This window comes from Protopterus annectens, chromosome 3.part0 (genome assembly GCF_019279795.1).
Source record: "Protopterus annectens isolate FY-2018-M chromosome 3.part0, PAN1.0, whole genome shotgun sequence".
NCBI lineage: Eukaryota > Metazoa > Chordata > Ceratodontiformes > Protopteridae > Protopterus > Protopterus annectens.
The window spans coordinates 687287652-687359740 of NC_056731.1; positions in this window are offsets into that span (position 1 = coordinate 687287652).

Sequence of the window (72089 nt, forward strand, 5' to 3'; positions counted from 1 at the left end):
TTTTTAGGCAAGGCTCAAAAGACAAACCCATCTCCATAGGTATCACAAGGGATACGAAACTAAGAGTAATGCTACTCAACGCCAGAAGTCTAAACCTCAAGATGCTTGCACTCGAAACTCTCCTTAGCATGGAGAACATCAATATCTGTGCAGTAACAGAAACCTGGTTCAAGGCTCCTGAGACCACCCCAGCACTACCAGATTATACCTCATACCATGCTTTTTGTCCCCAAAACTTGGACCGAACCACAAAAGGAGGGGGAGTATCAATATTCGTCAAATATACCCACACCTCCAGGTTGGTGGCACAGCATGAAGCATCAGAGACTATCCATGTGCAACTAACAGTGGGTAAAACTGCCTTCCAGTTTATAGCCTGCTACAGAACACCCTTCCAAACCCAGGAACCCCACTTGGCCTTCCTGAGAACACTGGAAAATATGAAGGTCTCTCCAAACACCATTATATTGGGCGACTTCAACTACCCTAACATAGACTGGGAGCATTACTGTAGCTCCAACACCCTAGCCCAAAAGTTCCTATAATTTAGAAACTCAAATGCTATGGAACAACTTGTTGCCACTCCCACAAGAGGGGAAAACATACCGGACCTGATCATCACCAACATGGGGACTCTATGCTCCTGACTAGAAGTGTATCCCTCACTGGTAAGATCAGACCATAAACTAATCTCACTAGATATTCACATCCCGACCCCAGCCCCTGCCCAGAAAACTACAGTGAAAAACTTCTCTAAAGCAAATTTCACACTCCTCAAAACTGAGGTGGAATCATTCAAAGCCCCCGGGCCTGTGGAAAATATGGCCCAGACCGCAGAATCCTTTATAAACGCATTCTATGAACACCTTCAGGAATGCATGGATCATGCAATCCCAAATAAAACCAAGACCCAATCCTCCAAAGTTAGGCATCCTGTCTGGTGGACCCCAGCCATAAACAAACTATACAATAGAAGGAGGAAGCTACATGATAGAGCAAAATCCCAAAAAGGGAAGGCATCTCTGATCAGTATTAGCAAAAACTACGGGCACTCATAAAATCGTCTAAGGCCAGCTTCGAGAGAAAAATTGTACAGGACACTAAGGATAATCACAAGGCTTTCTCTAGTTATGTTAGGAGCCTGGGTGGGAATTCCCAGATATGCTCAGAATTAGTCCAAAATGACAAAAAATACACCAAACCCACAGACATTGCCAACATCCTAGCTGACAGGTTCAGCGCAAACTTCTACCCACCCCTTCCCCACCAAAGGGGCAAATATCTATCCCAGCAGAGTGCTGCCCCCAGACATCTCAGATGCTCAGGTAAGAGCCGCCCTCTCCAAAGCAAAAAATACAGCATCAATGGGACCAGACGGTGTCCCGGGCTGCGTCTACATGAACTCCAAGAAGAACTAAACCCAAACATAAAACTACTGTTCAATCTCAGCCTTACTACAGGATATGTACCCAAAGAGTGGCATACAGCAACAGTGGTCCCTCTCCACAAAGGTGGTGCCTCAACAGATCCTGGAAACTATCGCTCCATAAGCTTGACTAGCTTGGTCTGCAAAGCTATGGAAAGGATCATCATGGACCTCATAAATAAAGATATTGGGGACCTACAGACACTGGATCCTACCCAGTTCGGCTTTGTTAAGGGCAGATCCTGCCTCTTAAACCTGGTCGATTTCTTTGAAACAGTCACCAAGACCATTGACGAGGGGAAGGTGGTCCACACAGCCTATCTGGACCTTGCAAAAGCCTTCGATACAATACCCCACTCGGGCATTATAGATAAGCTCACCAGCTTAAATATAAACCCCAATGTCACTAGATGGGTTGCAAACTGGCTCAAGGACAGAACCCGTGAAAACAAAAACCAGAAGACAAAATTACCCTGTACTTGTGAACGCCAAGGGAATTCTTGTATATTCCAAACTTGTAAATTCTCCACACACAAATGGCTGCTGTAGACAGAATCCAGGATGAAATCAGTTATGTTAGATGCTAAATAAATGTCCACAAAGAGGTCCTATGTGACAAAATATCCATATGAATCAAGTAGTAAAAAAGATTTCTCCAAAAGCTTTATTGAACCAATACTGTGAAGCGCTTTTCGTCCCACTAATAGTGGGACTTCTTCAGACAAACAGATTCTAACAAAAACCAAGGTTTAAATACTGGTTTTGGTGCCAACAAGGTGTCGTTGCTAGGTTACAGTTCTGTGCTTCAATTAGTTAAAGGTATAGTGTCCTAACAACTAATGAGGTGAATCTATGAATGAATTTAAAACAAAATCAACAAAACTTCAGAACCATTAAAAAGATTAAAAGTATTGCTAAGATGACATTATTACAGTATCTAAATAAATACTAAAAATAAAAAACAAATATAAAAATATATAAAGTATATATGGTAATACAAATCACATCTATATGTTACTACATGTTTCAGACTAAGGAATGAGCAGTAACAAACAAAGACCAGTATGTACAAAAGTTACTCAACTTGAGCACTGAATACATATATAAATAAATCACATCAAAGAATCGAATAGTTACAAAAAAGAAAGGACGTTGTTGTGGGAAATTGCTATTGAAGGATGGTACAAAGTCACATTAGAACTACAATAGTCTGGTCAGAATCCCACCTAAAACACATACCTAACTACAAAGTCTAACAAGAGTCATGCATATATGTTCAGGATATACAGTGACACCTGAACAAAGAACTATTAGATAGTGCAATTAATGTAGCCAGGTCATGTAGAAAGCATGTGTATTGTAATTGTAAAAGAAATATGGTAAAAATATATATGCTAACATGTAAATGATAAATTTAAAATCAAACAGCAACTAGTAAACCTATATAAAGGTAAAATGCAAGGTTACTTTACTTAAACAAACAGTTTAATGTACGACCTAATATTTCCAAAGAGGACAGATTGTCTCTCACATTATTAAAAAATACTGCTATTCGGTTTATTCAACAAGACAAGGGTGGCGGTTTGGTTATAATGACACAATCACAATATATTGAGAAAATGGAATCTCTCCTTGACAATACTGCTTATCAATTATCTTCCAAGAACGAAATGTATCAAGCGTATAAAATCATAAAATCTACATTTAACGACTTCTTTATAGAGGGAAGGATTGACTTGACTACATTTAATTATTTGAACATGCTTGCACCCAAGATTCCTATTCTTTTTGGCATCCCCAAGATTCATAAGTCCCTAATTAACCCCCCATGCGACCACTAGTAGATGGACGTAATAGTATGACGCATCCATATGCCAAAATTATTGATTCAATTTTGAAAAAATATGTACTGAAAGAAAAAAACATATGTAAGGATACGTGGTCTTTTTTTGTATAATATCAACAACGTCGAGTATAATGATTCATTTAATTTCTTAACAGTCGACGTTAAAGATTTATATACATGTATACCACACACAGAAGGTATTGAATATGTTAGTTACATGTTGAGAAAGCACCAAGCACCTACACTTGAGGTAGAATTAGTTGAACAAATGCTTGATTTAGTGTTGTCCTATAATTTTTTTACCTTCAATAATAATATTTATTTACAAAAAATAGGGGTGGCCATGGGTTCACCTTATGCTAGTTTCGCCAATCTACTCATGGCCTATTGGGAACAGGATATAACAAGTAGAAATCATAACCTTACGAATAAGATCAGGTACTATACATGCTTTTTAGATGATATTTTTATTCTAATTGAAGGGAATGAAGATACAGTACATGAATTAGTATCATTTTTTAATTCTAGTTCTAACTTTCTAACTTTTACATCCAACTTCAATAGACACAGGATTAGTTATTTAGATGTAGATTTAAGGAAGGACCTTAAAAACAAAGTTTACTATGCTAACATACACAGGAAAGATACCTATTCTAATACTTTATTACACTATTCAAGCTGCCATCCCCTTTATCAGAAAAAGTCTGTTGTAAAAGGTCAATTCGTATGGGCGGCCTGAATGGTATCAAGGAACGATGACTTTCATAATGAATGTAGACTTTTGTGTTCTATGTTTACCATGAGAGGTTACCCTAAACACCTTATTGATGAAGTTATGTCTGAGGTTGGATCAAAAAGAGAAGCAGGTACCTATATGCCAATTCTTAATGCCTTGAATCAAGTACCCGTTCCTGTAAGTACTAGTGAACCCATGTATATCAATATTTCTTTTATTACTCCCTATAGCTTAGACAGTAACTTTATTTCTCTCATCATTAATAAAAATTGGAACATCATATCTAACTATGGTGTTCTGAGTAAAAAATTACCACCTAAGCCAAAGACTGTCTGGAAAAAAGGGAGAAACTTGAAACAGATATTACAAAACAATGTGTCACTAGGAACACAGAGAGTGGGTATGTACCAGTGCAATATGTGTAATTACTGTGCACATATGATTACAGGGCAGACATTCACAGTAAGGAACATTACATATGACCTCAAATATAAATTCAACTGCTTGTCAACCAAAGTAATTTACTTGGCACAGTGCCAGGCTTGTCCTTCATTTTAATTAGGAAAAACTGACAGGAAACTACGAGAACAGGTCTACGAACACCTATACGCAATCAAGAAAAAGAAAACAGAGAATGCACTTGCTAAACATATTATTGACAACACTATTCATAATTTCAATTTTAAAGCAATTGATACCATATCACCTGACAGCCGTGAAGGACCCTTTGAAGTCCTGTTGGAAGTACTAGAACTTTTTTGGCAGATTAGGTGCCATGCCAATGCCCCCCCAGGCCTCAATGAGACTATCACATTATATCCGTTACTGAAATTGAGAAGCCTATGACGTTGATATATACCATTGTCACGTTATATACTCTTGTGGGGGGGGTTTGCTTGCTTTGTTTTCGAAGTGAATTTCTGTACATTACCGCGCACTTATGGAGTAATTTGTCCTTAGTAACCTTGCATTTTACCTTTATATAGGTTTACTAGTTGCTGTTTGATTTTAAATTTATCGTTTACATGTTAGCATATATATTTTTACCATATTTCTTTTACAATTACAATACACATGCTTTCTACATGACCTGGCTACATTAATTGCACTATCTAATACTTCTTTGTTCAGGTGTCACTGTATATCCTGAACATATATGCATGACTCTTGTTAGACTTTGTAGTTAGGTATGTGTTTTAGGTGGGATTCTGACCAGACTATTGTAGTTCTAATGTGACTTTGTACCATCCTTCAACAGCAATTTCCCACAACAACGTCCTTTCTTTTTTGTAATTATTCGATTCTTTGATGTGATTTATTTATATATGTATTCAGTGCTCAAGTCGAGTAACTTTTGTACATACTGGTCTTTGTTTGTTACTGCTCATTCCTTAGTCTGAAACATGTAGTAACATATAGATGTGATTTGTATTACCATATATACTTTATATATTTTTATATTTGTTTTTTATTTTTAGTATTTATTTAGATACTGTAATAATGACATCTTAGTGATGCTTTTAATCTTTTTTATGATTCTGAAGTTTTGTTGATTTTGTTTTAAATTCAATCATAGATTCACCTCATTAGTTGTTAGGACACTACACCTTTAACTAATTGAAGCACATAACTGTAACCTAGCAACGGCACCTTTTTGGCACCAAAACCAGTATTTAAACCTTGTTTTTTGTTAGAATCTGTTTGTCTGAAGAAGTCCCACTATTAGTGGGACGAAAAGCGCTTCACAGTATTGGTTCAATAAAGCTTTTGGAGAAATCTTTTTTACTACTTGATTCATATGGATATTTTGTCGCATAGGACCTCTTTGTGGACATTTATTTAGCATCTAACATAACTGATTTTATCCTGGATTCTGTCTACAGCAGCCATTTGAGTGTGGAGAATTTACAAGTGTGGACTATACAAGAATTCCCTTGGCTTTCACAAGTACAGGGAAATTTTGTCTTCTGTTTTTTTTTCACTTGTTTGTTACGTTTTGCATTTCAAGGACAGAACCCACATGGTTAGAATTGCTGGAGCCATGTCAGACTCCAAACCAGTTACAAATGGCGTCCCACAAGACTCAGTCCTGAGACCTCTCTTGTTCGGTATATATTTCTCAGAGGTACAGGCTAACACGGAAGGACTGTGGCTGACCAAGTTCGCAGATGACTGCAAACTGGGCGCCATAATAGACTCTCCAGCCGACACAAGCATCCTACAAAAGGGCCTCATAGAAACAGACAACTAGTGCCAGAGCCATGGCCTCAAGATAAATGCCAAAAAGTGTATAGTCATCCCCTTTGGCAAAAACCAAGTGCCCACAAATTACCACATAGGTGGTAATCCATTAAGTATGGAAGAAGTAATTAGGGACCTGGGGACCCAAGTTGATAGCAATCTCTCATTTGACAACCACGTGGCCAAAGTGGTAAGAAAAACATTTTATATAGCCCACCTAATCATGAAGGGATTCACATCTAGATCAGGGGAGGTCATCGTGCCTCTTTACTCATCCCTCATCAGGCCCATAATTGAGCACAATGCCCCTTTTGGGATGTACCTTACCAGACACCTGCAGCAACTGGAAAGACCCCAAAAGTACCTCACCAAGAGGATCAAAGGGCTCAAACAGATGCCATATGCTGCCCGGTTAAAAAAACTCCAGCTCTACTCAGTGGCATACCGCCTGCTCAGAGGTGATCTGTGCCTGACGTATAAAGCCATGTCCAACCCGGAATTAATGGACATGCTGCACCTCAGAAAATCCAAATCCCATCAAGCTACATGCTCGAGAGACTTGAACCTCAGCACTGAAAAAAATAGGACATGCCGGAGGGACAGATTCATAACCCAGAGGCTCCCTTCACTCTGGAATAAAATCCCAGTCCAGGTTAGGCAGAGTCCCTCATTGACTCTCTTCAAGAGGAATCTTGATGAGTGGATGGGAGATAGAAGATTTACCCAGGGTTTCACTTCTGTGTCACTGTTAGACAGAGGCACAGTATACTAACCTTGAAAAAGGGCATAGCAAAATTCATTTAAAATGGGTGGCGAAAGCCAAACACACTCTGGCTAGGCTTATAAATGCCCTAGGGCAGATAGCCTAGTATGAACCTATGAACCTATGAACCTAAGAATGATGTAATCGGAAATTACTCAGCAGTAATGTGTATTATCCATTTAAGGGCTCTCTCAGAAAGTAACAATGCCATTTTGTATTTTGTCCTGAAGCTGACAACTCAGCAGCACTTGCTTTGCTCTTTAAGTAGGATCTTAGATCTCAGTATTTCTCTTAGAGATAGATAGGAATATAGCCAGATTAGTCTAGCTGTTTTCATTAGGTTGGCATAATGGTTAAAGTGGTTACCTTATAGACACAAGGTGCAGGGTTTGATTCTAACATGGGGTAATCGGCTAGGCTTATAATAGCCCACATGGGCAGTTAGCCTTGTACTAACCTATGTCAGCCTGTCCTACAATTTTGTTTTAAGGTTTTTCCTTTGATTTCTGAACTCTCTAATGTCATTGTGTTGAGTTAATAAGTATTATATTGTGTTTTTATTATTTATTATTAAATATATTTAAACCTTTGAACTGTCACTGTTTTGTGTAGAGATAATTTAAGCTCTTAGCTTCTTGCATGTATTTGGTGATACTGTATAAGCCACTCCAATAGCCTTGCTGTTCATCACACTTTCTCACCGGATAATAATAACATTGCACAGTAGAACCAGACACCCTTTGGTAAGGGCCTTTTATAGTAGCTTTTAAGAGTAGTTGGTGGCGGTGATTACTACCTTATAGCCTGGGCAGAAGGGGGCATAGTTAGTGAACCTGTGCCAACCTTCTCTAGGAGTGTCTGTGTGTTTGTGTATAAATCAAATCTCAAAGTATGTGTGTGTCAGCTACTTGGGCAGGAACACAAAGCACTGGTTGGACAGAGAGTGTACTAGAGGTTTTGGCTTGACTACAAGGCTGAGATCTGAACTTTATAGCTGTGCCAGTCGGGAGTCATATTGGGGATCTGGAGTGAAAAGGAGAAGTCAGCACCAGACTGACTGTGATCTCTTTGTGCTCGTAAGGGAAATTGTACTTTACTGTGTGTGTACTTGTTATCCTCCTAATGTGGATGCCCCTCACTGGAGTTAGTGGTGAGGACTGAGGCTCCTTGATTACTGAGCTTGTGCATAGGTGTCACATAGGCTATCACTGGGATTCATTAACAATTGTGTAGGAGACACACTACTCCTACATGATGTAAGTATGTTAGTACACTGAGCAGCAGCTCTAATCAGATACACATGCTGCCTGTCACACCTACATGGTTGAAAGCATCTTTTCTTGGCCAACAATAGTGATCACAGCCTTGGAAAGGTGCTTACAAGCATGATCACACAATGTAAACAGAATGGATCACATATAGGCAATGCTCAGATATGAGCATAAGGTGTTGCCCAGATGTATTAAGGGCAGGTACAGGGAAATAATACTGCATGAGGGGAAGTAAAATGGGGGAATTCTTACATAAAATGTGTTTAAATGATTTAGTAAGGCTGAAGAGGGGAAATGTTTAAAGTGTACTCATATCCTGCAGGCAAATGTGATGAAAGTGTACAAAAAGAATTTCTGACATAAAATCTGCAATATTGATGTAATAATAATTAATGTTAATGTCAATCTGTAGTTACGCACATAAATAATTATAGGCATAAAAATAAAGGCTGTGATAGACACAAAGCTGCAGTGTAATAAATGGGAGTGAAAATGTGATATACATGTTTATTAAATGATGACTTAAAATAACAGCAAGGGGAGAAGATGCTTTAAGGGATAAATGCATAGAATGCAGTTATTGCATATAAGGATGTATATACAAGGACTTTATGTGGGCTAGCTGAGAGCACTGCTATATTATCCATTTCACCATGTATACATAAGTACAAAAGGACCTTGCAGCTATAATGTAAGGTAACCCATAACTGTGCATGTTTATGCAAAGCAGTGACAATGACAACAATAGGAAATGGGTTTATCACCTACAAGCATATAATAGAAAAGCAAGTGTTGTATGGTAAATAATGTAATGTAAATGTCAGTCTAATAACAGACACATGCATATGTGACTAGTGACAAGACAGAGTGCATGATACATCAGGGGTCCAGTTTTGCCACTGATGATTTGTAAACATGTCTGACATATTAATACTGGGCATACTCACATGCAATTACAAGGAACAGTAACATAACAGCAATTCAATAACAGCAGCACAATAGAAAGTGTTGTTACAGTGGACCAATAACATTTTCTGATGGTCTCACAGCATGCTATACAGTAAGAAATGATTATTGAATTATACTTCTACCACCAAGCTGTACAGTGTGACAAAAACATTTGCAGTATTAAAAACGTCTGGAGGAAGATGTGTAATATTGAGCAAAATTATCCCGTAAGAAGGTAATGCATATGAGCAAGGAATGTTTGCATTATGTCATTTTCGAACACATGCCTGAACAGAAATCAGTGAGATTCATAACAATCATGAGTGCTATGTCATATAAGGAAGCACACCCTCGAAGGGAGTACAGCACCATACCATATAAGCTGTCTTGATGACCTACTTAGTATGAAAATGCATGAAAAAGCTGGCCCTTAGAATATGCATAAGTCAATGTTGTCAGACACACAGCTGTTAACAGATTCACACCCTGCCAATTATATAAGACTGTTTCCAGCACCCTAGTACTGACAGCATGTGCCACATCAGATAGCAATGGAGGCTGTCACAAATAACTGAACTGAATGTGTGTATTAACACATGATGTATGATTATAATATGAGCAATATGATTTATTAAAAATGCTGGAAAGGAGCTACACATGTTACTGTCCTCTTAACATTGAGCATTACAATATATCTTCTTCTTTGACAGTGAAGCTGTTTCCATCATATAGGACACACACTGTCCCAGAATCTAACACCAGTCTATCTGTGTAGGTCTGCTATAAATGCCAAGGCTCAATCCTCATGTCACAGGAGTACTCACAGCATGACATTCCCTGAATAAATATTTCACTGCCATACAGACACAACCTGTGATGATGTATCATTGCCAGCATAAAATGGATAGGAATAACTAGATACACTGGAGTTTATGTCACTTCAGTGCATTTATATAATCTTGCCCTTTTGAGGAATTGAAGAGCAAGTGAAGTGACTCTCCTGGCTAATGACATGTGGATGAACCACAAGCACCACAGTGGAAGCCTTAAAACTAGTATGACAATCCACCTATGCTAACTTATTACATCATACGGTATATATACATGGTAAACAACACCTGAGATATAAGGGATCACAAGGACTCTCACACTGCAAATGGACACATTATAATTGTGGTACATATCATTCTTGCATTTTAGTCAGAGGCCCAACAATGCTAACAGGCACTGAATACATATGTTGAACACATGAGCATTTGACAGCAGATAACACATGACACTTGACTGATGAATGCACCATGGTAGGAATGTCACTGCAATTGTGATATGTGGTTATGTTATTTCGGTTCATAGGAGGTTATTAGACTAATGGTCCTAGGGCCCTTACAAGCCTAGCTATGTAATACCCATGTTCCCTAAATGACCATTCTTAGATGGTTCCCTAAATAACCATTGTTAGATGGTTTGATAATTTGCAGAGCGCATCTGTGATCAGCACCATCTGCCCCTGTCCAAGGGGAGCATAGGTGCCAATCCTGAGGTGAATGTACGGTCTCCTATCCAGTTGTCCATGCTGTGCTTAAATAGGGTCATTGAGTTCGCTTAATGTATATTGGGAGTTTATTCCACAGTAGTGTGAGTCTCTGCGAGATATATCTGTCTCTCCAACATGTTTTGTTTAAGTCATAGGCCAGGTTGAGATCTCTGGAGTAAGTGACTCTTGTCTCAATTGATTTGCAGATGTGCAGCATTTTATTTAGGGCAGGGTCAGAAACTGCTCTGTAGGCCAGGCACAGGTCGCTTCTCAGCAGCCTGTAGGACACAGAGCACAGCAACAGGGCTTTTAGTCTTTCCATGTAGGTCATGTTTGGTAATCCCTGAATTCTCTTGGTCAGGAAGCTCTGTGGTCTGTCTAGCTGCTGCAGGTGTTTGTTGAGGTATATACAAAAGGAAGCATTGTGCTCTATTAGTGGTCTGATGACGGTGGAGTACAGGAGAGTTATAACATCCTTTGTCTTGGATGCAGTGCCCTTACTTATGAGATGTCCAGCATAAAAGGATTTCCTTATGACTGTGGACACATAGTGATCACAGTTTAGACCAGTATCGACTTGTGTTCCCAAGTCACACACCACTGGGATCAAGCTTAGGGGGGGGGGTGCTGTCTATTTTGTAATTTGCAAGGGCTACCTCTTTGCCAAAGGGTCAATGTTGCACTTCTTGCATTTAATTTTAGATTGTGGCTTTGGCACTTATCATTTGTCTGTGTTAATCCCTCCTGCAATATGCTGATATCTTTAGGGGACTCACTGATTGCTCCCACTTTGCAGTCATCTGTGAACTTGGTAAGCCACAGGCTGTCTACTTTCACCTCAACTTACGAGAAATAGATTTCAAATAGTAGAGGGCCCAGCACAGAACCTTGCAGTACCCCACTGATAACTGTTTCACTGTTGGAGGTAGAATCCCCAGCTTTGTCAATATGGGTTCTGTTGGTGAGACAGTTGGCTACCTATCTAGTGAAATATGGGTTAATCCCCAGGTGGGAGAGTTTCTCAAGGATACCTGAGTTGGGAATTGTGTTGAAAACCTTGGCTAAGTCAAGATAGGAGGTATATACTGTTTTGCCTTCATTCAGAGCTTCAGTTGAAGAAGTCCACCAGGTTTAGTAAGTACGATCTACCCTTAATGAAACCAAACTGCGTCAAGTTCTAGAGTTTGAAGGTTGCCTTTGTCCTTGTTGATGAGGTCCATGGTTATTCTTTCCATGGTCTTACAGATAAGGCTGGTTAGGCTTATGGGTCTAGAGTTCTCAGAATCGGTTGATAGACGCCCTTTATGCAAGGGGATTACTGTTGCTGTTCTCCACTCTGCTGGAACAAAGCCAGTGCTTAGGCTATGGTTAAAGAAAGCGCCAAGTGGATCTACTAGGTCATGTTTTAGGTTGGAGATACTGGGGAGAGGACAGGTGTCAGGTATGCTTTGGGGTATGGTTTTTGGAGACAGGAGTAAAGTTTTCACCAAATCTGTCAGCCAACAAGTTGTCAATCTGTCAGGGTAAGTGTGAGTGGTACTGTGCACTATGAGTTTGGCACATAGCTGTGTATTCCCTTTTAGATTTCAAATATAGCTAAAGAATGCCTTATGATTGTTTTTGGCTAGGGAAGCTAATTTAGTCTCATAATTAGCTTTAGAGAACTTTACCAGATATCTGATTTGCTTCTTTAAGCTGCGGAGGGTATTCTTTCTCACCTGACTAAGTTCCCTCTTGTTCTTAGATGTCAGTTTCTTCCTTTTCTTATGTAATCTGTTTATACTTGAGGTCTACCAGGGTGGCTTGTTTTTACAGGAAGACTTGGTTTTGATCCTGTCAGGTACAGTAGAGTAAATACAGTTGTTTAAGTGTCTATACAGGGCATTTATTTACTCATCTACATAGGAGTCCTTGTTGGCTGCGTTAGCAGTAGGACTGAAACATTTCAAACCATTGCTTAGTAGGCTACAGTTTACTTTGGAGGAGTTTCTCATTTTTATTGCTCCTGTGGGGGGGGGGGTGTCAGGTCTGATCTTTACTTTGAACAAGACATATTTATGGTCTGACCTTAGTAGGGAGGGCAGAACACATGGGGTAATGCAGTGGCCCTGCCCCATATTGGTGAGTACTAAGTCCAAAACATTTGAGCCTCTTGTGAGGGTGCAGGCTAACTGTTTCAGAGAATTTGTATTAACAAAGTCCAGGAACCTCAGGGCAATCATGCTTGTCCTTGTGTATGTTGTCCACTTGATAGAAAGATAGTTGAAATCTCCCATGACCAAGGTGTTTGGCTGTAAAGTGAGTGACTCAAGCAAGTCCAGGTAGGTAGTGTGCTTCTCATGGTTTAGGGTGGTTACCTGTAGCTACCTGTAGCTAGCAATCATGTGGTAGAGTGTTTTACCTATATTTATTTGGACCTGGAGTAGCTCAAGAGAGTTGAACTGTATAACCAGTCCCAATGTGTATTTGGATTTAATGAAGATGGATACACTTCCACCTTTGGTTCTTTCATGCTCATTTTGAGGTTTGAAAGTGTGGAAGGCATTGTAGCTTTGCATGGCCATGGTGTTCTCTGCGGCCTTGTCTCAGTGACTCAGTGTCTCAGTGACTGCAAAGACCTCAGCATCTTCCAAGGTGAGGAGAGCTTCTAAGAAGTGTAGTTTCCTCTTTAGACTCCTAGCATTAAGCACGATAACCTTGAGTTTGTCTGTAGTGTTTTTTTGTTTTTTTTATGTCTGTAGATTCATTGTTTTGGTATTGCCTAAAAAAGGCACTATGGAGGTGGCAAGCATCATTGACAGTATTCAAAAGCCTAGAGGAGACAGCTGAAGACCATCTCTGGCAAAACAGTGTGGTCTGTCGACCATGTCTTGCCAGGCTGACAGATACTGGAACCCTTGGACTGACACCAGAAGCTAAGCCAAATGTTGAAGTCAATAATTTTTTGTTTATATTGTGGCATCGTCCTGGGTGAAGGTAAAAATCTGCTTAGGACTAGGGACATACCTGCCTGGGACACATAATTTGAGAGTTTAATCATGTATCTCTTCATATAGTCCAGGGAGGCATATCTCAATTCATTCACCCCATGTACTATGACAGAATCATAACAGTAATTGTTGTTGAGTGACTTGACTGCATGCATGATTTGATGTATCCTGGCACCTCACAGGCAGCTGACACTGACCCTCTCCTTCTCCAGCCAGGTGAGGAAGACATCTATATTTCTCACTATGGAATCTCCTATGACCAGGGCATTTGGTTTTGAGGTGTTCTGTCCCAGGATCTTATTGGGTGAAACATTGGTATGTGTGTTGTTATGTATAGTAGATTTTGGTTGTGTTCTAGTATGTGTGAGCTGTTTGCACTTTGGAGGTCTCTGCTCTTTTGTTAGGCTCTTAGTGAGAACCTCCGCACATGTGGGTTTATGTGTTGTGACCTTTATCTCATGTGAGAAGAGAAGTATGTGCGATAGCAACCTGTTTGGTGTTTTGTTTAATGCTACGTTAGAGGATTGATTCCAGTTTCATAGTATAGTTACATCTCTCACACACTGTATTTGTTTGCTGTAGGAGCAAATGGTTGTGAATATACATGAGGCAATTACTACATTGCCTCAGAATGCCCATATCAATCAGGTTGTTGGAAAAATGCTGGGAAACTGACTGTTCATTGTAGCAGGTTAAAGCATAAGTACTGTTAGGAGGTGGGCAAGTTAGATAATTTTTTGATCTAGGGTTAACAAGGGGACTTATTCTACTGAAGTTTAGGGATGAAAAAAAGTTCAGTGCTCATTTGATTTGCCCAGAGTTCAGCAGTGCACAGCTTAGTTGCTCGCAGTGCAGCAGGGAAGTGTGGGAGAGTTCCAATGACTTTGACTAGTCAAAAGGTGGTATCTAGGCATTTGCATCTATATAGGGCATAGTTAAACCCGACTGCATGGTGCACAGCTTCGCGGAAATGTTGTTGTTTGTCTTTTGGCTTTTCCCGGTAAGGGGTCGCCACAGCAGAACTCCGGTCCGCTAATGATTGGCAGTAGATTTTTACGAAATGCCGAGGTGCCAGCTCAATGCCCAATGTTAAATGAAGGTACGCCCATTTACACATGCATATCTTTCGAACGCTACCTAACCGCAGGGAGGACATGCAGACTCCACACAGAAGGCACTCCCAAGCCCAGCCAAGAATCAAACGGGAGAACCTCTTGCTGTGAGGTAACAACACTACCGCCATACCACCGCGGCATCACAGCTTCACACAAATGTGATACTTAAATACAAGCAAATTTAATCAGTTTAAACACAAACTACAAATAGGAAAGCCCCAAACAGAACCTTATTCCAGCAATCCCGAACTCAGATTGGTCCTGATCTGCACACTTCTGCCACATGGGTGCATGGAGGCCCTCTTAATGTAAGATGGCTGGTTTTAGTGCTCAAGTGATATCAAACAGGGTTTACCTTCATATGTTTGATGCACACATCTGTGACAGCAGAGGTGCGAAAGGATGATTACAAAAAGTCCATGTTGACTCACCACGTATGCTTGAAATTACAGCTGAGTGAAAGCCAGTGTGCATTCGCTCAATGGAATTCATTTTTTTTGAGTGCAGATCACACTACAGTGGGGACTGGAACATGTACCCCTTCCCTCACTGTAGTGTGATCTCGGAGTTAGTATATTAAAGTAGCAGAGGGTTTGGGGGGGTACAGGGTGGCTTGTCCCCTTGCATATCGGTGTTTGGAGACATCTGGTGATGTCTTCTAAATGTCAGGAGGAGTGCACTGTTTTCATGGAGTTTAAAAATGGTCTAAACTGGGTTTCCAGCAAAACACTTTCGAGATTTGGGCTCACACAGGTTCCGTAATTTGCTATTTAGAGTCGTGCATATGTACGATCGCAAATTACATTATCAGACAAATGAAGGTAAACCATCAAACAGTCAAGACTCAGCAAGTCTGAATCTAGCCTATGCTATTTAAGGCAGAAGAAGCAATGATACAAAGTGCAGAATGAAACAGTCACAGCAGCAAAAACAGTAAAAGCAAAGCAGCAGTTCACTAAAATGCAGCTCATAAAGTGCAATACAGGCTTAAATTATACTTATTTTTAGAAGATTTCAGTGGCTGGCTTGTATTTCCATTTGGATGCACTCCAGACCTCTAGCTAAGATGCCAAACTCTGAGGAGCTCTGAAACACTGAGAGCAAACCTGCTCAAATGCATGGCTTAAATACAAGTGAATTTAAACAGTTTAAACACAAACTACCAATAGGAAAGCCCCACACAGAGCCTTATTCCAGCAATCCCAAACTCAGATGGGTCCTGAGCTACACTCTTCTGCAAAGGATATGTATGCCTGTAATTGCTACAGTGAGTCAACAACATATAGCATGTTGTCTTTCTCTCATGCTAGAGGATAACAATCCCTACATATGTTATGTAAGGAACATGAATGCAAGTGTCTTCATTACTCTGAATAAAAGCATTATTATGTGACAAATTGTCCTAGCTTTCAGTAAGAAGGATCAGTACTTATATGTGCACAAAGCAAATGTGCTTCGCAACAGTGTTAGTGACATAGTGCAGTCACAATAAAACTTACACAAAGTAGTCTGAGACGTAATGCATGGATTTCAAATACCTACCCAAGATCACAAACTAAACGTCATTGCCTAAAACACAAGTAACACATGACCATGTTGAGGTTCGGTTGAGACAGCTCAGTTAAATGGATGACATTGCCACTGTTTATTAGCTGGATATTTATGTTATAATGTGTCTGAAATGCACAATAACACAGTGCAGCTACACATCATATATGTCTTGCATAATAGTATACACAGTACAAGGGTGGAAGACACACTTACAACTGGACTTCAACATATGACATATGCAGTTACACAATGTACAAAGCACACTATCAATGTCAAATAACACAGGAGAATCCACATTCCAATTGTGACATACTGCAGTTATCTTAGCAGTTTGTAATTAATGTGTGGACAGAAAGTTACTTTCCCTGGTGATGCTAGAATTTGCTAGTATCACAGTGTGCCACTGTAATTCAAACTAATAATTAGAAGGATACATAAAGGTGGTTGTGAGGTGATTAATGGTATTTGACAGTAGTAACTGCCACACTATAAAAGCAGTTATGGAATCGAACCACCTGCCTATACACTTACATTATCTATACAACACATTATCAGCAGCCAGTGCCACAGGAAAATAATGACTACAAGTGATATATATGGCATCTATAAAGGGATGACATCAGCAGTGAATTGCTAAGAAGATGTATCTCATAACATTATTTATACAGCCAATCAGGGCTTGTAAAAGTTGCCACTATAAATATGTGTAAAACAATCCAGACTCAATTGGCAGTCATACATGCAGAATTTAAGTACTGTTATATTCAAACATCCTACCTATCTAGTTACACATTATAGAGAATAGTGTAAGACATGCAAGCACCACAAAATAGCTTCACTTCACTTCCAAAACAACAACCTCACCTGTGTTGAACCAGGGGTGTAGACAGATAATATAATGTTTAATCATATACTCCTACTAAACTCACACAAAAACATCTGCCATTTGAATAATGGAAACATTCCCCCCCACCTCACCAAAAATGTTTGCTTCACTTTCCATATAAAAACATTAAATAGGTATTTTTCAACCCATAATATTGTTATTTGAAGCATTAATTTACAAATATGTGGACATAGTAATGCCTAAAAAATGCAAAATGTTATTTACGAAATGCATTGAATATTGTAATCATTACAGTACAAACAATATGCATAGCTACACCCTTGTGTTGCAATGAAATTGTGGATGAGAAAGAAGGGCTTAGGGGATGATGTAGTTATCCATCATTTTAAAACATTTATCCAGAGTACAGGTCGATTGAGCACATGCTCTCCTAACTGTATACACCCTCACACACAAGTTTCTGTGGTGAGTATTGAACCTCCTACCTATCTAGTTACATAATCTCGAGAATACTATGCTAGCTGCAAGCACTGGAGAAGAAGTCTAACTTTTAAAGGGAGAGAGTGTACTTTTGTCAAAATTACCTTATCAGTGTGTGTCACACAGGATGTTTCTGTAAAAATTGGGATAAGAGAGCTATGAAAGCAGTTAAGCTGATTTGCGCTTCGGATGGAAAAGTGTTACCACATGCATAATCCTATCTTGAAACGTTGAACTTACAATGGTAATTAGCAGTACTCACCATTACTCTGTTTCAGCTTCTGCACAAAGATCTTTAAAAAACAGCCTTCCTAGTAGTTAGCAGGCAGATTAGTGTAGCAGCAGGGTAATGATGTGTAAAATAAAGGTTTAGCCAACATTTACAGCCACAGTAGTCAGACATAACACCATGAAGCATATTGCCATATATATATAAATATATATATATATATATATATATATATATATATATATATATATATATATATATATAAACATTTCCAGCATGCCAAGAAAATCATTTATACCTGACTACTATCTTAGGAGAACACAAAGAAAGTAATAATTGTAATAGGTACTATCTGACAGCAGATTTCAGCAAACTTAAATATATGTATTCATCTTTATTACCCTATTAGCCACTGTAATCCATGCATCCAATTCTTTATCTTGTTTAAAATTGCATTAAACTAAGTAAACATGGCTTAGCACAGCAGAACAAATTGAGACAGAGTAATGTGGACAAAGGTAATCAAATCAAAAGATACTGCCATAAACTGTGTACTTCCATTTAGCCTTAGTTGCATATCTTACCTGGCCTTAGACACTGTGGAAATACAGACATGGAAGATTAATGATACAGAAGGGAGAAGATGCAGTGGCAGGGTGACATAGAGGCAGGGACAAAGTAGATCATTACAGAAGAAGGGTAACAGCTTCTCACAACAATATGTAGTCAATAGGTACACATAAATTTGTGAACTAAAAACATTCAGTAACACTTAGCTAATGGCTGGATTAAAACTCTTGAAATTATTCAAAAATCTTTCTACACATTTGAGCATTAGCTTATCATGCCAAAAAGGAAACACTTATTCACAGCATCAGTATAACACTATTGAAGCACATGGGTAACTTATTGAAGAAGTGGGGGTAAACAGAGAGAGCTAGAGACAGATGCAGGGAAGAATGGAAACAATATGTTTCATAAGACATGTAGGAGCATTTGTATGATGTTTTAGTCTTATTTATTAAATCATCATTAACTTGTCATGCTCTGTACAATAAATTGATTGCTATAGGTACAAATAAGAGGTGGGAGAGTGACATAAACAGGAATACCTAACCAGGATAAGGTTGACTTACTAAGTCTCCCTGTTGGGGCTAAAAGGTTTTTGAAAATTACTTTTTTCCTGCACTAATCCAATGTTATATTAAGGAAATGTGTTACATGGAGAGGAATATAGATGTCTGTAATTAAATATGTGATAAAAATATGATAGCTCATGAAGTAATAAATCAACATACAATGGTAAATGAACCCATGACACCATGCCAAAATATCAGGCTACAAACAGGGTAATTTTCTAAACACACCACATACGAACTCCTAATTTAATACATCCAACAGTCTATGAATTGCTTAATTAACTGTATCATAGTACTGCCTTTAGTATGGCTTTACTCTGTATTCCCAAGTAGATTTCAGCACATTTGTAAAATAGTAAGAGGACCACTGCAGGTGAAACTGAAGTCTTCAGCTTTTGCAATAAGAAGCTGCACAGCATTCACTGTCACTCAACTTTGTTGTACTGTTCCAAATGTTGTGCAAATGCACAGGGCACAACGTGAAGGCTTTTCTATGGGCCAATGAAAAGAATACACAAATTTGCAAGAGGATTTTGGGACAGCAACATAGCTATCCACTTCTTCACAATTACAATGTACAGTTGTACCCACAATTTCATGACTCTACAGAATCCCCATACCAGTGATAGGTAAAACCAAGAGAATAATGTTTTATGGCCAATTGGACACTTTTTTGTAGACATGAGCCCAATTTCTTTGGGGGGGGGCAGAGGAGAAAGATGCTTTGCAATAAGACAATCAGGTAGATAGGGTAGGTTAGGAATCATCTGCAGACATACAGGGTATATAAGACAGATAGGGTTGATGATGAAGACAAAATGTTGGGAGGCACCATGGTTAAGGATAGGTAGGGGACATTGGAGGCACCCCCACATCCAGCTTTAGAACAGTGAGAATATATTCTTCACTGTCAGAAGTGCCATCACTGTTTACTGCAACAGCTCCCAGTGCCAGACAGCCCTGCTGATACATGTCCCAAGGCCCCTGGCCATTATATCTTCTGCCAGCCTTGTCAGCTCCTGCTTGGTGTGCTTGGTGCACTAGCCAAGAGGTAACAGATAGCACACATAGTCACCACCTTAAGGGCTAAAAAAGAATCCAGGGTCAACCCACTCCATTCAGGCTCACTTTGTTCCCCTACCCTACCTCCATTCCCACCCACCTCCATTTTCCTTAGATTTATTCACTCCCTGTACACACCTACACTCTGCCCTGACCAATCAAACTCCAGCAATTAACTTCCCACCAATAAGATATCTCTGTTAATCTAACTATCCTATATCTCTCTGCCTCTCCACCACACTTCTAGTCACACATATGTTTTCCAACTTCTCCTATAATGGAAATCACACATCCACCTAATTCACTATTTCTGCTTATCACACTACCTTCCTAACATCCATGTATATCTCTACACACTATCATTATTTACACATCCCTCTTATGCACCAACCAGTTCTGACAGCATCCACCACACCAGCTCTCCACACTACATAATTATATCTCCTCATCTATGTAACACAACAGTCTCACAGCTCATCTCATGTAAATTTCTCCACTCTAAATCTTTCACCACTCATAATTATAAATTCCTACGACTCATTTTCAAACTCATGTACCTTTACCCTTCCCTAAACAACTATTTAATTTTAGCTGGAGACATCCCAATCCTGGCCCTCTGCCTACGTTTAGCCAGCAATCACCTCCCTTCAACCTCAAATCTCTCTCTGCAGCTTGCTTTCCCTGTAATGGCATGCCTCTCTCTTCATTTCAACAAAATCCATCATACTACAGTTGCTCTATTATTACATTTTCACCTTAGAAGCCTTCTAAATAATATTACTGAATTTCATGCTACCATTGCCCACTATTCTCCACATATATTCATTATAACTGAAACATGGCCCAGTACACATATTCAGGATCAGGAAATTCTACTTTCAGGCTACAATATACTTAGGCAGGACAGAACTCTTAAACACGGTGGCAGTGTAGCAATTCTCTAAAAAGATAATCTAAAACATGAACGTCTTGACATTCACTCCCCCAGCAATATGGAAACACTAATATGTCACCTTGAAATGAACCCACACAAAAAAATTAACATTATAGCAGGGGGGAAGAACAAAGGAAAATAAGGGCAGGAATGTGCAGGAGGGAGATAGGAAAGAACCACAGCTATTCATTTCTTTAACAGTGTAAAGTGAACATATGTGAAATTTATTAACTGAATTTAGACTGTCACCTCCAGAGAGAGGGGTGACCACAACACAATCATGTTGTATAGCCAATTGGACCAAATCAAGTGTGTCAAAAAGACATGTATGTGAAATGGAAAGCTATGTATTTTTTGAAGAGAGAGAGACAACTGTTGGGGAAGGGCTGTAGGAATGTCTGGGTCAGGTAAGTTAGGTAGGTGATGAAGCAATTGCAGACAGACAAGACACACAAGTCAAGAGACAGGGACAGTGATGGACACAAAAATGTTGGGGACACATTGATTGGGGTGAGGGTGGGGACATCCTGAATCCATGGTCATCAAGTTGAGTGAAAGTGAGAATTGAGTGCTCACTCACTGGACTGTCATCTCTGTCACCTCACCCCCACCATTGGCTGGAGTGCTTGACATCTCCTTCTCCTCATCCCGGAGGGTAGCCTAATGGTTAAGGTGTTTGCCTTACAAACACAAGTGCAGGGTTTGAGCCTCACAAGGGGTAACTGGCTCAGCCTACAATGACTAGCAAGGGCAGTTTGACTAGTATGAACCTAAAGTCCATTTAAAGTCCTGGTACTATGTAAAATGAGGGAGAGCAGGCTGTCCAGATGGCATAGATGTGTGTTAACAGTGTGGAACACAACCCTAAGCACCATCCCTGGCAACTCAGCATGGGCAATAAAAAAAACACATTCACCACTGCTCCAGAGGGAACCACTGGAGCAGCATCCAGGGCAGGACTACCTAAGAGTGCAGGTAGTGCAGAAGCAGCAGAGGTGGTGCTGACAGGTTGGATCCCAGGATGTACTGGGCAACAGTGCTGGAGCTGGTGGAGGGGGCAAGCAGATCCTGTGGACGGGCATACCTCACTGTGATGTGAAGCATTTAGTGATGTGGTACACACAGATGACATGTACACATTTTGATGACGTAATAAAATAAAAAAAAAAAAACTAACTAAAATAAAATACAAATAAAATATAACAAAAGGTAAAGGTTGGGGTGAGAGAAAAAAAACATAGGATTAGTACCTTCATATGTGACATAAAATGCATTAATACAATTATTTGACTCTATTATCTTAACATTTTCTTTTAAGACTACCACCTCCTAACTGATAACGTTTACTTTTAAGATTACCAGCTCCTAACCGATGCACACTAAACAACAGATTGCAGCAAGTACTTCTTGACATGTGCATATATTACACATATGTGGTTTCCAATCATACAGATTGCAGTTTACAGCAGGACATTTGTGCTACTGGTATAGAGGTTCATAGGTTCATAGGTAGGTACTAGGTATTGGCCCTAGGGCCTATACAAGCCTAGCCAAAAAGGTTCCCTGGCTTTCTCCAGCCAAGAAAATAATCTTCCTGTGCCCCTGTCGAGCAGAGCCACAGAGGTGATCCCCGGGGAAAATTTCCTATTTCCCATCCAATCATCAAGAATTTTCTTGAAGAGTGCTATTGAGGAGCTTTGTTTGATATAGATAGGTAGTTTATTCCAGAGTATGGGAAGTCTCTGGGACAGGAATCTATCCGTCCAGCATGTTCTGTTTATTGTGGTGACAAGGTTTAGGTCCCTAGGGCGTGTAGCTTAGAGGGATTGGGATTTCTTTAAGTGGAGCATGTCCAACAGCTCTGGGTTTGACATAGCTTTGTATGTTAGGCAGAGATCACCTCTGAGTAGGCGATATGCGACAAGAGTAAAGCTGGAGTTTTTTTAGATGGTCTGCATAGGGCATCTGTTTGAGGCCAGTAATCCTCTTTGTGAGGTATTTCTGTGGCCTTTCCTGTTGTTGTAAATGTGTTGTGAGGTACACACCAAAAGGGGCATTGTACTCTTTAATGGGTCTAATGACAATGACCTCTTTTTTCCTGGATGAGAAGTCTTTTGTGATGAGGTGTGTCACATAGAAGGATTTCCTGACTATTGTGGCAATGTGATTATCAAAGGAGAGACTACTGTCCACCTGTGTCCAAAGGTCTCTTATCACACTTTCAGTGTTAAGTAGACTACCACCTATGTGGTAGCTCATGGGGACAGAGTTTTTACCAAAGGGGATGACAATGCACTTTTTGGCATTGAGATTGAGGCCATGGCTTTGACACCATGCATCTGTCTCAGTGAGGCCCTTTTGTAGGATTTCCACATCATTAGGAGTTTCAATTAAGGCTCCTAGTTTGCAGTTATCTGTGAACTTCGTTAGCCAAAGACCTTTGTGTTAGCCTGTACTTCAGAAAAGTAGATACCAAACAGGAGAGGACCCAGGACTAAACCCTGTGGTACTCCACTTGTCACTGGTCTGAAGTCGGATTTGGAGTATGCTACTTTTACAGTGTGGGTTCTGTCAGTGAGCCAGTTGGCAACCCATCTTGTGACATAGGGATTTATACAAAGTTTAACTTAATTTAAATATAAATGAAGAATTAACAGCATTGTATAGTTGGAAAGTGTGGTATTTGAGCCCACGGCCTCTTACTAAGTCTAATATTGTACTCTTGATTTGTACTGCAGACTAATGCATGCTCAATTTGATACAGCTCTATAAAATACCAAAAAAGCTATGTTTAACTTTTCATGCTACAATAACACTACTCTTCTGCTGCATACAAACCACATGCTTCCCTCATGCTCTCCAATCTAGCCCTATTGTTTGTACATTGACATCCATGTCCCTGGAAGTTGTGGAAAAACATAACAGAACAGAATACCATTATGAATACCAGTCATGCATATATTTAGATCTTAGGTCTTGTAAGTACTCTTTATTGTTTATACTTACATGGGTGTGAGATGTCTGCAGTCCTAAATTCCTCAATCCAAGTGTCAAGGGTCTCCCTCTCCCTCCCCATAGGTCATTGAAATAATGACTACATTGGTCACCAGTGCATGAGATACCTGTGGTACTGGATACAGTCTGGGCTAGACTATCCCAAGATTCTGACTTATACTGGGAGTCAAAATAGTCTCCCTGTAGAAGCCTGGCACTGTGGTTCTTAACTACTAGTCCAATAAAGATCTTATATTCCTGGACACCTCATCTCTGTACCCTGAGCCTGACACCTTCTCCACAAATGCCTACCATGCCTACAATGGATCAAAAGAAATTTAGAGTGATGGCTTCCCACCAGTTCCAGTTATCTCATTTACTGGGAATGCACACACTGTTTGAAACTTTTGCACTTTGCTTAACATTGCACAAACATGGTGCTCAGAATTCTGCACATCCAAGCACAGCATTTGCGTGATGGTGAGTAGAGCACAACAGTGCCAAGCAGTGAGACATTACATAATTGCAGTTGCAATTTCAAGGTTATTGGATGTACAGGCAGTTGTGGATATGTATTAGGCAAATGTGAAGGCCATGTCTGTTGAGATAGCAAAAATATACTTACAGGAATATACTACACAGTATATCCACAGTCATACATCTGATAATAAATGTGATAATACATAGATATACACAGAAATATCTGGGTCTATGTCACATAATCAAAAGCTGATAACTCGGAAGTTCAAAACTGCGAACTTCAAACCTCGAAAGCTGACAACATCGAATCCACCAAACCCCCCCCCCAATTACCCAAAACAAAAAAACAAAATGCTCTATGCAGGGGGGCAAGCCCCCCTGCACCCACACCCTCTGCTACTTAAATATGCCAACTCCGAGATTGCACTACAGTACAGTAAAGGGAAATCTTCCCTTCACGCACTCTATGGCGATCTCTGTTCTATGGTTCAAAGTTTTTGAACTTCGAGGTTTGAAGTTTGGAGTTTTGCACTTCCGAGTTATCAGCTTTCGAGCTTATGATATAAACCTGAAATAACTGACACAATAGTAGTGTGTCAGCCCCCTCATACATATAATTCATATCACCCCCATTATGTCAAGTGTTATAAGTGAGAGTGATTAAAATGAGAAGTGGAACGACAGTAAAAGTGTATGGAATATGCTGTATTCGAACCCAAGACCATGTTAATGGCAGTCCTACACTTGCACCTGTTGTGACAAGAAGGTTGAGAAAACAGTTGTCTATGTTGCAGCAAACTGCAATGTCACGACAGTTACACACACTATGCTAGAACCCCGGATCATCTGTACTCTAGCCCTACACTTACACCTGCTGCCACAGTGCTAGTTACATGACACTCCCTACTTTACTAATCATTCTTAAGGTCTTGCTGTTAACTGCAGTGCAACATCAATTAGCGGGTTTGTTTGATGCCCAGTTGTATTAATTGAATGCATCCAGTTTCTATTTTTGTCTGGCTGTGTCCTGTTTGCTTCCTGCGTAGGCCAGTTGTCCAGTTTGTGCACTGCCACATATCACACAAACCTGATAGGCATATCCAAACCTGACATTCATTTTTTTGCTGTCTCCTGTGTGTACTCTAAGCAGTGCATCATGCAAATACTGGCCAATAACAAGCAAAAAAAAAAAAGAAAAAAGAAAGAAAAAAGAAAAAGGAGAGGTAGTTAAAATGAGGAAAATCAATATATGACATACACACTAGAATATGTTAATACTCATGAGATATTGCTACATAAGTCGGGATTTGAACTCTCACTCCAATGTACCTTTAGAACACAGGATGGGTGCCTTATCCCTCTTTGCCACACCAACCACTTTGCATCAAAGAACTTAACTCAGTATGCACACAACCATCTGCAACACCTGATATCAAACAATACAAGTGTTATTTATACATATATTAGTTTTGGATGTAGTGCACCTAGTGATCACACAACCTGTCATGATTATTGTTTGTAAATATACAGCTCTGATTTACATTTCTCTGTTTCTTGGCCATTCTTCAGTTATATGAGCAGTAATTTGAGGCATGCAGTGTGTAAACCATCCCATATCATTGACCTTAACTGTGTGAAGATGCTAAGTGTAAACACTATCATATGCAGTTGCCAATAAATGAAGGGCAGGTTGGATGTTAAGGAATACAACTGTGACTTGTGTGCTGCTTACTTATATTTCCAACCTTACATCTGACACTTTATAGATCTAACCTGACACACCCAGTGTAAGTAAAGCAGCCTGCAGTGCTGTTGTGTTTTCCTTCTTCCAACCACTAACCATTCACAGTTGCACTCCATTAAAACCAAACATAAAAAGGCAACCATGTAGGTAGGCAAACTGATGGTGAGGAGACATGTTTATGTTGGGAAGACTGCACATAATGCTGTTTCTTCAGGAGGATAGGTCTGTACAGAGGAGTACTGAACTTCAGAAAGTATGCTTCCATTTGGGCAGCTACACACTGCACATGCTGGAATGTATTTGAAAAAAATCTGAATCAAAGACTTTTACACTTTTACCTATATGCATTAGTTAGAAGTGTACTGATGGCATGGAACGTCCGCCAAGCCATTTCAGAGATATTTATGATTACCAATAAATGAAAATGGAATGCTGTGTAGCAAATATGTACAAATGTTTCAGGACAGTTCCTTTCATAGCACTTATAGCATTTCAAAGATGATTTGATAGCAAAATGTGCCATTTTCCTGCTCTTTTGGGGGTCAGCAAAGGTGATATACTGTTCTTCTGTGGGGGGGTCAAAGGTGATTTACTGTTATGGCACTAACAAGGATATGTTGCTGTTGTTACTCTCCTTGTTCTGCATTCTGCCTTCACTGAGGCTGAGAACTAGGTCTTAGTGGATGCCTTTAGGCAACATGGTGCTTTCCTGCTGGAAAGGGAATGGGGGATATAGCATCTAGGATGCAAATTGCAACATATAGTTGCTGATCTGAATGCTATGGGTGGACATGGCAGGACATACAGGCAGGTGTGCTATAGGGCCACTAACAGAGAAGAGCAGCTGCAGTGGGCCATGACCAGATGGGTAACAGGGGAGGGCTTGCCAGGGAACCACTACTAACACCCAATGAAATGTTACTGACCAGTATCAGGGATCCAGACAGCTCACAGAAGAGTGCAGTACGGCCTATCCTGAGACAGCTAGCATATGCCATGAGGAACTTCCAGCTAGGCTTTGGTATCTCACCAGTTGAATACTGCTGTATAGTAAAACAATTGAAATCAATATTTTACTTCTGTGTCACATGTATTTTTTTTTTGGGAGGGATTATAGATTGCTACAGTTATTAGCTTAGGTTTGAGCTGACAGATACGTTCTTGTTGAAAGTATACTTAATGGACATATAAATGGGTAAAAGGATGACCACCTTGTTGCCCTTACCTCTTGCTTAACTTCTTCCTGGCCCATCTGGATTGCAGAGGAGACTCTTATCTGCAGATGATGTATGTGTAGACTCCTTTCCATGGTTTTATTCCAAAAGTTTTGGAATTTGCAGTTAAAACCAGCACTGAGTCTACACAGATACTTTATAGATTGTTGAATAGCTCCAGCATGTTGGGTTGGTTGATTAGCATGTAATTCAGCTGTTTATACTATAATTAGCATTCCATGGAGTTTACCTTGTTTGCACAGGTGTATGCACCTCTACATGGCTTTTACCGAATCTAAAACTGCCTGCAGCCATGTTCGCATCATGCCGCAATACAATCACAGTGGGAAATTACTGTATAGGCTTTATAGAATCCTTCCATTAGTTTTGTCTAGTTCATATAAGCAAAGTTCAGAGAAGAGTGCCAAAGCCTGCTGTTTCTTTGCTTTATATCAGTCAGTACTTACTTTGATACACAAATAATTAAGCCTCAGAAAAGTGTCTGGTATATATTTTCTTTTGATAACACATAAAGCTGACACTGTAGACAGCAAGTAAATTTAATAGATAATGAATAATGCTTACTGCTCTCAGTTCATTTGAGCATTTAGTTTTGATAGAGTATGATGTGATTAATCTCTTATCTTGATAAGACATATATTGCATTTCATTTGCTTCAAGAAATAATGAAAAATACTGTTGAAAATCTAAGTAACTATGCTGTTATAACCAGATATCTGTAGAAGCAGGTTTGAAATAAGCCCTACAAGTCAATTAACTAAGGACAGAAATTAGTTTAAGATAATTAATGACCATCTGATGTCTTTAGCCTCAGTTAGCTTCTGTGAATGAAGCTTTCTGATTATTTTCTACCTTTTATCTGATGACAGTTATCAACATAAACAATGTAGCACATGCTTTAAAGCACAGCTCATTACATTCAATCTGTTTCCAAATATAAAGCCATTACGTTTATGAGTAGGCATTTGAAGCAAAATAACTGCAGAGGCACTTTAATTACCATTTAGTCTAAGAGTAAACATACAGATATATTATGTTTCATTGCAAATGACCACTGAACAGATTGCATATAATTTGGGTCTTGTATGCTTCAATAAAATAAGCTCAGCAATCAGTGTCCTGACATTATAAAGCCTGACAGATGTTAAATTGCTAAAACGTATACTGAGATAATTATTTTATAGCAAAATGTTGTAATCAAGTATCTTTCTATTTAAAAACTTGTCATGGTATCTTATTTGGAATAAGCTGCACTAAAACACCTTTGCTTGTTGCAAATGCTGAATTCTCACCTCATTGGCTAATTGGATCTAATGCTAAAGATCATGAGCTGATTATCAAGACCACCTTTATAACATTCAGATTCTTGCCAGAACCAGATATCATTCCACCAAGTAATGGTGTAAAAGAAAGAAACATTCATCAATGAGGTACCGGTTCAATGCAGGGGCATGACACAGTCACACTCACACACACACACACAAATACATACTCATACACACACATACTCAGACTCGTGCTCAGTTACTCACACGTATACTTAGCAGTTTACAGAATTGCCAGTTTACCTATTAGAATGTATTTGAAAGGCTGTTGGAAACAGGAAATGATAGTAAAACCAATATGAAAACTGAGATGATACAGACACTGTAGATGAAGCAGTACAACCACAAAATAAACTTCAGCAAAACAGATAATGAGTTAGAAATGATAATGACTGCACCGATATAGCACTTTGATGCTAAAATTGGTACAAAAGTACTTTTATCATACCATCGTTGACAATGTTTAAAAACTGACAGGAAATTACAGTCAGCATAAACCCCTTTTCTAGTACTGCAAGCATATATATTATTGTCCATGGGGTAGATTCAGTAAACCTTACATGGTCTGCTAAGACTGCCTGCATGTCCTCGTGCAATACACACATGGTAGTGCACAATTCAGCAAGCAGCTCTACATGGCATGTAGAGCTGCTCAAACACAGCAAACACCACGGTATGCTAATTACAGCATAAGCAGATAAATTGTATGCTAATCAAACAGTCCAAAATATAGGAGCTATTCAACAAGCTATGAAGCAACCATATATACTCAGTGCTGGTTTTCCCTGTGAAGTCCAAAACCTATTGGAACACAGCCATGGAAGGGAGTCTATACAGAATGTTAGGGGCTACTGTTGCTTTAATTCATGCGTATGTGCAACAGGCTGAAATCTATGCTGCTGCTGCTACTAATAGACCACGGCCAAGTAGGAGAAGAGTTTTTAGACCCCTTATAACTTATCACAATCTGCATGCAGTGGAAATCAGAGCACTACAGGGTGTATAGAAACACATAGGAACTCTGCAACCTTTGTTATTCTCACCTCAGAACCAGGGCAAGCCAAGGGGAACCAATACCAGTGGAGATAAAGGTGCAGTATATGTAGCACTTTGAATTTTATTAACAGGAACCTTTCAGAGACCAATAGGGGGCATGCTGGGGGTGTCACAGGCATTAGCATCCAGGATCCTCCATCAGTTCCTGAATATTATGCTCCAACATGCCAGTGATTACAAATATTTTCCCTGTATACCTGAAGACAGTGTCAGAAATATGCAGGGATTCTACCCTGTAGCACACTACCCTGAAATACTGGGTGCCATCAACTGTACACATATAGAAATTGAAGTACCATCTATGGAACAGGGAAGGGTCTACATAAATAGAAAGGGCTTCCACTCCATTAACTGCTAAGTCACATGTAATGCTAAGGGAATCATCTTGAATGTCTGTGCTGGCAACCCAAGCATTTATCAGAACTCACATATCTGGCACAGCTCCCAACTGTATCAGATGTTTACTGGGGTGATATCCCACAGTCTCATTTACTGGGAATGTAGGTTATGCACTGGAACCATTGCTGATGATACCCATCAGAAATGCACACACACTAACAGAATGTTCTAATGAGGCACATGCTCAAACCACAAATATCATGGAGTATGTGTTTGAGCTGCTGAAGTCATGATTCCAGTGCCTAGATACATATGGGGGAACGCTGCAGTACAATCCACATACATGTACTGAAATCTTCACTGTATGTGGTGTGTTTTATATCATCATTTTGAGAAAACAGCTTCAGCAAGATCAACAAGGGAAGAAGCACACATTCCACCACCACTGACAAGGTCACCACAGCCACATGCAGTCAGAGGTGAAACCGGCAGCTGCTGTAAGTGTAAGCAGATGTAGATATGTGCAATATGCTCTTCGGCTGGCTAAGAAGCAATGCATAGCACACCCCCTGACCAACTAAGGGGGTAAAACCTTCATCGTATGCACATACATATAGTAACATTGATGTTAGGCAATGCTCACAACTTTACATATCCATGTAATAGTTGTGTACTTCTATAATCAGACAGACTCATCCCAGAACTAAAACTGCTAGATTTAGAAGGTAAGTGTTGAACCTGGAATATTAAAAACATGTGTAATAATACACATGAATGGCATATCCTTGCATAATGTTTCTTGGTAATTTACGTAAGTAAAAGGTGAGTGATTTGTGCAGCAATGACTTCATCATGTAATAGCAGTGATGTATGTGAATATATGTATCTTCTACAAGTAATAGGCCTCGGGCATCACAGATTCACACATTTGTACCTCTCAAAAGTACTGATGGTCACTGAATGTCCTCAGTTTGGCCTCATAGTTTTGCACTGGCAAATCATTAAAGAGAGAAGTTAGAAATTAATGACAAGCATTTCAGTTTCAGTCTTCATAACCCTCAAAAGAATCTTAACAATACTCATAGTGATGCAAAAATTGTTTGATTCTATCAACTGTCTAACTTTGTAGGTTCCAAATATTGAAAAAGTCTCCCTGTTGTTCAGCCTTTGTCACACTTTTATTTATGGCTTGATCCAGACTGGGGGAGGCATGTACACATTACAAAAACCTGTAAGAAAGCAGTACAATTAGCAAAACCACATCACAAAATCGGATATACTAAGCACTAAGTCAGCTATGCACACTGAGTGTGTGTGTGTGTGTGTGTGTGTGTGTGTGTGTGTGTGTGTGTGTGTGTGTGTGTGTGTGGATCAGAAAGCCTGGGCTGACACAAAAGGTCAATGAGTATGTGTGTGTGAGCAAGAAAGGGAAACAGGCAGACATTTGGATAAAGCAACAAATGGTCACCGAGACAGAATGAGCTTACAGCCATGTAACTGTTGTGTGTGTGTCTGTATGGGCATGTCAGGTGAAACTGGTGTGTGAGTGTCTGCAAGAATACAGCCAAGCTCTGTGCTAGCTCTACATCTTGGTATGTTGGACAGGTGTGAGCAGTACGTGGTAAAGGTGACAGTTCATCTTCCTCGCACCAGACCATAAGAACTGGCACTACCAGGAGTTGCATTGGCATGACCTCACCAATAGTCAGATGCACTGCTGCACCTGAACATGACTAATGTCTGCTGGATGAACTTTCCTCATGAGTTCACCCAGGACCATGATCCCATGGCTTGTTATGTTGGGGTGTGGACACCTCAACCACTGATGGAGCAGTGGAAGTAGTGCCACTATGACAGTGTGATCAGGCACGGCCACATCGGTTAACATCAGATGATGTGGTTGACCTACACCTTCATAAATGCCATTCCTTTACCAGCAGATGTTCCATCACAGACAACATACTTTCTAACATGTCATTTATCTGATCCATTGAATCGTCAACCAGGTGGAGGCAGTCATACATGTCAGTGTGTGCCACATCTACAAACCTAAGAATTTATTTGGAGGCCCTATTGGAACATGCCTGCACCTCCATGACAGCCCTAAACATACGTCAAGTCAAGAATGTACCTGAATCAGGTGGAGGATGAACAGCAGACCTCCTCTGAGTACCCCCTAACAACCATTCTACATGGCACCTCATCCACACATTGGCTATGGCCAGAGGCAACAGGCACTGAAGCCATAGTAACCACAGTGCCCTGATCGAATGTTTCACTCTCCACCTATCCAATATCTGAAGGCTTACTGGAATGGTTTGGCATAGGCCTACTGGCTGTGTCCAATGCATTTACAGGGGATGGCTGAATGTCAATCTCATTGTCAGATTCAACTTTTGCACCCCTAACTGTGCCATTGTTTGCCTGCCATCATCATCAGAGTCTGCCAATACTCTAACATCAGGTTTTATGAGTCCTTCACTTCCACTGTCAGGATCACCTGTGATAATAAGCAGCAAACACAGAAAAGAAATGAATAGCTATACTACTATAGTTCAATATATGCTAAAAAACAGTGGTGCCACTATTTAAAGACAGTACAGCAATGCACACAGTCTTGACATCTACATCACACATATGGATAAAATAAATATTTCTGTGAATTGCTCATCATTACTGAAATAAAAATGTCTGGCTTACCATTTGCAGATGACTCCACAGTTCCTATGGAGGATGGTCCTGGAAGAAGTTAAGCAAAAGGGAAGGACACCATCATCACACTTAACAGTAACACTGGGTGTTAAACATTTTAGCACTTTATATGTCCATTAACAATATATTTAACAAAACTTGGATGACATGTCCACCCCAAGCCCATGGTTGATGAACCAAAATGTGTTGTTAACTGTATCAATCAGTAGTCCCCCACTCCAAAAAAAATGTTAAACAAACTTAAGTATTGCTGTCAATATTTTACTATACAAGAAATATTTAACAATTGAGATAGGTAAGCCTACCTGGAAGTTCCTCCTGGGAAATACTTGTCCACCCTGAAACAGTAGCACTGACATCAATCACATACTGTTTTACACTTTCTGTGAGCTCTCTGGATCCCTGACAGTGGATAGGATCTCTTCATTTGGAGTCAGTGGTAGTTTGTAGCAGCCTTCCTCCTTAGCCATCTGCCCATAGGCTCCTGGAGCAGCTTTCCTCTGGCTGATAAAATCATGTCAGTGACCCTATGCTGCACCTTATCATACGTCCTGTTGTGGCCCCCAACAGTGTTGACATCGTCCACTATGTCCTGCCAAGTTTGCATTCTTCCAGACATATCCCCATGTCCAGAAAGGCACCATGTTGCCTAAATGCTTGGACAATGACATAATTCTCAAGGTCACTGAAGGGGGGAGTTGCAGGAATTGGGACACCAGTGTGCCATAACCTGGGTGACATTAAACACAAAAGAAGGATACTGCACATAAATATCACATAAATAAAAGTCCTGCTTAGATATAACACATTAGTAGTTTTTCAATATTACCCACTGGAGAAACAAAAAAACATTCAAAATATTCTAATATAAAAAAAGGATTTATGTGGTTGCAACATATTGCAGTGACACATAAAGCAAGGTCTGATCCAAAACAAGGAAAGCAACAATAGCAAAGTAAACCTACCTACAAACAATATTGTCTGTGCCAACACAGACATGGAACATGGCTCCCCACCCCAAAAATAACAGGAAAAATGACACATTTTGCTACCAAACAAAAGGAATAACACATCAGTGAACTGTTATAAGTGCTATGAAATAAACCCACTATGGGTATTTAAGAACAACAATGAGTAGATTATTTATTCTGAAGAAGATTCACATGGTGAAATGAAAAGTGCTTCAATCCAATAAAGTTTTATTCAATTTGTATTGTTGGGAGCTAGGTGTTTCCTGTTATCCTGGTATACTGCTGTGGGATAGACCTTCATTGGACTACTGCTGTTGCTGTCTGGCTGTATTTTGGTTACTACTACTACTACTACTATCAAATAAACTGTCCCAAAAACATGTGTACACATTTACCACAGAACAGTCATTTTATGCAAATGCCAGTAAACTCTACCTGTGCCAGCACTGCCCTTGATGTTTCTATGGGCCATCCCAGAAGGTTAACATCCCTGTGTCATTGACAATATAGGACATTTACATTTCACTGAAATAATAGAAGAAAGTGAAGAGAAGCATTTGTAAAATTAGCACTTGTGATGAAAGTTAATAAGGGTGTACATCTGAGAAAAGCAAAATGCCCAGACAAAAATGCGTATGCCATCAGTAAATTTCTAAAGTGCATTCAGATAAAAGAAGCATTTGCTATTGTATATATAAATATATTTTTCTAAGTTACAGCAGAGCATATCCAGTATATAATTGAAAAATGCAATCATACTTTATCAAGATCAGTAGTCTTCTGTACATATAAATTCAAAGTTATAGCTATCTTCTTCTGTGTTATCCACATAAACAAGTCTCCTCACCATCACATTCTCTAGCTACACAGTTTCCTCTTTATAGTGTAGATTCAGGCCTGTGAGCATGGTAAAGATGCAAATGCGGTGTGAACTTACTAGAATTGCTGAATCCAAAATTCTTGGCACCATGTAGAAGATTTAAACATAGTGCAGGCACTCCCTCAGTGTTTGTTGCTAATGGATTCCAGCTGTGAATGATTACTGCTAGGGAAAAGGAAAACAGAACAGCAATTCAGACTCCTGTACCACCAGTGGGTGTGTCAGCCAAGTTAGACTTACAAAGCGTAGAAGTAATTGTATCAAGATTTTAAATGTAAGTAAGAAGTATACATTTTACAGTTTCTGTTCAGTAACATCTAACCTCCTCTGTATTTTTTGAAAACTGTATATTATTGTCATTTAATATTCTCACACATTTTAAGGACAATGACATAAAAATATCTTATGATTGCACATCTCTGATTACTGGTCAAATAAGAGAAGAATGAGGAACATACACAGAGAGATAAGACAGAGCCTCATTTCTACAAGTAATAGTCATAAATGGTTGTGTGATCACTCATTACATTAGATCTAAAATTAATACATGTACAAACAACTCCAAAGTTCACAGCTCTCATATGTTTTGTTAATGTGTGGATGATGTTGCAGTTGCTTGTATGCACAGTAATTTTCATTCTCTGCTGCCAAAGCTGTTTTTGTAGCAAAGCAAGATCAGACACCCTTATTGTGTTTTGAAGGTCCATTGGCGTGAGAGTTCAAATCCTGACTTGTGTAAAAATCTTTCATGTGTACTAACATAAATTGTGTAGTGTCATTTATTCAATAGATTTCTTTTATTCCTGTCTTTTTTTTTTTCTTTTTTTTCTTTTTATATTGTTATTATTTCTACAGTGCATGGCTTAGCACAAACACGGGAAATGGAGAAATACAATAAATGTCATGTAAAGTACTTCTTTGACAACCAATACATCAACTATACCTGAGAATCTCTTGTATGCTTAGCACATCTGGTAAACACACTGATCCACACAGTATATAATATCAGTAGAACAGGGGTCAAGTCTCACCTTTGTCTTTGAAGGATAAAACCTAATAAACACTAATCACAAGGCTAAAACAAGTTTAGCTTTGCTTGTCTCATTTGCGCAATGCTCACCATCACACACACCTGGATCAATGACTCTTACACAAAGTAGACAGAACACCTGCAGACATTCTTAATTTCAAAAAGGATACATTGTTGAATGTTTTACTTTCCATTGCACAACACTGTTTGGGGACATTGCATGGCAGTTAGCAACGTTCTGCAACACCTGCAGGTCTAGAACACCTGCATGGAGGAAGCAGTCAACAATTTCAAAAAGATACATTCTATTAATTCTGCACAAACCTGGTAAGTGATGTTCTATGGCAGTTAACACACAAAAGTTAATAATGAATAGGGAAATATCCAACTGTTATTTAACTGTTCCTGTAACAGTGGGGGTAAGTGCAGGGCTGCAATACAGCTGGTCCTGTGTTCTCATACAGGAACTTCTAAATATTTTTACTGTTGTTTCATTTCACTTTATATTAACTGTTACAGAAAAAAAGTAAACATAATTAAAAATAACAATAAGTATACATAGCAGTGGTGCTCATATGAATTATATGTATGACTGAGGGTATACAGACTAATATGTTTCTGTAATTAGATTTGTGCCGTTTGGCCTTGTATGGCCTTCAGTCTTCAATATGTCTCATACCCACATGAATGTATAAACTAGGACATTGTGAGGTGGCACACATATATGGCTAACCCCTCGGTCTGTTATGTGTATTAATATATAATTCATGACTATGTTTGAGAAGCATTTCTTCTGTGACAAAGATGACAAATCACCACTGTGGAAGAAAATGATTTGTTTCTTAGGCATAGGTTTGAATCCCACATTGTAAAAATCAGTTTTATCATTGTATATAGCTAAACCAAAAATGTGTCAAGTCATGAAATATATGCCCCCAGTACATGTCTGCAAAGTAAAATCAACTAACAGTTCCAGCAGCAAACAGCCTTCAAACTATTGCCAACTATCATATTAACCTTCCCATAAAAAATGCTTTCCTATCTGTCTGGCACTGTTGCTCTTTGCTGAACATTGTGCAAACGTGGTTGGCATCATTGCTCAGGTTTGCGCACTACGAGTAAACGTGATAACAAGTATTGGCAGAAAATCATTATTAGCTATTGCTGTTCTCTCTGCTTAGACATGTCTGGTGGGAGAAGGGAAGGTGCTCAATTTAGGGTGCAGAGGTTTGGTGTTAAGGAGTCCAGACTCTTTATTGGACATCTTGTAAAGCACTGTAGCCAAAGTTTTTTTTGTAGGGGGACTATACCAACTCCCAGTACAAGTTTGAGGCTAGGAATAGTCTGGCCAAGGCTGTCTCCAGTGAGACTGGAATTATATGTACTGGAGAACAGTGCAGGCATCACTTTAATGACCTGAAAAGGCAAAAGAGAGACACACTCAACAAGTGACTGGATGAGTTCAGAACTAGTAACATCTCACAGTTGTCTAAGTATACTAATAAAGAAAATTTATAATAGACAGAAAGAAAGGTATAGGCAAGACTGGTATGCATAATGCTAATCTTTTCTCTTCTTTTCATTCCTAAGCTAATGCAGAAATAATTGTGAATAGAGAAGCCCCTGCTGAGTGTCTAGAGAGATTGAGGGAAGCAAGGGGTATGTATGCAGCACAAGATAAGTATTATTGTAGCTTTTAAATTAAAAAAATGTTTCTATACAATTGTAGCAAAGTAAGCTTGTATAACCTAACTGTAACAGAAAGTATGCATGCTTCAGTCTGTAGCACAAACCATCATTAGGAGTCAGATGTTGTGAGTTCAAACACCACAAGTAACAAGTATAAAATAGTGCAATCCTTTAAAAATATTGAGTTAGTCCTTCTGCCATTGCTCCTCTGTGAGACTGGAAAAGATAAGTGCTTATTTTCAACTGTTCTCTGCACTTCTGATTTACTAAAACATTTTCTGCATATCTGTTTAAACTATGCAGCTGTTTTTTAGACTTAGTGAATTCAATCCTTTCCAGTGTTCTGATCTTGTGTATGCCACCCATCCATCCAGCTGTTGTTGTGGTGTAGCGTAATACTGTTTTATGGTATATATCAAAGATAGGGTTTAGTCGACGCAATGAGAAGTATAGGAACAAAAGTATTAGGGCACTGAGCACATTAAATATTCAATTGTTTTATTGAAGCTTATTAGACGATGGTTAGGATTGGTTAGAAGTTTATATAAAATTCAGTATTTATCAAATGGCAATGTTTTGAAGAAGTCTACTTTGATGTAGATGAAAGCGCTTAACAAAACATTAATCCATTTGTTTTACTAAATAAAAGAAGTGTTTTGCAATGGATTGTGGAGAGCAAGTGAATCCTTTCACTTAGAGCAGTGATCGGAGTCTGGCAGTAAGAACACAACATGACTTCCAACACACACAGTATAAATGTCAATATTGGTCATGTTCACACACAACCACAAATGTAGTGGACTTCAGATCACAACATATGGAAAGGTCACACTGGGCATGCTCACACACTTGGATAAATGAGACATATGTCAGGCAACAAACCATGGAAAGCCTGAACGGGGCATTCTCACACACTCAGGCCATGTCTGAGTATAGCAGTCGGCCACACATATCTGGCAGTTGTATGTGTTAAGCCAGGAACCTCCCACGATCCAGCAATCCACCCTGTGCACACAGTTAAGTGACAACAGACACAAATATTAATATACTGGAACCCTGTCATGATGAAACATGTTCCGCAGATACACAAGCTGTTCATAGAAACTGGGAAAGCTATGGCAATAAAAACCTGCAAACAATATCAGCAACAAATATTGTGCATCCCGAACATAAACATAGGTGCAGAGGTCGATACTAGGCTGTCTGCCCTAGGGAATTCGTAAGCCTAGCCAGAGTGTATTTGGCGTCCGCCTCCCCAGTAGAGTAGCCTACTGTGCCTCTGTAAAGTAGGTCACAGAAGGCACCCTTTAAGGCTAGTTTGCTGTGCCTCTGTCAAGCAGGGACACAGTGGAGATTCCAGGGGTGAATTTGCAATTTCCCATCCATGCGGCTGGATTTTACTGGAAGAGGGTTGGCAAGGGGCTATGTCTAACTTTAATTGGGATTCAATTCCAGAGTGAGGGGAGCCTCTGGGTAATGAATCTGTCCCTGCAGCATGTCCTATTTAGTTTTGTGCTGAGGTTTAAGTCCCTGGAGTGTGTAACTCTAAGGTCCTTGGATGTTATGAGGTGGATCATGTCCATTACTTCTGGGTTTGACATAGCTGTGTAGGGCAGGCATAGTCTGCCTCTGAGTAGGCATTAAGCAACTGAGTAGGGCTGGAGTTTCTTTAGTTGAGCTGCATAGGACATCTGTGTGTAGCCCATGATCCTCTTGGGGAGGTACTGTTGTGGTCTCTGTAGTTGCTGCAGGTGTTGGGTAAGGTACACCCCAAAAGGGGCATTGTACTCAAACATGGGCCTGATGAGTGACTAGTAGAGGGCCACAATGACCTCCCATGATCTACATGCAAACCCCCATGTGATGAGGAGGGCTATATAAAGGTCTTTGCAATGACTCTGTCAATGTTATTAGCAAAGGAGAGGTTACAATCTATGTTGGTCCCCATATCTGTAAATATGTCTTCTGTACTTAATGGATTACCACTTATGTGGTAATTTGTGTGCACCTTGTTTTCCCCAAAGGGGATGACTATGCATGTCTTAGCATGTAGCACGAGGTCATGGCTCTGGCAACAAGCATCCATCTCTGTGAGACCCTTATGGAGGAAGCATGTGTCAGCTGCAGTGTTGCTTATGGCCCCCAGTTAGCAGTTATCTGTGAAGTTTGTTAGACACAATCCCCCTGTGTTAGTCTGAACCTCAGAGAAGTACATACTGAACAAGACAGGTCCCAGAACTGAGCCCAGTGGGACACCAGTTGTAACTGGTCTGGAATTGGACATGGCACCTGCAAGTCTGACCATGTGGGTTCCATCCCTGAGGCAGATAACAACACATCTAGTGATATAGGGGTTGATATTTAAGCTGGTAAGCATATGTATGATGCTTGAGTGGGGTTTTGTGTTGCAGGCTTCTGCAAGGTACAGGTAGACTATGTGAACTACCTTGCTCTCATCCATGGCTTCAGTAACCGTTTCAAAGATATGAACTATGTGTAAGAGGCAAGATCTGCCCTTAACAAAGCCGAATTGTGTATGATCCACTGTCTGGAGGCTCACAATGTTTGTGATTATGACTTCCATGATAATATGCTCCATAGCTTTTTCTACCACACTAGTCAGGCTTATGGGGTGATAGTTCCTGTGGTGCGTTGTGGCACCACCTTTGTGGAGTGGGACCACAGTATCTGTATGCCATTCTTAGGGCACATATTCTGTAGTAAGGCTAAGTTGGAACAGTGACTTAATGTGAGTGTTCAGTTCTACTCAGAGCTCGTGTAGGACACAGCCTGGGACACCGTCCGGTCCCATACATATGCTGTGTTATTTGCTGTAGAGAGGGCACCTTTCACCTGTGCATCTGTGATGTCAGGGAGGTTACATTCATTTGGGATGGGCATCTGTACCTTTGGGGGGGTAAGGGGGGGGACGTTTATGCAGACTCTGTCTGCCAGGGTGTTGGCTATGCCCGTAAGCTTGGCATATTTTGTGCTGTTATGCAACAATTCAGAGCATATCTGGGGGTTTCCACACATATTCCTGACATAACTAAAGAAGGCCTTGTGATTATCTGTAGTGTCTGGTCAAGTTCACTGTCAAAACTTGCAAGTGATGATTATATGAGGGATTGAAGTGTCTTGCCAATACTGTTCAGAGATGTCCTCCCTCTGTGGGATATTGCTCTGTTATGTAGTAGCTTCCTCCTGCTGTTGTACAGCTTATATATGGTCGGGGTCAACCAGACAGGTCTCCTGTTTTGGAGGAGTCTTGGTTTTATTTGGGATAGCATGAGCAATGCATACCTGCAGGTGCTCATAGAATGCATTTGTAAAGGATTCTGCAGATTGGGCTGTATTATCCTCCAGCACGGGGCCTTTGAAGTATTCCACCCCAGTCTTCACAAGTGCAAAGTCTGCTTTTGAGAAATACTTTACAGTGATTTCCTTAGCTGGGGGTGGGGACGGGATATGGATGTCCAGGGAAAGTTGTTTATGGTCTGATCTTAACAATGAGAGGTCTACCTCTGGTGTAGAACATAGAGTCCCCATGTTGGTGATGATCAGGTGGTTTCACAAATTGTAGTGGCTGTTGGGTGATGTTGTTGAGGCCTGAGTAGTATCCCCAGTCAATATTCGTGTACCTGAAGTCAACCACTAGAATGGTGTGTGTGAAGAACTTCATATCTTACACTGTTCCCAGGAAAGCCGAGTACGGTTCCTGGGTATGGGGGGGGGTGGTCTGAACTACACACCAAACCAAAAGGCAGTTTTGCACAATGGTAGTTGTATACACCCCCTAGTTGTGTTGTGTGTTATAAGTCCTGTGGTCATGAAGCATGGTATAAAATATAACCTGGCAGTGCCAGTGTGCATATGTGACCCTGAACTAGGCGTCTGTTAATGCACAGATATTGTTATCCCCCATACTGAGGGATAGTAAAAGATGTACATTCCTCTTTGGAAAGACTGATGATGTCAGCACCCTATAAATACAGCAGGAGAAGGGAACTCATCCAGTAATGCGAATAGCGCACTGCGCTAATGCATCTCTCTCAAGTATCATAACATAGTTAGACAGGGGATTGAATCCTGAAAACACTGTGTGTGGGGGGGGGGGGCAGGGGGGTATGTATGCAATTCTCTTTGAAAGAAATGGCCTTTTTGAAGACTGGGATAACACACTAAAAGATGTACATTCCTCTTTGGAAAGACTAACACCACAGCACAGATGCAAAAAACTAGTAAAACACCAAACGAGTCCATGAGTGTACCAACAGCCTCAATACAATATACAAATAAACGCAGTTTTATTTTTTACAAAAAAGCATTTTCGCCACAGACAAAGATGCAGCTTCTTCAGATAAAAATCAAACCAGACTCCTCAGTTTAAATACATTTTAAATACATCCAACAGGAAGTGGTAAATTTACGTCAACACAATGCTAATAACACTTGTCATCATGTTACTAGCACAACCCTCCACTAAAACAACAAGAACAAAAGAAAAAAGAACACTAAGAATACAATAAAATTCACAAAACATATAAGTACAAAAAGGTTTAAATAAACCAAATATACTAAAGGTTTAAAAATAAAAAAATATAATAAAAACAGTGGTCATTGGCTCCCCCTGTGGCGCCAGTGTAGCAAATCTCTTTGTCGCTTATTGGGAACAACACTTCCTCCTTTGTAACCCTGAGTTGTCGAAGTATATTGTTTTCTATACCAGATTCTTGGATGATATTTTTATCCTTTTTAAGGGTGACATCAGTAGTGCGGATACTTTTGTTCATGCCATCAATCAAACGACCACTTTTTTAAAGTTCACCTTCAACTTTTCTAAATCAGAGATTGATTATCTTGATGTTAAATTGGTCAAGGAGTGTAATTCATTAACATCTTCGATTTATAGAAAGCCAACTTATTGCAATTCATTTTTGCATTTTTCCAGCTCACACCCTTTCAAACAGAAGAGGGCTATAGTAAAGGGTCAGCTTGTTCGTGCTGTAAGAATGTGTAGCACTTTGCCGGTCTTTCTTAATGAATGTTCACTGTTGAAGGATATGTTTTCTAATCGGGGGTACCCTGCTCAATTGTTTGACGAATTATTCAATGAAGTTAACTTGAAAAGGTCTGAAGGCTACTTTAAGCCTCTCCTTGACCAGATCCAAGTTCCAAGGGGTGAAACTTCAGATGTGCTCCCCTCTGAGGACAATCTTCCTTTAACTGTAGTTCAAAATTCAAATTACATCCATGATGATAAACAGTTTAATCTTTGTTTCACTATTGCATTTAATGTGAATGCTATGGCCATTTTGTCTATTATTAAAAAGAACTGGCATTTTATTTCCAGTTCGGCTGATTTGTTGGAAAAATTGGGACCGTCCCCTTTGGTGGTATTTAAAAGGGGCAGTAACCTTAAGGAACTTTTACAAAGAAAAGAGCCCAATTACCCTTTTATTAGACAAAAAGGGACATTTAAGTGTGGCTCTTGTAATTATTGTAAGTTTATTAGATCTGGTAACTCTTTCCTTATTGGGAATAGAAAATTCCATATTCACCATAAAATTAACTGTCAAACCTGTTCAGTAGTTTACGCTGCATTCTGTGTTTGCTGTCCTGCTTTCTATATTGGAAAGACGGACCGCAAACTTAGAGAGCGCATTTACCAACATACGTATGCCATAAAGAAAAATAAAGGTGACAACGCTTTGGCTAAGCATGTGGATAAAAACCCAGGACATGCTTTTTGTTTTATGGGTATTGACCATATACAGGGAGGCATTAGGGGTGGGCCGCTGTCTTTGTTGTTAGAGACCCGTGAGCTTGAATGGCAACTTTCTTTGGATGCCTTCAAAGCTCCGGGTCTCAATGAAAATTGTAACATTAATGCAGTTTTAAAATTGCGTAGTTATTTGAGATAAGGTTTTTTTCCCTTTTTTATTTATTATATTTTTTTATTTTTAAACCTTTAGTATATTTGGTTTATTTAAACCTTTTTGTACTTATATGTTTTGTGAATTTTATTATATTCTTAGTGTTCTTTTTTCTTTTGTTCTTGTTGTTTTAGTGGAGGGTTGTGCTAGTAACATGATGACAAGTATTATTAGCATTGTGTTGACGTAAATTTACCACTTCCTGTTGGATGTATTTAAAATGTATTTAAACTGAGGAGTCTGGTTTGATTTTTATCTGAAAAAGCTACGTCTTTGTCTGTGGCGAAAACGCTTTTTCGTAAAAAATAAAACTGCGTTTATTTGTATATTGTATTGAGGCTGTTGGTACACTCATTTGGACTCCCCGTTTGGTGTTTTACTAGTTCTTTGGAAAGACTGATGATGTCAGCACCCTATAAATACAGCAGGAGAAAAGAAATCATCCAGTAGTGCGAATAGTGCGCTGTGCTAATGTGTTTCTCTGAAGTATCATACCATAGTTAAGTAGGGGTTTGAATCCTGCAAACGCTGTGTGTGTGTGTGCAATTCTCCTTGAAAGGAATGGCCTTTTTGAAGACTGGGATAACACACTAAAAGATGTACATTCCCTTTTGGAAAGACTGATGATGTCAGCACCCTATAAATACAGTAGGAGAAGGGAAATCATCCAGTAATGTGATAGCGTGCTGTGCTAATGCGTCTCTCTCAAGTATCGTAACATAGTTAGGTAGGGGTTGGAATCCTGCAAATGCTGTGTTTATGTGTGTGCAATTCTCCTTGAAAGGAACGGCCTTTTTGAAGACTGGGATAACACACTAAAAAATGTACATTCCTCTTTGGAAAGACTGATGATGTCAGCACCCTATAAATACAGCAGGAGAAGGGAAATCATCCAGTAATGTGAATAGCGTGCTGCGCTAATGCGTCTCTCTCAAGTATCATAACATAGTTAGGTAGGGGTTTGAATCCTGTAAATGCCATGTGTGTGTTTGTCACACAGCTTGTCAATGTGTTGTGTGTTTTGCTTTTATTATTGTATGACATATTATCATAACAGTAATTTCAATGCACACATCAGGTATGTGTGTGCCACATACAGTTATGTACCTGTGACCTCTAATAGTTCCTATGTGTGAAGCCTGCCTCATATGAATACAGTTGTTACCTTTGCCAGCATGTGCCGCAGCTTCCCAGACCTTAGGCCATACATGTATGTTGGTGACAATGCAGGCTACTGCAGTGATCTGTGTCCTAGGCCAACTATGTGGCACACACCCATGAAAGCTTTGACAGATTAATGTGGGTGAGGGTTCATGTCTGGAGTATATGTCAGACATGTTAAAACACAGCAAAGTCTGTGAGTGATGGACATCCAGTGTAGGTGTATGGCAACTGTTGCCGATATGCATACAGACACCTTCTTGCTTAGGTGATACACCGAGGGACTGCAGAATACCTTTGGAAATGTGAATATCACAGGATAGACAAGATAACACTTGTCCACATGTACACACCATTACCCGTTCTACATGATGGGTGCTACCACCTACATGGTACTGTTGGAATACTATGTTAAGTACATGCCGATGACAATGCTACAGTTGCATTACAGCAATACAGCATTGCTTGGACAACAGGTATCTGTCTGTATGATACCCTTGTGGTGGTTAGGTTTGTCATGTGTAGAATGCATTGTAGGCCACTGTATGCATTTGCAGTCATGGATGGACATTTCCGTAGTGTGTTGGCATGTACGTGAGACTGCTATATGCCAAAGAGTATTGTTCACAGGGATGTGTGGGGCTCAGTAAGAATGGCTACTGGTATAGTGTAGTACTGCAGGGATATCACTGACACCGGGTTTCCTACATCTGTGTATCAGTTGAGAAGACACCATGTAATGACCACTGAATTTCAGACTATGTAGGTTGTGTATACCACCAGAATGCAGACCATTGACATTTGGAAACCGTATCACTCACAGCATACTGTCAAACCATGTCATACATACATGTGACCCCAGGTGAAACATATGTGTAGTACAATGCAAAGTGCCCACCAATAAGAACTGCAATGTATGAATGCTGTGTCACATGGTGCATGTCACCCTTCCCATGTGTGCACTAAGCATCTACATGCAGAGACTGCAACTCCACCTTGTTCACAAATGTACACCTGCAACTCGGTGCTGCAAACAGCACACATGTACTGTCCACTCCCCAACACATGCAGGCGCAGGTACACACAACAGCCATGTGGCACATGTGCAGACAGTACATTTTGGGAATTAACACTGGTGCATACAAAACTACAATGACAATCATAGTGTCAATGCATCATGCATGCTCGGATATACCCACAACGATATCATTACACTGTACTGTTAACAACATGATAATATTACTACAGTGCTATGTAGTCACCCTGTGCATCAGCACCATGCTATCCTGTTCCTGCATCAATGCTACAGATGGCAGGAGGTGGCACAGTTTCATCATATGCACAGGGTTTGTACTTGGTTTGCCAGAGTCTGCCATTGACAAATCCAATCGACATGTATGTGTATGTGTGTTAGTGAGGGACAACAGTACAACATGGGGCAATGTTGATGCGATGTGTGTGTGTATGTGTTAGCCCTAGATGTTAGCATTATGTGTGTGTGTATGCATGCACACAGTTCCACCATGTGGCTGCCATATACGGGTGTTTGTGGACAGCCACAGACTGTACCTGCCAGGTCATACAGATCACTGTCTCTGGCCATGGACACAGTACCTGTGCCTGGCAGGGGTGCTACAGACAGTATCAGGTACTAAGCCAGACTGGGTACTGTCATCAGAGGCAGTGGGTTGTTGACTGGACACATGTCCCTGCTGGGACTGTCCAGAGCCACGTGCACATGGTCTTCTAAGATGGTCTAATGACAGCACAGACCCAGTATTGCTGGGGCTGGTACTGGCACTATGGGAGCGGCTGCGGGTTTGTTGTCATCCTGCACTGTCCTGGCTCATGGACATGTAGTTGTGGAAGAGATCTAATGTGTCGCCCCAACGTCTATCAATGATCTCGCTGATATTACAGATGGCAGCCGCAACATCACGCATAGTGTCATTCATAGCAGTGCGATGTGCTCTAAGCTCCCTCAGACCCTGTCTGGTGTACCGTTCTATACATGCCTGTGCCTGCATTACAGCCCAGAACATAGCTGAGTTTGAAAGACCTCTGTGGGCACGTCTGACAGGGGCAGTACGACCATGGATGCTCCCACGAGAACCCCTGGACATCTGCCTGTGTGGTACCAGGTTAGGAATCTGGCCATGGCTGCTGTGAGGGGATGCATGTGCCAATGATACCACACTACCCTGGTCAATGCCCACTGTATGCTGCCCCTCAGCTAAGGACATTGGTGACACTGGATGTATCAGCAGGATGACCGAGCGCATTGATGGGGTTGACTGCTGTGTAGTGTCGATTGGCTGACCAACAACAGACCCTGTCACACCTCCCTGTGCCATTACACATGTATCATCTTTATCACTATCCCCAGCAGTGGCTTCAGGTTCCCTGCTGCACTCCACCAGAGCAACATCAGAACCTGTGAGAGGAAGACAGGAAACACGGTTTACAAATGTGTACACGATGTTAGCACACATGCACACAGGCACACATGCACACATGCACACATGCACACTCCTCAGTCCAGCAGATACAAACACACACACACCTGCAATCCAACACATACACAATACTGTTTGAGGGTGGGTGACAGTATCTCAAGGAAAAACATCACTGCACATGTGTCAGCATGCAGATTATGTGTTGCACAGGAACATGCAGTGCAAGTGTAGACAGCCCTTGTTAATAACAGTATATGTGTACTTGATGCTTGTGTGTAGTTGTTCAGTGATTGTTTCCACCCTGGGACACAATGTGTACAAGGACAGAACAATGTTGTGCAAGTGTTACAAGCTGTGGGTGGATATATTTGCACACACACACACACACACACACACACACACACACACACACACACACACACACACACACACACACACACACACACACACACACACACACATGACGGTGCTACACAATAACTGCTATGTGTACTTTTGTGGTCAGTGGAACTGGATGTGGTGTAGTAACATGAGCCATGATCAACATGCATCTTGTGGTCAGTCAACAATAATAATGTGTGCCACACAGGCAGTTAGCATGCTGTACCTGAAGTGCAGTAACATGACTACATCCACAATTACACAGCCACTTGTTACATGGGTGTTTAAGGTGGCCAATAGTGAGCATTGCCTAACATGAATGTATTATTTGTTCAAGACTGTTGCACAAAGACATGATAGGCCTCTACCCCTCAGGTATATTATGTGTGCTGCATAGATGATAAGTGGGATACTGAAGGGTGGGCATACAGCAGGTGTCATAATTGGAAATGTGTAGCAGGCTAAGGTGCAGTGTCTATGCCAAACATGTGTGTGTTGTGTACATGTGTATCAGGTATGCCTATCCAATGTCTGGTATTGTGTTGCCACATGTGTGTGTGATGCTCTGTGTATTGCATGTGAGTGAGGCAGCTACTGAGAACAATGGGATATGCATAGTCTCACAGCAAACATGCACAGCATGCATTATGCGTACTTGTGTTACATGTGCACAGACTACACCTACATATGACATGCATGTCATTCGCAATTGTATTGTTATTACACACTCACCAGCATGGATTGGCTGCCTTGCTGTCACTCCAGAGGGACCTGCAAAAATATGACAGAGATTGCCAGTGGCCACAACTGTGCCATTCATACTGTGAGTATGATAAAGTACAGTAGTAAAACAGTTGGCTTTCACAGGTGTACAGATTATATGCAGAATATCAGTCTTGCACAAGAATAGGCAGGTTAACAGCTACACACACGGTACACATCTCACACATGCATAAACTACCAGTACAGAGAACAGTCAACTACAGATATGGCATGTTACCTGCACGCTCCATTTCAACATGCTGGGTGGCTCCAACCTCCATGATGACACATGTTTGTGGATGTTGTTGTTGGCCTGGAGCCACGACACTTAGGAGGAGCTCCTCCACACTGGTGAGGGGGGTGGATAGGTACCCCACCACCTGTGGCAAGCTGTTGTCTGTGGATATCAGACACACGCTGCCGGACATGTCTAATTAAATCACTGCAGTGATGGCGTACCTGCTCATATGTCCGGTTATGCATGCCTATGTCATTTACCCGACGGACAAGATCTTGCCACAGTACAGCCCTCTCATGCTGGTTCTGGCTGGTCCTGGAAAACAACACAGAGAAATTCTGCACCAGGCTCTGGTGGATCTCCTGTTCCTCTGCTGCTGTATAAGGTGGGTTACGCTGATGCACCATCGCCCTGGAAGGAAAAGAAAAATATGTGAGCAAGTCATGTGGCACACTTAATAGTCTAATGTACTGATATCACTTAACTGCCATATATAGCATCTGTCTGTCTAACAGGGGATACACATGTTCAATACCACATATCAGTGCTCAACCCACAACTGTCTGACAGTGTCTGCCACACTCCATACAACAAACTAGTATACACCAGCACTCGGCACACTGTTTGGGATACAATGCACAACCTCTCACTGGGGGTATGTATCAAGCTAATGGATGAAGAATATTGTCATCCCATGCAATGAATGCAATGCACATTTACAGTTTCATCGGTAATCCACCCTAGTCTTTGATGCCATACCCCTACCTGACATATGTGCACAGTTGTTAATATAGCCAGCATACTGCTGTCACAGAGTATACATGCTGCCAGGTACACACACATACCCTGTAACACACATGTGATTGCAGCCATGGTACAGGCATCATTACACACACATTACACATACATACAACACAAAAATGTAAGACGACACAGATGAGCATTAACTGTGTACCTTATAGTACTGTGTGCCCCTACTTACAGATACCTATGCATGAGGTATGTAATCTGTGCAGACTACAGGAAACACACCAGACAGTGTTACCAGGGAATGTGAACAGACACCATACTGTAGTGTTTAAGCCTACAACTTCAGGTAGTACAACGGTTCATATGTGAGCTGGATTCAACAGCAGTACCACCTACTGAGCATACATGTATTGCTTCTGCCTACAATGGGACACCGCAGTTGTACACAGGGAACTACGGCACAACATATGCCAATCTACCTATGTTTGCATCCCGATAACTGACACATCTTTCTCTGTCCTCACACCTAGGACACAAACTACCATGACAGACACAAACTCACACTAAGCTATCACACCTTTACAGACCTGGCACACAGTGAGTGTCACACTCATTCAAACTCACATGGCTGGTATTGCACTGAGTACATGTGTGTGTACATTGTGTCATAGGTAGGTACTATGCTATTTGCCCTGGGCCTAGGGCAGCCTAGCCATATGCTACCCTGCCCTTTGGGACACATGTAATGTGATTTTACTTGCTCCTGTCAAACGATTACACAGAGGTGACTCACAGGGCATATTACCTATCTCCATAACATTCATCAGGGGTATGTATGACATCTACTAATAAGGAGCCTTGTTTGTTAATGCTGGGTGGTTTAGTCCAGGGTATGGCATATTTGTGTATAGGAACCTGTACCTCCAGCATATGCTGTTTAGTGTGGTGACAAGGATTAGGGCCCTAGGTCATGTAGGCTGGATGGATTGTGAGGTGTTGCCATGGTGGTTGGCCGACAGGTATGGGTGTGACATAACTCTATATGTCCAGCAGTAGTAACCTCTGTGTAGGAAGTATGCAAGGCACTCTAGCTGTGGTTCTGTGAGTCAGTCTGCATAGGGAATGTGTTTGAGGGCATTATCAGTCTTTGTTAGGTATGTCTGTGGCCTTTCCACTTGCTGTAGTTCTCATGGGAGGTACATACTGCATAGGACATTGTCAGGTGTAGAGGGGTACACTGACTTACATTTCCCTAGCTGACACACCTTTTGTGATGACACGTTCCATGTACAGGGATTACAAGACTAGTGTGCCACTGTGGATATCAAAGGGGAGGCTATTGTACACCTGTGTCCCATGTTCCCTTCTGACACCTCCAGTGGTAGGCAGGCAACCACCTATGTGGTAGTTAGTGGGTAACGTGTTTTGGAATGGGGTATGGTACTGCAGTATCAACACTGGTGTTCAGTCTATGCCTTGGTCACCAGGCACCTGTTTCAATACATCTGCCCGCATGTCCCCCTCTCCCTCTCTCTCTCTCTCTCTATATATATATATATATATATGTACACATATACATATAAAAATATATATATATATATATATATATATATATATATATATATATATGTAAATATATATATCTATATATATATATATATATATATATATATATATATATATATATACACACACAGCTATATATAACCATATCTATATATCTAAATATATATATATATATATATATATATATATATATATATATATATATATCTATATATATATATGTATATACATATATATCTATATTCATATCTATCTGTATATATGTATGTATCTACATATATATCTATATATGTATCTATTATATCTATATGTATATACATATTCTATCTATACATCTATCTATCTATCTATATATATATATATATATATCTATATATATATATATATATATATATATATATATATATATATATAAATATATGTATATAGATATATGTATGTGTATATATATATATATATATATATATATGTATATAGATATATATATATATATATATATATATATATATATATATATATATATATATATATATATATACATACACACACATACCTCTAAACATCCATTGCTGTACATATACATGCACATCTAGGCAGATAGACTGCCCACCTTTCATGGTGGGAATATCACTTCTGAAACAGTTGTGAGACATACTATTCTGTAATGATATTGCACAGTTTTGTGCAGAATGCAATATGCTGTCCTCAGGCCGTATAGCTGTAGCAGGCCTCACTGGCTCAGTCCCACAGAAGTTCACCACCACATGACATATACCTGCACTGCATGCTGTTTTCAATGCCACACACTACAACCTACATTGATATGTGCACATAGCAACCTTCTACTACATATGTATGTCCAGCCTTCACTAACAGTTGCAGTATTTCCCTTGCCCTATGCACATCTGCATATACATATAGATACAGACTGTTAACACATATGGAGGGTTCACAGTATGTAGATTACCTTTCAGACACATCATTTAGATGCCCGCAAATACATATCTGTTACATACATAACCTTTGTATTTCTCACCTCTGTCAGTTGTACCTGTTGATGTGTTGTATTTCTGTATTTTGTGGATTGGTGTCTCTGACAGTTTTTTTCTTTTGACTGGCTGACTTGCTTGCTTTTTTTTTTTGTTTTGGTCTCTGTCTCTGTCTCTGTCTCTGTCTCTCTCTCTCTCCCTCCAGTTGCTGCAATGATATTATTGCATGTGTGGACTGGCAGTACAGGCTGCTTTTGTAGGTATCTGCACATGTGCATGTGATGGCCTCTGCACCAATTGGTGGCCAGCATTTAGTAATTGCATGCAGCCTGCTGTGTGGTAATTGCAGTTCTCACTGTGATTTCAGGACACTGCTATAAAATGATAGGTTAGGTAGGTGTAGGCCTTTCAGTTTTGCAAGGTGGGGACCATACCGGTTTGCTGTGGACACTGTTGTGTCAGTCAGAAGGTTGGTATATCTCTCATATCTGAGGCTGTGTTGTAGCCACTGAAATGCATGTTGTACTGAAACCTGACTGTTGCTTCTTCCAGTTCACTATTCTCATTGTGTATGTTAACTCACACCTGCTAATGCTAACATTGTTTACATGGGAGTATGTACTTTCCTGTGGGATTTGTGGATTAACTGGCATACAACAGTAGTTCTTGCAATGTGTTGCTATGGCTTTTCTGTTTTCCCTTTACATTCACTCCTTGAATGCCTGATATTTGTCTTTACTGGAATGTGTTGCTATTGCTTTCCTATTTTCCATTTACATTCACTCCTTGTAATGAATGATATATTTCTTTCAGCACTAAGTTCTTATATGTCTGCTGTGGTTTGGTGGTACTTCATGCAGTGTCTTGAGTCCAAGGTCTGGGGTTTGACACTTACAAAGGTATTTTATTTCGCTGCTGAGCAGTACTAGGGCCTTGTCATACAGAGTGAATAAGGCACTTTTAAACAGTTGTAAGCGGGAAGCAGGAAGTCAGTAGGGACACCAGCTAGGGATGTGCAGGCTGGGTGTAGGGAAGGTCCATAGCTGCACATTTCTTTAACTGCAATAGCTGTACATATGTTTGAAATTTGGTGTGACATTTGAAACCTTCCACCCCTGAGAGAGGGGTGAGGACAACTAAGTATATTGTACTATCAATTATGAATATCAGGCACATGCAGTGCTTGTGAACTGCTTTACTGTCATTAGTATGTTACTGACTTCTGAACAGTTTGTGTTTTGTTTGTGTTGACATTAGCACAGTCTGCTCACAACAAGTGGACATATGTCAGTACTGTGTATTATTATAGATAGTAATCTGTCTGTGTACCTCCCACCTGTGGACATATCCAGCTGGTAGATGGAGGTTAACCTAGTATTCCTTGACTGTGCACCACACCAGTCTTTTCAGCACATGACATTGTCACAGGTGGTTGCTAGCAGTACATGGCTACATCCTTTGATATTTCTGTGTTGTACTCCTACATAAGGGCATGCTTGTGGAAGTAATTCTACAGCTATTCGCAGAGTGTGTAACAGCAGACAGGCTGATATGCCTGTGTGTTTCTGACACTTCCAGGCCTCAGATACACTCAGGTATATATTTGACCAGCCTCAGGGAAAGGTACATATCAGTGGGATACACCCGTGATATATTTCAGATATTCTGCAGTTGAGACTGTGGGGTATTTTGAGCATATGTATTACTACACCATTTCTGACATGCAAGCAGTGTCTACTCTAACTTATTGACAGTTACCATTACGTGGGATTCCCCACCTTTCTGCCTACTGTTAGTGCATTTCACAGAGATTCAGTGGGGCACAGCTAACATTTGTTTGCAAATCAGGGACATCCCTGTAAATCAGTCACAGTTAGGAGGTCTGGCCTCCTACCTATGCAAATATGGTGGTGTTTATCCTGCTCTGATACTGTGTGGGGTTTGTAAGGTGCTACTGTAACATTATTACCTACTAGTATGGCTGTTTCTCTTATCACACTCATGTAATGCAATTCCAAAAGAATTGCCAGTAAAGATACACAGAACAAGCTTTGTGTAATGGCCTTCCTATTTTCCCTTTACATTCACTCATTGTATTTCATGTTATATTTCTTTCAGCACAAAGATCTTGTATATCTGCTTTGGCTCAGTGGTAATTCATGCAGTCTAGTGGTTCCAATGTCCGGGGTTCGAGACTGACAGGGGTATTTTATTTTTCTGATGAGCAGACTACAGGCCTTGTCATACAGAGTGACTAAGGCACTTTTAAGCAGTTGTAAGCGGATTTGCGTGAGTTTGTGCGACGCTTAGCTAAGCGCACGCAAGCGCACACCCGCTGAATAGTGCTTAAAAGTGCTTACTCCCGCTAACACCCATGCTAATTTTCTTTAAAGAAAAGAAAACGGGGAAATAGGAAAGTGGTGAAAAAGGGGGCACAAAGAGGGTAGGACAGTAGGAAAACAAGCTCAGGATGTGCAGGAAGGATGTAGGGAAGGTCCATAGCTGCCCAATTCTTTACCAGCAACAGCTGTGCATATGTTAGAAATTTAGAGTGAGATTTGACACCTTGCACCCCTGAGAGAGGGGTGAGGACAACAAAATATGTTGTACAGCCAATTGTAATTATCAGTTTACATGTCCAGCAGACATGTGTGCGAAATGGGCAGCTATGTATGGGACGTAATTTTTTTGTGGGAACAGGGTGCCCCTTTTTTTTTTTCGGGTGAGAGTGGAATGTGAGGTACAGGAAGTAGGTATATTTGGGGAGGTAGGTTGGGGAGGTTAACAGACAAGACAAACAAGATGCATACGGGGCAGAGTATGACACATGTGGGGGGTAAGCACAATTGACGGGGACGTATGTTTGGATATCGCAAGCCCATGAGCCCACAGATGGCAACAGTGGAACTGAGATCCCCACCCATGGGCAGTTACCACTGCACCTTCACAGCCCAGGCCGGGGCTTTGCTGGGGGCTGGATAGGATGGGCAGGCACACCCATGAGTTGCGCCACTCTCACCTCAAGCTGGCGTAGGGGATCAGTCATGGAACGCCTGATCTCACTATGCACCACAGACCGGACCCTTTGGAGGGTGAGTGGAGGCTCTCCTCCGGCCACGCTTGCAGAGAGGGGGTGAGCCCCATCCCCTACAGTGTTTCCACCTGAAGGTGGCACAGGGCCACTGGAGGAGGAGGTCCCAGCCTGGGCACTGGTGCAAGGTGCACTCGCCAGCTGAGGTGGGAGAGGTGGGTCCGCTGGAACCCGCCTTCCCTGTTGTCCTATGTTTAGCAGTATTTTATGGCATTTTGGGTTAGTAACAAACAACATCATTCAAAATTAGTTGTAACAGCATGCATTAGTATTCCCATTAACCAAACACACAGGAATTCCAAACATTGAGCAGCAAGCATAGCACATGCATATTTAGAACAAGAGTGGACATTCCAACAGCATGCAGGGTTTTTTGGTGGCAACAGGCCATCAGGTTTGGATATGTGAACAGGACACATGCATCAACGTACATGCAGATATGTATAAACCAACAGGACAAATGTCCATGGGAATTAATTGTGAATACACATACCCAGTTTGGTGTGGAATGGCATAATTTCTGAAAGTAGGGTAGGGTGGAGAAATATTACATTAACAACTTAAACTACCTATACATATACTGTACATTCCTAGTAGATGCAGATATATATCCCCTACATGTATTAGTACAGTTTCCTGTATGTAACCTTAGGAATGTTGGTGACGGGGATGCTACTGCTACATTAATATGCATTCCATTTGTATTCATATATGTTCATATCTGGCTGTGTTCAGGTAAAGCATCCTGCTACATTTGATTTATATGGGTCTAGACAACTGTGGATGTTCAGCATTTCATACAACCATACTATCTCCATAATGCAAGGGTACAGCAACATATCCAAATTGTGGGATGGACACAGTCCAGGTTCTGTACTTTATTAAAGACATTTCACTCTTTGGTTGTGGCTGTCTCATTCATTTCATTATGTAGTGAATGCAGTATACCTTTATTCCAGACTTATTACAGCTTTCTTGGTAGCTTCAAACTCTTTCTCACACTCTCTCACTTATTTTGTATTTACATTTCAGGATGGTACTTAATTCTAGGCTTTATTAAGATTTATTACTGGGTTACAACAATCCTTTCCAGCTGACTCACTTATTTCATATGGCAAAATTTACAAGGATGTATTTGACACTTGTCTGTCCTTTGTTGATTGATTACAACACTCATTTTCAGGCTGAAGCAGTTATCTGATATTACGATACAGGTGGAAACTCTATTTGAGACTTGTTTAATCTTTATTAATGGATTGCAATACTCTTTTTCAGGCTGCATCACTTAACTAATCATACCATACTAGCAGAATCTTTCTTCTAGGCTTATTTGACCTTTATTACTGGGTTACAACACTGAACTCTTTTACAGGCTGTCTCACTTATATTCTATAACAATACCAGCAGAATAATTACTAACCTGCCTGGTGGCGCAACCTTGCCAGCCAATCAGCATAGGCTTGCCGATTCGCGGAATGAACACCTGCACTGTAATATAAATGAAGGAATATTGGAACATACCTATCCATACTATAGGCTAGGATAGCATTTCTTATATACTTAATTACATGGATACTTACTCAGTAGTGGGGCATTGGGCATTTGATGAGCCTCCTGGATCCATCGGTTCAGTTGGTCCTCCTTTTGTCGCTTCAGGTCCGCATGGTGGTGACGGACCTATTTACCAGTCCTCGGAATGCCTGTGGCACTGGTGAGATCATGTGCCAACCAGTTCCACGCCTCTGCCTTGTACGCTCCCCATTGAACCTGGCCCTGCATAAGTTGGCCTTCATGATGATGGACTAGGAGCCAAACCATATATTTTGACTCCTCAATGCCCCATCTTTGTGCTCTAAAGCGATTTCTCTCTCCTGCACCTGCCATCCTGACTGCAAATGGGTACCACAATCAGTTATGGTGTGTATTCCCAACTATGGGGCTTATATATGCCATTTTTCCCGCACTTATTTGTGATTGGCCATTTTGGATATTTATCAGCTTACAGCAAACCTGCTTTGTCAGGGTTATATTTTCATTCATTCCTATATGTATGGTAATACTGTATTTCTAAGTACAACTGTCATGGCTTAGTGGTTCAGTACTTTGACTATTGTGCACAGTATCCCGGGTTCGACCCTTGTCATTGCTTTTTTATTTTACTACTGTCTAGACAGGCTAGGAGGTGTGTCTGTGTAAAGGCGACTTTGCTACATGTTGCTCAATGTTGCCCGACGGTAAGCTGGTTGGCATGCTGTGCAGCTCCGCGCAAACGGCTTACTCTGGGTAATGCGTTATTTAGCTATAAGCAGTCATATTAAGCTGGGTGAAGTGCTGCTGAGCTACGGGCACTCATATTAAGCTTCTTAAAGTGCTGCTCAGCTAGGGGCACTCATATTAAGCTTGTTAAAGCGCTGCTCAGCAACGGGCACTCATATTAAGCTTGTTAAAGCGCTGCTAAGCTATGGGCAATTATGTTCCTTTTTTTATATATTATGTCGGTTTTGTTCACATATACATGTGCCATTTCATTACATTTTACTTAAATTATAGTTATATATGTCAGGGAATTGTTTCATACTTATTTATATAAAAAATGTAGAATGATGTTGTGGGGGCTCGAACTATGACTTCCTCCTCTTTGGCCGATGTGTCTACCGCTACACTGTTGCTACTTGGCTTAATTTGCATCTGTAGATCTTATATGCTTTTCAATGTCTGCTAACTGTGGCTGAGCGAAGGGCATACCCGCGCAAACGAGTGCAAATGCGGGCAAACATATTGGAAATTATAAAAAAAAAAATTAAACTGTTATTTTTACATTTTATACATTTTCAGTAGGGTTTAGTCTGTGGGGATGTGTGGTGTTGTGTTCCTTGACATTTCAGTGGACTCGCTCATGGGTGTTTACTATCAGGACTCTGACTCTTCTGGGGGCGTGTCGCTTTGCAGTACTCGGCAATCAGACACGCCCCCTACTTTCCTACACGGACCGTGTTAGACTAGGGTATGATTCAGCATGCCCTCATGAATATGCATGGCATGCTGACATCATACCATTCAATTGCATCCTCCGAGTAAGACATATTAAGTCTTACACGGAGGTTTCGTGAATCCGGCCCATTGTGTACAAAAAGGTAGGAGAACATCCATTTTTTGTCTCCAAAACTGCAAAGAATTTAGAAAGTGAATTAGAAAGTAAAATATCAAAAGGGAAGGACATAGGAAAGGATGAGGGCACTCGAAAAAGTTGGCAGTGCAACCAGTGTAGTGAGATATTGCAGGTACCATCTCTTACATTGGAAGACACAAACAAAACTGAGGTTAGATTCAGGAAAGGTAATTGTCGTACCCAACATCTCATATATTTAGCTAAGTGCACAAAATGCCCATGTTATTATGTGGGTAAGACAGACAGGTGTTTAAGGAACAGAATATATGACCATGGGTACTGCATTAGAAAAAAGGATACGAAAAACGCTTTGTATAGGCACCTTAATGATAGTACAACTTGCGATACCTTCAAATTTGGAATATTAGAGTGTATTAAAATAAACCCTAGGGGAGGAGATTTTCAAAAGAGACTAGGGGAAAGGGAAACTAGATGGCAGATTTTGTTAAATGCATCAGTTTACCCTGGGTTAAATGAGAATTTATGACAGAATATATGACCATGGGTACTGCATTAGAAAAAAGGATACGAAAAACGCTTTGTATAGTCACCTTAATGATAGTACAACTTGCAATACCTTCAAATTTGGAATATTAGAGTGTGTTAAAATAAACCCTAGGGGAGGAGATTTTCTAAAGAGACTAGGGAAAAGGGAAACTAGATGGCAGATTTTGTTAAATGCATCAGTTTACCCTGGGTTAAATGAGAGTATTTCTATTAAGCCTATTTTAGAGAATGCATATTAAATAAATACATGATTAAATTTGAAACCCAATTTATAGTTGGAACATTGTTTTTTTAGATTCACATAGACACCCCAAGTAAGACTTGACTTAACACACTCTTAAATGGTTTCTTTTTAAAAGTGTTAATTTTAAAATGTTTTTAATGGTATTTAGGCATTAACTAAGATGAATTGCTATCTACTGCAATTCATTGTTGTTTAACTGCATTTTAGTGCATTTTGTTACTGTTTAGCTGTATATTTTCATACTGTGAATTCTGTTCTTTTGTCTGTAAGTGGTTACACTGTGCTTCTTTGTAAGTTTTTTACTGTGTTCTTAACCTTAAATTGAGTAGCATAGTCTAGCTACAGGTTTGCTGCATCCAGAACTGCAGCTGCATGGTTTTACCCCTTTTTGAGGTATTTCAGCTACAAATTTTGCCTTAGTAGCGCTTGAGTGTTCACCTAGTAGTACTACTCTTTGACCTTCCACCCTTTACCCTCTTAGCTCTCTCTGGTTTCTCTCCCTCAGTTTTCTGACAAATATGGATGGACAATTTCCTACATTTTCTCTTGCCAGTCTGGTTGATATAGGCATCCTGGGACAGTGTATCAACTGCCTCATGTACACAGGCAACCCTCTACTACTACCACCTAGGAACACTATTCATGAGAGATGCAAGTACATAAAGCACCTAGCTCTCTCTATCTCTCCCCCACAAGCTGGTATATCTGGCATTGAGGAGGTTGTCAACACAAACACCACACCTCAAACACCGCCCACACCTACACAACACATCCTCACATATGCGGAGGTCCTCAACAAAAAAATACCCAAACAAAAGAGACCTCAAAGGCAAAAACACACGCAAACTCCACTGGCCATCACACCACAGTCTTAGGAGGTTCCATTGTGAGACACACAGATGTAACTCTCACCAAGCTGAATAAGGAGAAAGTCACAGTTAGTTGTTTGTCAGGTGCCATGTTGGCGTGAATGACTTGAGATGTACCTCCCTGGACTATATGAATAGAGACATGATCGAGCTCACTAAATATGTCCCAGGCAGGTATGTTCCCACTCTTAAGCAGCATTCTACCATCACCCAGAATGATGCCGCAATACAAACAGAAAATGAGTGGTTTCTGGCTCTAAAACTGTAGTTTATTGGCCGTTTGGGCAGTTTTTTCTATCCCTTTCAACTTTCTCTTCTCTCTTGCACTTTAATTACTTTATTCACCAGCACTTCATCAAGCTTTTTGCGGCAATTATTGTAGCACACATCACCACTAGACGTCCTAGAAGGAAACAGCTCCAGTTCTTGGTAATGATGACCATCCCTCCTGGCATGTCTAAATTGCAGTTTCCTGTGCTTTCTGCTATTAACCTGGTGAACTTGGGCATTCCAAGTCAGTGTAGCAATGGCTTCATGTACACAGACAACCCTCTACTCTTACCTCCCAACATTCAGACTTGTGAGAGATGCACCTAGATCTCCAATTTGGAAGTCATGCACTCCCCAGCCAAGACCAGAATAGCTGGTCAATAGGAGAAGGTCAATGTCTGCACCACACCACATGGAAAACATAGCCCTACAGAACACCCACCATCACAGCCCTCACATAAAAACACAAACCACACACCCACCATCGTAGAGGCTCTCAATAGAAATCTACCCAAACAGCAGGGACCTCCAAGGCAGAAATGCACTCGGCCACCACAACACAACACAAACCAGAAGACACATAGCTCACCTACACAGTGTATCCCTCAACCTAAACCCCTAAGGCAAAACAGCTTGCCCAATACAATAATCATAGGTGACTCAATAGTGAGGCACACTGATGTCCTACTCACTAGGTTGAATAAGTAGAAGGTAACAGTCAGCTGTCTATCAGGATCCAGAATCCGACACATAACACACGCACTCAGGTCACTCCATAACAAGCACAAGTATGACTCTGTCATTGTCCATGTGGGTGTGAGTGACCTCAGATGCATCTACCTGGACTAGATGAAAAGAGACATGGTGGGACTCTCATATTATGTGGTCCAGGCAGGTATGACCCTAGCCCTTAGCAGCATCCTACCATCACCCAGAATTATACCACATTACAAACAGAAAATGATTGACTTCAACAATTGGCTAAGTTTCTGGTGTCATTCTAAGGGGATTAAGTATGTGTCTGCTTGGGATGACATGATTGATAGACCTCAATGCTTTGCCAGAGATGGCCTGCATCTGTCACCCCTGGGTTTCTGGGTACTGGCTAAAGCTCTTACCAACCCTATAGTGCCTTTTTTAGGTGGTGTTCCAAAGACCAAATTACCACCATAACAGCTATAAATAAATGCAATCTGAGGGTCATGCTACTCAATGCTAGAAGTCTAATTCTCAAGATGCACTCGCTGGAAGCACTCCTCAAAATGGAGAACATCAACATTTGTGCTGTAACGGATACCTGGTTTAAAGCAGCAGAAAGCACCGCTGTGCTACCAGGCTATAACTCATTCCACACCTTTCGGCCCCAGAACATGGAACAAAGCTCCAAAGGCAGTGGTGTCTCCACATTTGTAAAGGATATACACACCTCCAGACTAGTAGTCCAACATAATGCATCTGAGATACTCCAGGTACAACTAACATTGGGTAAGATGGCAATTCAGGTCGTAGCTTACTGTAGGTCCCCAACCATGTCCCAAGACTCTCACTCCACATTCCTAAGCACTCTGGAAACTATTAAGATCCAACCAAACACTGTCATACTAGGTGACTTCACCTACCCCATCATCAGCTGGGAAAACTACTCATGCACCAATGCACTGGCCCAATGCTTCCTGGAATTCATCATTTCCAATGCCCTGGACCAGCTCATTCTTACCCCCACTAGAGGAAGCAACATCCTTGACCTGGTTATTATTAACATGAGTAACTGTTGCTCTATACCAATAGTCAATTTCTCCCTGGTTAAATCCGACCACAGACTAATCAACATGGAAATCCATATCTCACCCATACCCCTGCAAAGGTATCCACCATGAAAAACTTCTCCAAACCTGACTTTAGACTCCAAAAAACAGTGGTGGCTAACTTCACAGCACCCATGCCAATGAAACATAGATGTATGACTGCCAAAACATACACCAATGCACTGTACGAACACGTACATAAATGCATGGAACTAGCCATACCCAACAGAACCAAGATGCTCTCCTCCAAAAAAAGCTAGCTAGTCTGGTGGTCCCCTGCCATTAATAAACTCTACAACAGAAGGAAGAAACTGTTGCAGAAAAAGGTGAAGTCCCAAGACTGGAATAATTCCCTTATTACCCTCAACAAAAAGTTGAGATCCCTCATCAAAACCTCCAAAGCCAGCTATGAAGGCAGAATTGCAGCAGATACTAAAAACAACCACAAAGCCTTCCTATAGTCATACCAAGAATCTCCATGGCAATACCTAGATTTGCTCTGAGTTACTGCACAATGGTACCTCCTATACTGAGCCAACAGATATTGCCAGCATGCTGGCAGACAGATTCAGTGTCAACTTTACCCCTCCCCCCCAAAGGACCAGTCTCAATACCGGAAGAATACCAGGCACCCAAAATTACTGCAGCACAGGTTAAAGCTGCATTGTTTAAGGCAAAGAATACAGCTTCCATGGGACACGACATTATCCCTGGTTGTGTTCTACATGAATTACAAAGTGAACTGGCACCATATTTGTGTGCTCTCTTCCCTCACAGCCTCACCTCTGGCTTTGTCCTACCGAATGGTGCACTGCTACAGTCATCCCTCTCCATAAAGGAGGAGCAACTACGGACCCTGGAAATTATCACCCCATTAGCCTGACGAGTCTGATATGTAAGGCTATGGAGTGCATCATTATGGACCTAATTAACAAGGATATAGGAAATCTCCAAACTCTAGATCTCACGCAATTTGGTTTTGTGAAAGGTAGATCATGCCTGCTCAACCTGCTTGACTTCTTTGAGTCAGTCACCAGAGGGGTGGATGAAGGTAAGGCAGGTCATACAGCCTATCTCGATCTGGCCAAGGCCTTTGATACCATTCCTCACTCAGGAATTATTGATAAACTCATAAAATTAGGCATCATCCCCTATATCATTAGGTGGGTTGCAAATTGGCTCACAGATAGAACCCACAGTGTGAAAGTAGCAGACTCCAAGTCAGACTGCCGACCAGTCACGAGTGGAGTCCCACAGGGATTGGTCGTGGGTCCTCTCCTGTTTGGCATCTACTTCTCAGTAGTCCAAGCCAACATGGAGGGACTCTGGATGACCAAATTCACAGACAACTGCAAGGTGGGAGACATTATTAACTCCCCAAGTGATGCAAACATCCTACAGAAAGGCCTCACTGAGACCAATGACTGGTGTCGAAGCCATGGCCTTAAGTTTAATGCCAAAAAATGTGTCGTCATCCCCTTTGGGAAAAACTCAGTTCCCACTAATTACCACATCGATGGGAGCCCACTGAACACTGAAGGCATTATAAGAGATCTGGGGACAGAGGTTGACAGCAACCTCTCCTTCAACCACCACATTGCCACTGTGGTCAGAAAGTCCTTCTATGTGGCACATCTCATTACCAAGGGTTTTGCATCCAGGAAGAAAAAGGTCATCATTTCTCTCTACTCTTCCCTCATTAGACAATCATAGACTATAATATCACATCTATATTATCTTATTGAAGCTTCAGAATATCAAATCTGATATGGTCGACACCATATCATCAAATTCTGAAACATTGAAAGATAAAAAAAAAATGCCTAAACACAAAAATAAATAAAAACTTACCTTTACAAGAAGGGGCGCAAGCCCCACTGCACCCCCATGTGAGCGGCTGCATCCCCCACACCCCCCCTACTTAAATATACCAACTCCGAGACCGCACTACATTGAACTAAATGGAAATCTCCCCTTACAGAGATTTCCATTTAAATGTTCAAAGTTTTTTGCTTTCTCTAATCTGGGGCCGACAATATCAGCTTCCATACTGTCGGCTTTCGACAATGTGAAGTAGACCTATAATGTCCCATTTGGCATGTACCTCACTAGACACCTGCAACATCTGGAGAGGCCACAAAAGTACCTCATGAAAAGGATCCTAGAACTTAAACTCATGTCCTACATGGACAGACTCAAAAAACTCCAGCTATTCTCTGTCTCATATCATCTACTAAGAGGTGATCTCTGACTTACAAAGCCATGACTGGCCCAACTCTGTCAGAAATGCTACATTTAAAGAAATCCCAATCCCTCCACACCACACACTCCAGAGACCTCAACCAGATTACGACAATCAACAGAACATGCTGGTGGGACAGGTTCATAACCCAGAGACTACTCATCCTCTGGAATAGACTTCCCATACATGTCAAGCAGAGCACCTCACTAGCCCTCTTCAAGTGAAACCTTGTTGAGTGGATGGAAAATAGAAATTTCACCCTGGGGATCACTCCAGTGGCTCTACTTGATAGAGGTACTGGGAACTAATGGCGGGCAGCACAATGCCAGGGCACTTCTAAGGGCTAGGCTTGTAAAGGCCCCATGGCCCTTAGCCTAGTATAAACCTATGAACCTATGAACAATTGGCTTAATTTCTGGTGTCATTCCAAGAGGATCCAGTACCTAACAGCCTGGGATGACACAATTGATAAACCATGATGCTTTGCCAGAGATGGGCTGCATCTGTCTCCCTTTGGCTTTAGGCTCCTGGCAAAGGCTTTTGCCTCCCTCATAGTGCCTTTTAGGTAATGCCATGAGGTCAAAAGTACCAACATGAAAATTTTATCAAAATGTAAATTAAAGGTCATGCTGCTAAACACTAGGAGTCTAAACATGAAACTGCACTCATTGCAAGCATTCTTAACCCTGGAAGATGCTGACATTTGTGCAGTCACAGAAACATAGTTCAAAGCTATGGAGAGCACTCCAGCCATACAAGGTTACTCATCATATCATATATTTGGATCCCAAACTGTGGGCAGCAAAACAAAAGGAGGTGGAATTACAATATATATATATATAAAAGACATAAACACCTCCAGGCTGGTCAGACAGTATGATGCACAGGAAACCCCCCAGTTACAGTTAACAACTGACAAGACATCTATTGAAATCCTAGCTGGCTATAGGCATCCAACTTTGACTCAAGATGACCACTCCACCTATTTCGACCTTTTTGAGTCTATCAAGATTCAACCCTTTACCCTGATCCTGGGTGACTTTAACTTTCCAGCCATAGATTGGAAGAAATACTCATCTCAAAACACAAATTCCCAGAGATTCCTTGATTTTGTCAATGCAAATGCATTGGGCCAGTTGGTCAACACCCCCACAAGAGGTGAAAATATCTTGGACTTGATATTAACCAACACGAGTAACCACTGCAGCATCCTTATAGTGTCATCATCCCTGGTAAGATCCGACCAAAAAGTGATCACATTCAAAGTCACTATCTCTCCCGACCCACCCTCCAGCTAGGGTCAAGCAAAAAAACTTCTCCAAAGCTGATTACAATCTCTTGAGGGATGGTATAAACAACTTCACAATCCCCTCTCCCTTCATAGGAGCTGGCACATTTTATCCAGACCTACACCAAAGTACTATACAAGCATTTATTTAGCTGCATGGAATCAGGAATACCTGATAGGATGAAATCTTCCTCCTCAAAGAACAGTAAACCTGTCTGGTAAACATCTGCAATAAAGAACCTCTATAATAAAAGGAAAAAATGACTGTCCAAGACTAAGAAGGAGCAGGTGCCTAATTGGAATCAAGCTCTCCTTAGCCTGAACAAGCAAATAAAAGCACTAGTGAAGTCTTCCAAAGCAAACTTTGAGTCCAAACTGGCCACTTCTACTAAAGACAATCATAAGGCCTTCTTCACATACATCTGCAATCCCAAAGGAAGCACCCAGATCAAGTCAGAACTGATGGTCAAGGACACCACATAAACAAACGCCGTAGATACAGTCAACCTGCTGGCAGACAGGTTCAGTACAAACTCCCCCCCCCTGTCCCCCCATTAGTAAATCAGGACATCCCCAGTACCTTCCCCCTCCCTCTATCTCTAGGAAGCAAGTCATCAGTGCCCTCTCAAAGGCAAAAAATACAGCCTCCATGGGACCCAATAACATCTCGGGCTGGATCCTACATGAACTCAGGCTGGAACTTGCAGCACCATTATGCACCCTATTCAACCAAAGCATGAGTACCAGCTTTGCCCCAGCTGAGTGAAGGACAGCTACTGTCATCTCTTTGCACAAAGGTGGAGTATCCACAGATCCAGGAAATTATGGACCCATCCGCCGAACTAGCCAGATCTGCAAGGTCATGGAATGGATTATCATGGACCTTATTAACAAGGATACTGGCAACCTCCAAACACTCGATCCCACACAGTTTGGTTTCATCTAGGGGAGGTTATGCCTGTTAAATTTGGTCTACTTCTTTGAGACAGTCACCAAAGTCATGGATGAGAGGAAGACGGTGCACACCATCTACCTTGACTTGACCAAAGTCTTTGATATTATTCCCCACTCAGGTATAATAGATAAACTCTCTCAACTAGGCATCAATCCATATGTTACCAGATGGGTAGCAAGCTGACTCACTGATAGAACCCACCTAGTCAAAATAGGGGAAGCCACCTCAAGCAGTAGATCTGTAATGAGTGGTATACCCCAGAAATCAGTCTTGGGGCCTCTGTTGTTTGGAATATACTTTTCTGAGGTACAGGCCAAAACAATTGGGCTATGGCTGACCAAGTTTACAGATGACTGCAAATTGAGTGCTGTCATCAATTCCCCTATTGATGTGGACATCCTCCAAGAGGATCTCACCCACACAAATGACTGATATCAGAAACATGGCTTCAAACTGAATGCTAAAAAATGCATCATCATCCCCTTTGGGGAGAGTGACATCCCCACAAATTATCACATTAATAATAAGGTCCTAAGCATGCAATCGGTCTTGAGGGACTTGGGCACCCAGGTTGATAGCAAACTGACTTTTGACCACCATATTGCCTCCATTGCACAGAAAGCTTTCTACATGGCCCACCTCTTTAGTAAGGGTATCTCATCCAGGGACAAGGTAGTCATAACATCCCTCTATTTTTCCCTTATAAGACCCATTATTGAGTACAATGCCCCTTTTGGCATGTACCTCACAAAGCACATGCAGCAGCTGGAGAAACCAAAGAGGTTCCTTACCAGGAGAATCCAGGCCCTCAAACATCTACCTTACACAGATAAGCTAAAGGCCCTTTCCCTCTATTAAGTCTCCTATAGACTCCTCAGAGGTGACCTCTGTATGGCATACAAAGCAATCACAGAGCCCACCCTGATGGGACTGCTGCATATCCTCCAGTCAAACTCCACTCCAGTAACCCACATGCATGATGTCACCCTGGCCTGTGACATCAATAGGACTTGTTGGTGGGACAGGTTTGTGTCCCAGAGACTCCTCTTTTGTGGAACAGACTCCCTGTTGACATCAAGCAGAGTACATCATTAACACTTTTTAAGCATAACCTGGATAAGTGGATGGGGAATAGAAAATACACCTCTGGGATTCCACCTGTGTACCTGCCGAACAGTGGCATAGGGTGCTGACTTGTTACAGGGGCTAAATTCTTTGCTAGGCTTGTAAGGGCCTCAGGGCCAATAGCCTAGTAACTTCATATGATCCTCCGATAAATGAAATTCTACACAAGTGGTATAAATGCCCTATGGTTAACTTTAATCCATATAATTGGACCAAGCATATTTGCAATATCTATACATTGCAAGAATTACTGTGAGCAATCCATAATTATAGTTTATAGTTGTAGGCCATATACTTAAATGTAAAATTTCAGGTAAAATAGTTGCATTATTGTGATAATACATTGTATGTCACATATGATGATACTAATTTTATCTTTTTTTCTCTCACCCCAATCCTTGTATCTTTTTTACCTCTACATGTTATCAAAACATTTCCATGTCATCAATCTTTAACAAATCACAAAATGCTTTACAGCACAGGGTTGTAGGCCATCTCCAGTGGTTCAAACTGCCCCCACTCAACCAGATCCAGCACTGACATCCAGCACATCTAGGACACAAGCTGTCTGTACTGCCTCTGTTGCCCCTGCACTACCTGAACCATCAGGTGGCAGTACTCTGGTAGTTGGGGCTGTAGTACCCTGTGAGGGTACTGGTGGAGGTGGGGATTCTTATCATCCACCAGTAGATGCCAGGGTTGGTGTGTAGGTTCATGCACAGCACCATTGGAGAACACCTACACCAGATGGAGAGGTTGCACTCCTTCATGGTCCATAGGAGGAGAAGAAGTCTAACACTCCAACAGCCAGTGGATTAAGAGGATGGTGATGACAGTACTGTTAGTACTATGAGTGCAGACTAACTTCTCACTGCCACCATGTTTGACTGGGAAGGACTTCTGTTGCCCCTCCATAACCCCAATCAGATGTCCCCCAAACTTTTGTGTACCTCAACATCCCTGTGTCTTGTCTTGTTTGTCCTATTTTTATCTGCTTCCTCACCTACCAAACTTACATGACTCAGAAATGCCAATGTCCCATACTCAACATTCCTCTCTTACTGAATTAAAAATATATATATATTGTCCTATATATAGCTCTTCACATTGTGCATGTGTCTTCTTGACACATTTGATTTGGTCCAGTTGGCATTGTCACCCCCTTTGTTAAAGTGACAGACCAAATTTAGCTAATATTCTGGACATATTTTAATTTTATACTGTTGAAGAAGTGGATAGCTACAGTTCTTTCCTACCTTGATCCTGCACTTTCCTATATTGCCTTCCCTTTGTTTTTCCACCTGCTTGTCCCCCATTTCACCATTTTCCTCTCTACCCCATTTTAATACCCTTAATCTGGTCATAAAATTAGAATCACACACAACATGCATAAGTAGCAAAAATGTAATGGAGCCCTTCACTTTTTGTCCTCTATGTCTGCGCAGAGTTTAGCATTATGCACCAAAGCCAAATGATGGTGAACAGCTCTTCAGTGGTGTGGTTATCACTGTTCAAAGCCACTTAAACACACTGTGCTAAGGCAACACACACTAACACACAATGAATGTAGTATAAAGAATTATTTCACTGCATTATCACTACTTATTTAAAACTATTACCTATACCTGGATTTGGGCTCCAAAAGAAATGTGTCATGGTATTTACACCTGCTGCCACAGAGTAAGCTAAGCAGCAGGTTTGTTGCATACACTCAGTAATCATAACTCTCATTATTTTATCAGGCCCATGTTTGCTCACTGCTTAACTGTGTCCAAACAGGGAGAGAGAGTAGAAATGTGTATATCACATGCACAAACACTTTGCCATCATCTGAGTAACCCACTACTTGGCAGTGTGGTAGGAAAAGTCAACACTGCACAAGTGGCCATAAATACCGATAATTACCAAGTGGGTAGACTACTGGATCACATATGTTACTTCAAAATATGCTGAAGTACATGAAGTGACCTATATCCTGAGTCCAGTGATCAGGTCTGTACATCAGAGCTCTGTGCTAGGCCTTTTCCTGTCCATTATTTCAGTCACAGACGTCAAGAATGACATAGAAATTCTGTGTCTGAACAGCTGCCTGGAGGACTGCAGATTATGGAGAATCATTAAATCCAACTGTGATATTAATATAATACAGGCAGTATTAACACACACCAAAGACTGCTGCTACAGCCATGAAGACACATGAGTTGAAACAAGAATATGGGGGAGATTTGTTACATTATGAAAACAAACTCACAACCCAATGATAATGTAGATGTCATACCCCTATGAGCAGACCAAGTGGTATTTGACCTGTGTACTGAGGTAGATGGTATATGGGACATCCAGCAGCATGTGCCCACATTAGTGACTACTCCTTTGTATGTAACACAACTCCTGAGTATCTGAAGGACATCCATATCAAAGACCATGATATTTCCATAGTTTACAGCCTTCTTCACATCAGCAACTTGAGTACAATGTACCATTCTTCACGTACCTGCCTACACATCTTCCAAGGATGCATAACTGAAGTGTACCATCTTTTTCACAGTGAGCTCCCAAACATCTTATTGGCTATACCTATGTATTCTTTTTTTGGATAAACATTACTGTCTGATGGTGTGGAACCCTCAACAAGGCATTATACCAGGTGCATGTGTGATACCTGTTCTGTTGATGGACACAGTACATGCAGAGCTGTTTGACAACATTGATGGCATTGGTAACATTTGTGACAGTGTGGATATGCTGTGTGCACCTGTCAACAAGCTTGCATTGTGTTAGAACACAGGGCACCTATAGATTGCTGACATCTCATAATGGTTGTACAAGTGTGCTTGTGCAGAACCATCTATGATCACTCAGAATCACATAGATTATGTCAGAGACATGGGATTACTGGTGGTATTATTCTGACATTGTCCATTATTGTGCAGGCTTCAGGTCAGTGTTGTCCATGAGCCTGAAACTATGTATCCCACTTGGCTGAGACCTCTGCTGACATTACAATCATATTCAAACAACTAGTTTTGCACAGCCACATAATACACAACTAACCCCTATTGTATATAACATCCCTGATAGATGTCCTCTCCAATGTACTTGTCAGGATGCTCATATCACAAAGACATCTTCTCCATTGCTGTCACCTTGTGTGACAGTCAGATAATATACATTTTTATTGTGCAGTCTGTACTGTATCATGTCGATATGTCATTAGTGTTCCTGCTATAATTGTCTTAGGTTCATAGGTTCAGAGGTTCATACTAGGCTATCTGCCCTAGGGCATTTATAAGCCTAGCCAGAGTGTGTTTGGCTTTCGCCATCCATTTTAAAATAATTTTGCTATGCCCTTTTTCGAGGTTAGTATACTGTGCCTCTGTCTAACAGTGACACAGAAGTGATACCTGGGGTAAACCTATGATCTCCCATCCACTCATCAAGATTCCTCTTGAAGAGAGTCAATGAGGGACTCTGCCTAACCTGGACTGGGATTTTATTCCAGAGTGAAGGGAGCTTCTGGGTTATGAATCTGTCCCTCCAGCATGTCCTATTTATTTCAGTGCTGAAGTTCAAGTCTCTCGAGCGTGTAGCTCGATGGGATTTGGATTTTCTGAGGTGCAGCATGTCCATTAATTCCGGGTTGGACATGGCTTTATACATCAGGCACAGATCGCCTCTGAGCAGGCGGTATGCCACTGAGTAGAGCTGGAGTTTCTTTAACCGGGCAGCATATGGCATCTGTTTGAGCCCTTTGATCCTCTTGGTGAGGTACTTTTGGGGTCTTTCCAGTTGCTGCAGGTGTCTGGTAAGGTACATCCCAAAAGGGGCATTGTACTCAATTATGGGCCTGATGAGGGATGAGTAAAGAGGCACGATGACCTCCCTGATCTAGATGTGAATCCCTTCATGATTAGGTGGGCTATATAAAATGTTTTCTAACCACTTTGGCCACGTGGGTGTCAAATGAGAGATTGCTATCAACTTGGGTCCCCAGGTCCCTAATGACTTCTTCTGTACTTAATGGATTACCACCTATGTGGTAATTTGTGGGCACTTTGTTTTTGCCAAAGGGATGACTATACACTTTTGGCGTTTAGCTTGAGGCCATGGCTCTGGCACCAGTTGTCTGTTTCTATGAGGCCCTTTTGGAGGATGCTTGTGTCGGCTGGAGAGTTGATTATGGCGCCCAGTTTGCAGTCATCTGCGAACTTGGTCAGCCACAGTCCTTCCGTGTTGGCCTGTACCGCCGAGAAATATATACCGAACAAGAGAGGTCCCAGGACTGAGCCTTGTGGGACGCCACTTGTAACTGGTTTGGAGTCTGACATGGCTCCAGCAATTCTAACCATGTAGGTTCTGTCCTTGAGCCAGTTTGCAACTCATCTAGTGACATAGGGGTTTATATTTAAGCTGGTGAGCTTATCTATAATGCCCGAGTGGAGTATTGTATCGAAGGCTTTTGCGAGGTCCAGGTAGGCTGTGTGGACCACCTTCCCCTCGTCAAGGCCTTGGTGACTGTTTCAAAGAAATCGACCAGGTTTAAGAGGCAGGATCTGCCCTTAACAAAGCCAAACTGGGTAGGATCCAGTGTCTGTAGGTCCCCAATATCTTTATTTATGAGGTCCATGATGATCCTTTCCATAGCTTTGCAGACCAAGCTAGTCAGGCTTATGGGTTGATAGTTTCCAGGATCCGTTGAGGCACCACCTTTGTGGAGA